Genomic DNA, 72,089 nt, shown 5'->3' on the forward strand with positions numbered 1-72,089 from the left:
GTGACAGATGTGAACTGCACTGTCATTGTGTGTCCCTGACATGATACCCTCACTGACAAGGACAGTTGATGTTGTGGTATTACTTTCTCCAATCCATGGCTCTAATCTGTCAAAGCATCAGAAAACACTTGGATGAGACACCCTTGTTGTGGTACAGGGACACAATATCAAGGTCATGGAAGGCAAGGGGAGATGGATGAATCTTCACCCATTAGAGGAAACCAATGAGAGATCCTGAATTTGACACTGGATGGGATTTGGAGGAAAGACTGGGGAGATTCAGCAAGGTGTATCGTTTAGTTAATATTAAGCATGGCATTGTCCCAAGGTGGCATTCTTCGTTTGGAGAGAGGTTCCAAAATGTCCACATTGGGGAAAACAGGTATGAGTGTGATGAGAGAAGCATTCTGTGTTATCTCAGCAACTGTTTCTGAGCCTTGATTGATTTCCAAATACTATTTTTTAACCAATCCATGGTGCTTGATTTGATTCTCCAGTCTCACGTATGACCATGCCAGGGAGAAGTTAGAGCTAGGATTAGAGGTATTCATGGGAGAGAGATAATACCTAAGCTGTCTGAACAAATGCAAAGGTTCAAAATCACCATGATTGTAATTCCTACCTAAATGAGAGGTGCACTGATTGATACCCAGCTCTGTACAAATAATTGAGAATTTGTTTGGTAAGTACCCGCAGGCATCCCTCTTCTCTCTTACCTGCCTTCTGACTTTCTCTCTGTGTCCAAAAGGCGAGTCCCCTCCCCGCCCCCCGCAAATACTGGTGTGTTCCAATTTTTCTGAAAACTACTGCTAAAGCATCTACTTTCTTTTCCACATTGTTCCCATGAAGTGTGCTGTTCGAAGCTCAGAATAATAAAGACGGCTGTCATAATTAAGCTCTGGGATGTATTTCAAAGACTCCACAGACATTAGAGATGAGAAAGACACAGCAGGTCACCCAAGCCTGTCTCTCTGCCAGTGCAGGAGGGCTGTGTGCAATTTGGCAGATCTGTTATCAGGCTCTAAAAATTCTAAACTATTCAAAGAAATTACCACATTATATAAATTATGCTAAAAAGTTTACCTTATTCCTGAACCATTCTTGAAGTGGTGTGGGGGTGGGGGTGGAGAGCAAGTCATTGAATAGCTTTCTAAACACAATCACTATCCTGTTTAGAATATATTTTCCAAGGTGAAAATGTGGTTATTTTCCTCTCCATGTGACAGCCTTTGCTTATTGTTATGCAAGAGTAGCTTCCATGCATTTGAAAAATTTAAAATTTAGCACTGACCCCCAGCTGTCCCTCAAATAATATGATAAATATGGCTTGCTGTGCTTCCAACTTTCTCTGGCTTTTACTGCAAGGCTGGACTTGAGCAGTGCTCTGGAGCATTCTGCCTTTGGCTCAGCCCTAGATCTTTTTTTTTAAGATGACACTTGGAACGATATTCTCCAAAGGCCTTTAGGGAATGGTACTCAGGACACAGAACCTGGTTCAGCTGGAGTTGGCCCTAGCCAAGAGGATGGTCAGATGGCTGGGATGTGCAGTATTGATTTGTGATTTCAGTAGAACAGAGCTTCAATAATATCAGAGGAGGAAGTATTTTCAGGAGGAAGGAACACTGAGTGAATTACCAAGATGGAAAGTTAATTCACAGTCCAAGAGATACATCTCTCAAATATGTTTTGATTATGGACAATATGGAAAGATAACTGAATAAGGACGTAGGCCAATATAAATCTAATGGAAATATATAGACTTCATCCAGAAGGGATATTTGTCACTCTGTTGTACCAGGTACAGACAGATGTGGTTATCACAGCGTGAAATATGGCAGTACATCTCTGCTTTTATTTTTCTCATTTTTGTTTTCCCAATGTTGGGGATAGACTGCAGGGCCTCTCACAGGACAATGAAGCTCTGGAGAATCCAAGTACAGCTCACTGTTTTCCTAGAGTGTTCTGTGTTGGGATCCACAATTCATCTTTCAGTGATAGTCAAGAAAATACAGGCCTTGCCTTTCCCTATGGGAAAAGGAGTACTGTGGCCATAACTGTTCCTTAGCTCTTGCCATGCACTGGGGAGCTTTTGTATATCCTTGTTTCTTGTCAGTCGTGGTGGAAACCACATTGAGAGATGCATCTCCAAAACCATCATTCCCCCTCAACATCCTGCATCACTGTCCTTTCAGCATTACTTACATAGGAAATGTACATGTGTTGAACCCTCTCTCAAAATACAGATTTTGTCTGTCACTTAAAACGTAGGCTCTTTCCCAGAGCCTTATGTGTTCTAAACCAAGCTTACTTCCCAGCCTAGTTCACAAATCTGTCATTAGAGCTGATGATAGCATGGCACCTGTATCGAACAGTTAAGACCTACACACAGAAAGCCCCTAATCTCACAAACTTCTGCCATTAGACTTTGAGTCCAAAAAGCAAGAATGGTCAACTGTATCAGAAAGTTGCCAAAAAAAATTGGTCATTAAAGTATGACGACTGCTGTGATGAAAATAGTAGGTGAAGGTTTAGACCTGTGAAAGCAGCAAAAGAAATGTGGCATCTGTAAAACAATAATAATAGAGAGATAGATTAGAAATCAAAGTTAATGTCAGAGGCATAAGCCCTTAAAGAGAGGGAAGGCTGAATTTTCAACATACACACTATTCTGAATTCCCTCAGTGGAACGTACTTCCTTTCAGCCCTCCACTATCAATACTGCAGATATTAACCTGTTAGAGAAAGGCACTCCTGTGTTTTCTTTTCCTGACTGGGTCTGATTTTGGAGTTTCCATGTGGGGGAGAGGTAAGGAGTTAAAAAATTATGGTGCAATAAAGGGGTCTCATTAAAAAGAAAAGACAATAGTAAGAATTATATCTGGCGCCAGTGGCTCATGGCTGTAATCTGATCTGCTTAGGAGGCTAAGATCTGAGGGTGACAGTTCCAAGCGAGCCAGGGCAAGAAAGTCCATGAAACTCATCTCCAAGTAACCACCAGAAAGCATGAAGTGGAGCAGTAGAGAACTAGCTTGGAAAGAAAAGTCCATGAGACAATCCTCAGGCCCTGGGTTTTCAATTCTTGGCAAATAAAAGCAAAAAGTGGGAATCACAAAGATCTAGGCCACCTGTTTTGAGCTGGAAGGCAGAAACACAAGAGTCTTTCATGCACAACTTCCAGCTAGTCTCCACTTTTCCTGGATGGCTTTCTGCTCTCTGCCAATGCTTCATGTGCTATTGAGTGGTTTATGTTGCTCTACAACTTAGCTACCCAGAGCCCATCACTTTTTTTTTTTTACTATTCCCACAGTATTTCGGACATATCTTTTAGGATTTTGTTGCTTCTTTTTACACCTTTTGATATGTCCCCATAGCTATCAGGAAATGACATGGAGGAGAAAAGAGACAGAAAGAGAGGGAGTAGGGGAATAAGAAGATACTGATATGGATATTTACCTCTGGTCCTGGGTCATGTGTGCTGATGTAGCAGGTAATTGTCCAAGTGCACAACAGGAACCAGCTCTGTGACACTAATACCACCTCCCCTTCCTTCCTTCCTTCCTTCCTTCCTTCCTTCCTTCCTTCCTTCCTTCCTTTCCTCCTTCCTTCCCTCCCTCTCTCCCTCCCTTCCTCCCCCTCCCTCTTTCCTTTCCCTTCCTTCCTTCCTTCCTTCCTTCCTTCCTTCCTTCCTTCCTTCCTTCCTTCCATGCTTGGTTATACTGTGGTTCAAACTCGGGGCCTCATGCTTGCTAGGCCAGCACCTTTTATTATGAGCATATATCAACAAAACGCTCCAAATAAAGAAATTCTTAATCCATTTATGTTCCATGGGGGAAACTGAGGAACTCAGACCACCTGGCCTGGAGCACAGTTGCTGGCCCACCTTCATTTCTCAGAGGCTGGAAATAAGGGGAGTAATTTGGCTCATCAATGTTGAGAGAGCGAGAGAGAGAGATCAAGAGAGAGAGAGAGAGAGAGAGAGAGAGAGAGAGAGAGAGAGAGAGAGAGAGAGAGAGAGAGAGAGAGAGAGAGAGAGAGAGAGAAAGAGAGTGAGAGAGAGAGAGAGAGAGAGAGAGAGAGAGCATGAGAGAGAGAGGAATTCTGCTGTGTTCCATTCTTGCCTGCACACTGTCCCTGAGCCTATCTGTGCTCAACCATTTGAACCACAGCACCACTTCTGGTTTTTGAGTTGGTAATTGGAGATACGAGTTTCATGGGGACTTTTCTGCCTGGGCTGGCTTTGAACCATAATCTTTAGATCTCAGCCTCCTGAGTAGCCATCAGTGCCCAGCTTCTGTTCCATTCTTTAAATGAACAGTTTTCATCTTTCTTAAGACCCACAAAACACACTTAAATTAATGAACATGCTTAATATAAGTATGCGCCTTCTCCGTATATTCCTTTACGCCTCAGAAATCAGTCTGTAGGCAGTCCTTTTAGGCTAAAAACCTAGCACAACAGTCTTTCCAGTTGTCACCCTGCAAGTTGTCATTCTCCACTTTCTTCTCAGCTATCAGTGAAGAGGTCCTTGATCTGAGTCAGAACTTTATCCGCTGTGCCACAGACTGCAGAGAAATGAGGTCAGAGAATGTTTAATTGGAAGGGCCAGGGAAGAGACCAGGGCCAGAGACTGAATGTAACATTCCCCTCACATATTAATAACCACGCCGAGGAGTTATCTGATAGCCATAATGACCACACTGATGACACAGTATGACCAACTACCATTGCATGATTCTAATATGATAGCATATAATGGTTTACTACCAAGATCAAAGACCAAGGGACCCTCCACCATCTTTTTTTTTTTAAATAAGATTTCAGCCTACATGTGTATTGGCAGGATTATTCCAATACTTTCTCCCAGGTCACGAGATCATCTTGTACCAGGAGAACCACAGGGATGTCAAAATCGGGGACCATTTTCCTGATGACGCTTCCACAAAGATAGTACATGCCAAGGGGATGTGTGCTGTTATCTTTTTTTTTTTCAAATTCTCCCAATGACTATTTTCAATTTCCCAGATACATAAGACTAAGATACATTATTTGTTAGTTTATAGCATATGTCATCTATGACATAGCAGCTTCCTGTATCCATTTTTTCCAAAGTAACAGCTACAGTTTGTCCTGAGAGGGCTTCATGGCATCACTCGTGATGTGAGACATCCAGAACATTCTCTGTCCCCTCCTTGAATAGGGATTTGATTTAACTCTCTTGGTTCATAGCTGCAAAGAACTTATTCTGTAACCATGCCCATGCCAAAACTTCCTTTTTAAACCTTCAAATACCAAGGGCACTTGAAACGTCAAACTACTGTGTAGAAGTTGCTTATTTTTGTGGCATATTCTGTGACTTTCTGGTCCAGTGAATATCTATAAAGAGAGGTTGAAATTCACTCTCCTATTGATCAACAAGCACCTGAACCAACCAAATCTAGTCATTGCCCCTTCTCAGGCAGGGACAATCTTTTTTGTTTGTTTGTTTGTTTTTCTCAAGAAATCACATTACAACCTCAATGAAGTCCTTTAGTCACAAAACACTGAGAGGAAGGGGGTCTAAATAAAAATAGCAACTCAGCTTTGAAAAAGAAATAATTGTTTCCAAGAGAGCCTTGAAAATAGGGGACTTTTTGAAGCCTTTTGAAAATGATCGACTCTTCCACTTGGCACTTTTCACTCTCATGGTTTATAAGCTCTTAAGCAAATGTAGAAGGGAAGTAAAGCCAAAGTAGCTGATAATACAGTATATCACAAGGACATTCAGCCTGTGGGTGTATTACTTCCAAAAAAGAAGTAATACACAAAGAAAGGAATGAGGATCACAGGCTCTGCCTTCACCTTTCATTTCTGAGACGAGGACTAGACGTTCCTTTCTGCTTAGATCAGTGCTATACCAGTTGGAACATGGGTGCCTGGCGCGGCTTGCAGTAACATGATCTGTGCTTTAAATAGCTGCCAAATATCCATGTGGTGGCTGGCAGCCTGCTATGTGTGGTGAGGAGAGTGATTCGTTTCAAAGGGAAGCCACACGCCAGGAGGGCAAGGAAAGCTGATGTGCAAGGGAGCTGTTTCTCATTATCTTCCTGTGTTTCCTTTTTCCTACCTATTTCAATGTAGTTCCAATTTTTGAAAGGGCATTAATTGAATTTGGTATGGGTTTTTCTTTTCATTTATTTTCTTTCTTCTTCTCTCCCCCCCCCCACACTTTTGGGTTGACCAACCACCATTGGAAACCCACCCAAGTCATTTCGGGGATGAATTCTCTTCTTTCTACAATAGGGGCATCTCATTACTCTCTTTCAAGTTCTGTGGGGTCTCATGGCATTCCCTTGCTGTTCTAGACTTGCAGTGGTACTGAGAGGAACAAAATGGGCCCAAAATGAAGATATGGATGGGGAAAATGAGAAATGGTCTGGAGAAATGTATCCAAGTGCCTTATGAATGGTGAGGTAAGAATCCCTGGCTCTACAATGATAAAATTGTGTAATTCAAAGTTGGGGTGATAATAATACCAATAATCAGAGCAGATACCATTGCAAGCATTAGCTTTGTGTGAACACTGTTTCTGATACTGTGAATGACCCTTTCACTGTGTGACTGCATGCATGGGAGGACGAAGGCACAGACACATTTAGGACATTATTCCACGTTGTGCTTACAATAGTGGAATACCATTTCAACCTTGGCCCTCTCTTTCAAGAGCAATCTCACAACACAACCCTCCTACCACTCCAGTCAACACCGAGTGGGAAATGGGCACCATGCTTGGAGCTTTATCCATGTTGTACTCTTGAGAGAAAAAGGAGGAGACTTGGCATCATTTACATGGTATGTTCAGCTGAAATTTTAAAAGAGACACAGCATGGGGTTTTATTCATATTCTTATTTGCCAGATAGCCTTAGAGATGTCTTGCTTTCACTCAAAAATATCTAACCCCCCCACAAAAAATCTAAACCATCTTCCTTTCCTTACTAAAAATAAACTAAGTTCTTAGTTCAGAAAGAGCATGGGGATTCAAATACACAGGAATTTACTACCAATCCTTTCTAGCCATGTTGCCATAGGTACATTACACACACTTTTTATCTCCCTCAAGTCTCTAACAGACAAAACCAAACAAAATGAAATGACACTTCAAGATAATGTCAGAAAAGGCTCTAACATGAAGAAGGTGCTCAAAAAAATCAGATTTAACATCATCATTAAGTTTAACTTTTACTCAGTGGAAAATTAGAGAGTCCTTTTAAAAATTATTTTATATAGTGTTGTCCACTTAATCACATAACTCATAAGCCCCTAAGGGAGATGGTCACTCAGTCACTGCTTTGCTTCCATCTTGAGCCTATGTGGAAATGACCTAAGTAGACTTCCCAATGACAAAGAGGAAACACTGGCCAGGCTCGCACAGGCCTGAGAAGGGCTTCTTGGCTGTGGTTGAAAGAGCACAGATAAGCTTTGAAATGGGCTTAATGGCACACCCAAAAAGTTATAGCAATTGTATGGAATAAAAAGCCAAGGTGACAAAACTTTGTTCTACATAACCCTCTTCTGGTTCACAAATTAGCACTGTCTCACTGCCTCTAGTGGCAAAATTATGGGTGACATTTGTTTCTTGCTGTACCTTTGTGTTTTATAATGTCTAATGATTATGCATTACTTTTGTAAAGAAAAAAACAGCTTGGGGAATTAAAATATTTCACCAATGTGTTATTCTGTCCTATTATGCCTTGGATTAGGTAGTCAGGCCCTTGGAAGCTATGTTCGAGAAAGCTTGATAAGTAATGGAAATTCTGGCTTTAGGCTTTGAAAAATTAATTTGAAATGTCTTGCTATCTAAGGCTAATCCTTAAATAGAGGGAAAAGTCTTAGGAGTTGCAAACTGCTGGAGGTGCTGTGGGCCAATCAGAAACCACAGATCTGCAAATAAAATCCCCTCTGCTCTCCCACAAAACTCCTCTGCTCTTTGGCCAATCTCAAAGAGCAGCAAAAATAACACCTCATCTTCTTAGGGATAAGTGAATTATGGGCTGTGATGGTAATTCAGTGGCTGATTACATGCCTAGCCTGCTCAAAGTCATACTTTAGTTCCTAAGACAATAAAAAATAAAAATAAATAAGAATAGCTTGAAACCCATAGCTCATGGCTATAATCTTAGCCACACAGGAGGCTAAGATTCAGAGGATTGTGGTTTGAAGTTAGTCAGCAGAAAAGTCCAAGAGATTCCATCTCCAAAAATAACTAGAGGGGTCGGGAGTTTGGTCTAGTGGTAGAGTGCTTGTCTAGCATGCACGAAGACCAGGGTTCGAGTCCTCGGTATCACATACATAGAAAAAGCTGGAAGTGATGCTGAGGCTCAAGTGGTAGAGTGCTAGCCTTGAGAAAGTCCAAGGACAGGAGAGTGCTCAGGCCCTGAGCCTAAGCCCAGGATGGGCAAAAAAAAAAAAAAAAAACACCTAGAAAAAGCAGGGCTGGAGATGTGGCCCCTGTTGAAGAGTATAAACAAAGCAAAGGGGAATTTGGTTGGAGTCAAACACTGTACAGGAAAAGAAAATAATACATGAATTAAGAAATACAAGATTTCAGTTAGTGCAATTAAACTTATTTTTTAAATCCTCTTTCATATTTTTTTCATGTTTTCATATATACTATACTAGACTTTCCCTTTTGTTTTACGGTATCAGCCTAAATCTCAAACAACTTAAATGATAAAGCATTATAGCCCAACTTCTAGTACATTACCGTGCTATACGTTTGATTTTCCTTTATTGGGAAACTAAGAGGAAACATTAAACCAATGGATAGTCTTCCAAGAATCACTGGACTTCTTTTAGATAGGAATAACACTAAAAGCATCAGAAATAAATGAAAAATGTCTTCTTATGCTTTTATGTAGAGAAGTCAGATTTTTCATTAGCAAGATTGGATAGTCTAAGTATACAACAACATTCTTATACACTGAATCCTTTGTCACTTCTGGCTACTACTTAAAGTTGAAAACATCTATGTGCTTTGCTAGCAAGGAATACAGAGCATTCTATTTGATCTATGTGTGGTAATATGATGTTCTACAAGCCCAATACCTAATGTTGGAACTAGTGCAATGTTAATGTATACTATAGGAGTTTTGTAAAATAAGTTGATTTTCTATGTCTTTTTTTTTTGAGGGAAGGAGAAGCCATTTGCTTTATCTTCACCAGACTGAATTTAGTAAGTGTTTTAAACATGTATTTTCCATGATGTAACATCAGTCGGAGAGGAGTGGGTATCACTCTCCCTCCACAAACTCTGTCATGGTGCATTGTCTACTTTTGTCATGAGTGCTTCTCAAGTCAATGGTCTCTTTCTTCTGCACAAAACAGTTTCCAAAGGACAAAACCTTAGTACAGTTACAATGGAAATCAAGTCAGAGCTTCCTGAAAGTCTGAAAATTGGAACACTATATTACTCAGTAATACTTCTCCTGGATAAACACCTAGAAGAATCAAACAATAGGAAGTATACAACAGAAACACCTGCATATCTATGCTTATGGTAACACCATTCCCTATAGCCAAGTTATGGAACCAGACTAGTTGCCCATTGATAGGTAAATGAATATAGAAAGTGTATATTTTTATTAATGTATCTATAAATATATAATGCATATACATACACATAAATATATATGCACATGTGTATTCATGTGTGTACAATGGAACTTTATTCAGGCCATAAAGAAGAATGAAATTATGTCATTTTCAAGCAAATGGCTATAACTGGGAATCATCATACTAAAAAAAATACTCCAGAAGCAAAAAGACATGTGTGTTTTCTCTTATTTGTGGACTATGAAAAGACAAAAAGAGAAAATAGAAGGAAGACTATGACAGAAGGGGAAGGAACAAACAGGAAGCAGGCGTAGAATGGTGTGGGTAATAGGGAGGGTAAATACCTGATATACATCTCTGAAAATGTCATAATGAAACTTACTTTACATAAATAATACACATTAATGAAGAATAGCATAATATTGTGAACTACATTAAAAAAAAATAACTCATGAAGTTCCTCTCTCCTGCATTCCCTTCTGCCCAACACCTGTCTGTTTCCAATAGGCTTACATTTCCTATCAAAGTGGGAGAAAACCATGGGAAGGATAACCATTTTCAACAGTAATGTACCCACTGCCTGATGGCTGTAACTGTAACCCCTCTGTACATCATCCCAGCAAGAATTAAAAAACAAAACAAAACAAAAAACCCACTTCTTCACTTCCTACCTCCCACCAACATCGGAAACCAACCAAATGTGCCTTCCATTGTCTGCACAAGGCCAAACTGTCTGCTGTTACAATGGTCACTGCCTCTAATACCTTTGGGGGCCTCTCTCCTGCAAAGCACCCCAATTTTTTCTACCTGACTTTCCCTCTCATCAACAGAGGATCAGAGGAAAGTGAGCCCTTCTCTGCTCTGGTCTTCTGGTCTTCCCTGGATCCTGTTTGTGCTCTGTCGTGCACAGCATCTACCTCTGGCCTGTCTGTAGTTCAGTCTTTTTCTCACCCACTGGGACCTTGTTCCTGTCTTCAGTCCCTCTCTGGCCCCCAACTCTAATGGTCTCATCTTCTATATGGCTTTATATTTGGTAATTCTGAAATGTGAATGAATCTTCAGCTCTGACCAGTTCTGAGATCTCTTTATGGCCATATTCACCTGTCGACATGGACATATTTGTTCCAGAATCTCAAACATGACATCCATATGGACCATGGATTTCTTTCTCCTCCAGCCTATTCTCTTTACCTTTCCTATTCTAGTCTTCACCTGCCACCCACCAGCTTTGGCTAGAGAACTTGACTCATATCTTACCCCCATAGCTTTCCCATCACAGTCCTTTCAGTTTTCTCCTCAAAACACTGGCCCCAACATTTCAATAAATGATCCTTCTCAGTTCTCCAACTTTCTCACAAGTTCTCTCTCCAATGCCCACATATGCACTCTGCCTTATGATTACTAGAAAATCAAACTCTTTCCCCCTTCCCCCCACCCCCACACACCAGTTTTTCTTGTGGCTATTTCTCAGTGTTATATTTTAACACTCATGGTACATAGAATTGTCTCCGAAAGAATTTTGCTGATAACCCATGAAGCCTGATACCACAAGGTGTGTATATTATCTCTTGTGCAATTTTTGAGGGTGCTTAACACAATTTATATTCATTATTTTGTTGTCTAAATGCCTTGCTTGTACTCTAATTTGAACCGTGATAAGGCCACATCTATTTTCCTTAGTGTTATATCCATAATACCCAGCATCACCTGTGACATTGTAACATTTCCACAATGCTTATTCGTTGAATAAGGTAGTGACTATTTTAGATGGGATAAAAAGAACCTGATTTAAATTGCAGTGAAATAATTTGTCAAATTATAAATTGGAAACACAGTGTTAGAACTGAAGTCTTCAGACCTAGGTTTATTACCTTCCCTCTCACACAAAATAAGTCTTCTCAAAAGCAAGTCAAACAAGGAGTTCACAAAGAAAATCTTCTACAGATGGACTAGAAGGATTAGCATGTCATGGTGATGTAGTAAGAATTTTTTTGTCAAATGAATGCTTATCCACAACCATCTTCTGGGTGGTACCAAGAAGATATTCAGAAATATGAACATGCCTTTGGGAATTCGAAAGACCATTGGCCGTTTGAATGTCTGTCACCATGTATATCCTGGATGCAAGGAAGAGAAAGCCAAATGATCACTCACTGAGTCCCACTCAGTCCTACATGCCACTGGGACAAGCAAGCAGGTGCACAAAGATAAAATGTAACCTCCCTTTCAGCAATCCTAACAAATTCAGTAATGCCTAAGACACACACATTTGTACATGTGATATGCATATATAATAAAAGTATTTTATACATATGTGTATATCTGTTATATATTACACAGACTTAATACTGCACATGTGTAGATACATATAGTACATACACATTTAAATTTAATCATAAACATATAGGTATCTAGGTTTGTGCAAATTTTATATACAAGCAAATATATATATATATATTTATCACAGACATACATATATAAGAACACATAAGGTAGGTGAGTATATGTATGTACACAGGCTAATTTAACTTTCTATTTAGAATCTTTTCATGACATTTGCTTTCATTATTCAAAACAAAGTTTTGTGTATTTTTTGGAAGGTAAAGCTATAATCCATCAAGTTGTTATGGTGTTTGTACATAGGTTACAATAAAATAAGAGGCAATGAGCATTATTCTTTGCATATCATTATGATTTGGAATGTTTTCTCTAAGTACCTATTTTGTAGGAAGTTCTAATGCCAATATTATCTGTAAGCATAATTAATTTTTTAACCCTGGAACTTTCCTTTTTTTAAAGAAATAGTGGAAAAAGAGATACTTAGAAAGAAATAAAAGTATTGACACATACAAAAGAACTGTCCTACCTTTCAATGACTTATGTCCCCATAACTCTTTGGCTACCAGTAGCATAACAATATCAGAATTTCTGCTGGATATGCAATTGTTCTATTCCAGCAAGGCCTGTCCCCACACACTAACATGGATGTGTCCTCCAACCACGCTCTGCTTCAAAGCCACCGAGGAAGACTGTCCCTGTCATTTGTGTGCCAGGACAGCCATTGTCATTCTAAGTTAGCCAAAGATCATTCTAAATTGTCTATCTATTGCCGGGGCCAGCCGGCAGCAAACCAGGGTTCGCAGATTGAGGTTCCTGAAATAGGGGGCAAGGACTAGGAAGAAATAGAAGGGAGACAGACACACCGGGTCCGGGATGTCTGCAGTCCAGGTAAAGACTGCTGCATTTATTTTCCACTCCAGCTTCTTCCCTCCTTGAGACCCAGGGAACTTCCAGGTGTTACATTCATATGGTAAATCTCAGGTCATTTAAACAGAATAAGGCCAGAAAACAATAAGACAATAAAGCCATTGTCTGATGCAAATCAAGGTACAGTTTGATCCCACTCTGGCTCCCAACAATTTATAATGATGCCTTATAAATAAACTACATGTAATTATAAATTGTATATATTCCTAATTTATGTAAATATAGGTCCGATTATCTAGATAATTTAGATAGATGGAATTATTAGATTTACCACATGATCCTTTATATTCCAAAGCATATCATTTCACACAGCTCAATCTCCCAGAAGCCTCTTTTGAAAACATAGCATTAGAACTGAGGTCTGGTGATTTCCACCTGTACTTGTAGGACTCTGAGATCTGAAACATGCAGTTCAAATCCTTCCCAGGCAGAAAAGTCTCTGAGATTCCAAATACCCAGCAAAAAAGTCAGTAAATAAGTGTGGCTCAAGTGGTAGAAAACCAGCCTTGAGCAAAAAAGTCAACTGAGAGTACAACTGAGTACCCACTACAATAAACATATCAAATATTCATGTATATATATGTGTGTGTTATTTTCCCAAACACATGTGGCCCCGATTAGTAGTTACACTCTGGGGTAACATGAAACCTAAAAGGCAGATTTGGTCTACCAGAATTTTTTCCATTGTCCTTTCAGCATTTTCTCTAATGTGTACATCCACATGAGGTTACCATTTTTCTTTCAGGCCTTGAAGATGGAACGCCTCACACTTACCTGAGTTCAGCAGCACAGAATCTTGGCATGCTAACTGCACTTCTTAGCATTTCTTGGATAAAGTCTTTTTAAGTTCTCATTAGAATTTTCCCAATCTACATTTGATCAGTACTGACAAAATGCCTCCATATTTTTAATTCATTCAGGTCAGCAATAAAAATCTTTTCCATTTCAACCATTTATTTCTGAACCTCCTATTGAGATCAAACCTGACTTTGATTTTGTCCAGCAATATATACTTTCTGTGTAACCCAGTGCCATCACATTTTCCTCATGTCTAGCTAATTTTATTTCAGTCTTATGTGTGCCTCTGACATTTTTAGTTTCCTTAGAAGCCCAAGTTGATAACTTTCATGGAAAGAAAGATCGAATGGAGTTGAATGAATCACCAGTTGAATAAAAATAGTTAAAATGATAGCCAAGCAAACTATATCACTGTCCTCCAAGCGAAATTGTGTTTTAAAATGATTAGTGCATATCTTCTAACTCATCCCATTCAGATTCCCTTTCTACTCAAATATATAATAACAATTCCCCAATCTTTCTTTCTCTAAAACACACATACACACACACACACACACACACACACACACACACACCCGTTCATGTTGACAACAGTTAAATGATGATTCTAGATTGATAGATAAGTCAGTAAATAATGACCATACTCATTTTATATAGAATTAATATTAACATGTAACAGTTCTATTTTGTAGATTATATGAAATGATCACTAAGAGCAAATCTGATTGTCTTATTATTTCTACACAGCCTATCCATGCGCATACCTGAGCAGAAACACTATCATTGTTTGCTGTACAGGTTAGCCAGCCAGTGCTGACCCATAGGCTACCTGCCTACCACAGGTACAAGTCCACTAGGGAAATCACAGCTTTTCCAGCTTTCCCTGCTGTGCCAGAATTGCTCACTCACTCTTTCTGGAAGGCAGGGAGGGAAAGAGAGAAGCAAAGGGAGAGAGGGAAGGAAGGAAAGGAGGGAGAGAGGGAAGTGGGGAGGGAGAAAGGGAGGAAGGCAGGAAGAGACGGAGGGAGGAAAGAAGGGAGGAAAGAAGGGGGAGATATCTGTCAATTTGAACTTTATGACGTAAATCTACATTGTCATAGACGATGACAGCATTTAGCTGGTAGGCTTCTGAAAAGTAATAAATATACCTCCAAAGAGAATTAAACACAGCAAGGGTATTTAAAATACAGTGTCACAAATCAGATTAGAAGGCTGCTACAGTAGCTGATTATAGATTTCTCCCCTTTTCAAGCAGTGTACACATTAACATGCAAACACAGTGCACCTTTATTCCTTCCACTCAGTAAGTTGATGAACAAATGCACATGGAAATGAGTATGGCTAAGGCATCACAACTCTGAAAAATTTCTAAAGTATGGAACTTGGAAATGTGTTGCGCTCACACGTGCATTCACATACACACACACACACATGTGCATACACATACACACATACCAACTCTTCTTCCAATTGCCTTAGGATAAATACATGGTAGCCACAGAAATCTATTAGAAAATGAGGGTAACAATTTGAAATTTATAAATATTCAAACCTTTACTAAAAGCAGCTTGCATGTGAAATTTAAATGGCATACAGTACTCTGGGAAAAGGTTCCATTCCAAAGTTCTAGGAAAAAGAATTGTATGTTCAGATGACATGAACTAATCAAATATATCTAAGCATCATCTGGAAAACTTAATGGCATGCCATAACTTAATATCATAGTCAATATGCATAACAGAACCCCATAATTATTTCTCTGATAATCCAGCCAAAATAGCAGCAAAGAAGTAATTGAAGCAATATAAAAATGAAACAGAAGGAGACAAAGGGAAAAAAAAAACAAAAAAAATACACTCATGATATCACTGAAATGACTTGATATAAGGCAGTTCAACCCAGGATATTTTAAAAAATGTTGTTGTTGTTGCATTCATAGACATGTTCCAGCAGTCACTAAGATGTCTTCATGAGTCATGAGACAACTGAGACCTTTGCTATGAATCCAAGCTCCCTTCTGCTGAAGCAAGGCTTGATGAGAAAGTACTGGATGTGCAGTGAGGGTTTGGGTAGCATCTCCATGTCAAGCCACAGAAGGGGAAAGAAGCCATCCATCTCTCTGTGAGCAGTGTCCAGGGGTCACAGCGGCCATGCCTTCTTCCCAACAGCTGCAGAGTGAAGCTTGGAACCCACCACAAAAGTCACATGCTGTTCTTTTCTCTGTTCTGTCACTAACACCAGACTTCTCCAAGATGGAAGCTTCCAGAAGGCAATATACCACCTAAATTTCTTTCCCAGATGGGTTGGATTTCCATTAACAATCCTACCAAAGGCAGATCTTAGATTTGCAAAAAAAAGAATATATATATATATATGTGTATATATATATATATATATATATATACACACACACACATACTTGTGTCTACTTTAGTGTATAATGCAGGTTATATTTCCCTGAAGAGCTTTCCTTCCAAGATGCTAAAGGAAAATGTGAATCTATAGATGTTAATGTATCTATTATTAAGATGAAGAAATGATCAAAAAAGCAGGAAAAACAAAATCTGGGGGAAAGATACCATTTCATGGTCTTTTCTAAAGCAAGACAATCATCATCTTCACACGGAAGTATTTGGAGACTTTATAGCTAGTGATGTGTAACTAGAGCATGTTTTGTTGATATGTTTTCACATGCTGAAAGTCTTTGCAATATGATTTTTAAATGGGAATTTAAAAAATATACAATAAAGTTATGTGCTAAGCCGAGGTGGCTGATTTTTACATATTTTATATTTCATAATTAACCAGCTTTCAGTGAATACCTCACATCCACCCTAGGTATTGTTTGGTGTATTGATTTGCTCCTTTTAAAGAGAGATGAAAGATCACACAAATACACAAAATTAAAAGAATAAAAGCAGGTATCCCAACTTCTAAAGTGGAGCTGGTAAGTATATACACTCCTGATTCTATTTGTGGTGGCTCCTTCGACTTTGTGGCTTCTAATCAAGAACTGTTGTCTATTTTTAAATGCTGGATCATTTAACTCAAGGAGTCAGTGAATGTGTACGTAGATCCCTATGTGAGTAGAGGGAAAAAATAATAAATTCAGACAATTGTTTTCTATTCTTCCTAATTCTCTCTCAATAAATAAACCTTATGAGTAGGAGTGGAAGTCAAGATGGAGACTTTAAATCAAATCTTGATTTGTTCCATATTGCGGTATTACAGGAATTCCAGTTTCCATAAAGAGGCGGTTCATTACCTGCCTGGCTCCCTAGAAAACCAGGTCCTCACTAGCATTGACTTCTGATGGAAGTCTTGTACCTGGAGAACTTCTAGCACCTTTTTTAATGATAACTCAGAGGGTACATTTATTAATTTGGCGCTGATATTTCAAAACAAATGAGTGAAACAAAGAGTATGCTGGTTTTTTCAAATCTACCATGAAAATATCGGTAGCCACAGTCTGCTTAGTGATGTAACTGAATATGATATCCAATGACTAGAAAGAGTAACCCAGCTAAGAGAGAGAAAAATATCCCAGCTGGCGCCAGGAAAAACGACCAGCCATAGAGCACAGAGGGCGTGAATTCCCAGCAGTCTTTCATTTTCATGGCTTTGTAGCTTTCCATGTCAGCCACTGCCTGCACCCAGATGACATAGAGCATCACCACCAGGGAGAACAGGACACCTGAGAAGGAAAGAAGAGACATTGCCCATAAACTGCTCTTCATATCCAACCTCTCCTGAAGTTAAGCTCTGTACGAATAGCCCCAGCCCAAACAAATTTTCTCTGGATAGCTTTCCGTGCCTGCTTCATAGACTGTTTACTTTCATTTATTTAATGCTTTTGTAACATTTTTATCTTACTTTTAATTAGCATATATAACCATGGTTCCTTTTCATAATCCCACAGATGGATACTTTAAAGCATTTTGAGGAAATAAATCAGCATAATAACAGCAGCAACAGTTGATATGTATATATGGGGTTGCTTATTGGGTGGGAGGGATTATGTTGGGTGTTCCACGGACTGAGAATGGTAGTATATGCTTATAATTCCAGCTACTCAGGAGTTAGACATTTGGAGGAACATATTTAGAGGCTATCTTGCAAAAAATTTTAGCAAGACATCATTTTAATAAACAACCAAGTAGCATGCACCTGTAATGCTATATAGGACCATAAGTCCAGGCCAGCCCCAGGCAAAAACAGGAAATTTCATCTAAAACAAAAAGGACTTGAGCATAGCACAAGTGGTAGAACACCTGCCTACTAAGTCTGAGGTCTTGAGTTCAAATCCTGGTGCTGCTGATAAAAAGCAAAAAGAATGAAAGATCCCATTCTGTACACAACTTACATTCCAGTATTTTCTTTACTAGATGCTTAATTTTAGGTGAGATTTTAATATAATTTTTTGCTTCCAATACCTTTAATAAACTAGTGAAACAGTCAGGTAGGGTTTTGTTTTTATGTATGTGACTAAAGCTGGTAGTTTTCACAGATTGTTTTCACTTTAGGTCATTCTAACTCTTATGAAGCTGTTACAATTCAGCAAACTAGAGCTACAATTAAATATGATCCTGAAAGCAGATTCGAGATGAGTATTACATGAAGTCAAAGGTGAAATCACTGAAGGCATACAGATACACATGATTCTCTAAATGTGAAATAGAGCTCAGAACAGTGGCTCACATTTCTAATCCCAAACTACCTGGAAGGCTAAGACTGCAGGACCAAGACATGAGAAAGGGTATCAAGGTTTGTGAAGTAATGCACCTTCTATCTGGTGAATATTAATTACAATAAAAATATATGAAAAAAAGATTGCAGGGACATAATTCAAAACTATGCTGAACAGAAAAATATGAAAGATTCTATCTTCGATTAGCCATCATAAATGCTGACTGGAGATGTGGCTCAAGTTGTAGAACACCAGCCAAGCAAGGAACAGTCCCTTAGTACCCAGTACCGGCGATGATGATGATGATGATGATGATGTTGATGATGATGATGATGATGGTGATGAAAGAAAAATGAAACTGAAATAGATACCTTGAAGATTAGTTGTAGCACATGGAAATAATACAAAAGAAGGAAGAATGGGGAATGATGATAAGTAGAGTCAGAGGAATATAAAACCATAGGTTGGAGATCAGGAGACTTATAAAGAGAAACAAGGGAAAGAGAAAACAGAAAGAGAAGGAAAAGCACGGAAGGAGGGAAGGAGGAGAGGTGAGAAGGTAGGTCGAAAGACAGAAATGAATAGAGGGAGGGAGGAAAGAAAGACAACATAATTATGAAATATATCTAAAATCTACCCGTTCAAAAGACACATTTGGATTTCGAAGTGTGGGAAACACTTGGTCTTAACCACTGCTGTGACAGAAAGGCTTTGTGAACCTGAAAATTTGAGAATAACTTTAGCATATGCATTTTAGTGTACCTGCTACCATAAAAATGACCTGCAACACACTGCACCTGTGCCCTGAACTGCAGACTGTAGAGAAACACTCCTGCTTACCCACAAGTAAATGACAATCCCTACACACACACACACACACACACACACACACACACACACTCACACACACACACACACACTCACACACACTCACACACATGCGCGCGTGCACTACAACCCAAAGGATTCTCACTGGCCCTGAAGAAAAATATACTGAGGGCACACTCTATGTATCCAAAAGTCCAACACAAATACACTGAGCATTATCCTAGTCATTGATTCTTGAGTTGAACCTCTAGGTATTGTGGTAGTCAGCTTTCGGTCATCACCACCGTCACATACCTCAGATAACTACATTATAAACAGGAAGTAATCATTGTTGATCCCAGTTGCAGATGTTTCAGTCCATGGGCGCCCAGCCCTCGGGCTTTGGGGCCTGTGATGAGATAACACCTGTGACAGCAGTACATGGTGAAGAAAAGTGCCAGAGTCATGGAAGCAAGCAGAATAAGGGAAGGGAGAAGCCATAGACAGAGATACAGAGACAGAGACACAGAGGGCGCATAGGAAGAGAGAGAATCAATGCTCCAGTCTCACCTTCAAAGGTATGCCTCCAATGATCTCACTGGTTTCCTCTAGGCTCTCTCTTCAAAGGTTTCCATGTATACCTCCAATGCCACAGCCTGGCAAAGAAGCCAGCCTTTAAAAGACCCTAGGAAAGATACTCAGTCCAGGTCCATACTCATGCCAATTTACCATTTCCATCCTATAATGGCTAGTGTATTGGAAACATTAATGCAACTCTGTCACAAAGACCAGAAAAGGAAGTTTTTGGAGAGAAAAGAGCAGCTTTTGAGAGCCCATTTATGAATCACAATTAAGTTAATTGTGTTCCTACTACGCAGAGGGCATCTCTACCCAGGGCCATAAATTTCATAAAGAATCCTGGGAGGAAGACATAAAGTGCAGGTGGGAGGCCTCATATACATGCCAAAGAAAGCCAGGATCAGGGCAAGGAGTTTGGCCTGATGGTAGAGTGCTTGCCTAGCATGGACAAAGACCCAAGTTCCATTCCTTGGTACCACATACATAGAAAAAAGCCAGAAGTGATGCTGAGGCGCAAGGGGTAGAGCTCTAGCCTTGAGAAAGCCCAAGAACAGTGCTCAGGCCCCGAGCTCAAGCCCAGGACTGGCAAAAAAAAAGCCAGGATCAGAACTTAGACCATTTTATAATGAGAATTCCAGAATTTGTCATGATGCTTTACTAATAAGAAGCCTCCTTCACACTGTAGAATGTGATATAAATGCAAATACTGCCTCAGGCAGAGCTGTGAAGCCACTGAGCAACAACCACATTACTGAGAAATAGTAAAGCCATCGTGGGCAAGCAAAACCCTACTTCCAAAGCTGTACTTCAGCTTTCTGACAACAATATGGCTATGCCATGTGTTGTCTAGCGGCTCTGTGCCTTCCAATCCATTTTCTCAGCCAATATATAGACAGTGTTCTCTGAGAATGGAAAGACCCGGCTTAAACATTTGCATAATAGCTTTCACCTCCTGCAAAAACCTTGCAAACCTCTGTGTTGTTTGTTGATATGGTTGTTATTTTCCTTGGATCGTGTAAATCTCAGGCTTTCAGATTTTTCTATGAAAACAGGAAACTGCCTTTATGAAAACCCAATGGCCTTCTATGCATCTTCCAAAAGCTACAAAGCCCATTCCTGAATTTAAGTGGTTCAAAAAGTGTCTAGTAGATAACAAAGTAGATGATTATTAGAAAGGAAAAGTTAACTTATATGCAAACATCACTGTTAGTTGAAGAAGGACTACACTGTGAAAGGATTGAGGTCATGGCTTTCACAATCATCTCTAATTGTTCACTAATTGAAGACACAGACCACTGAAATTGTATCAAATCAGTGTATGATTGTAGAATAATTGTAAAACAATTAGTATCTTCCTATCCGTGAAATTGTGTGTGTATGTGTGTGTATATATAAGAGAGCAAGGGAGACAATGAGAGAGACAGAGACAGAGACACAGAGAGACACAGAGGCAGAGAGGCAGAAGCAGACAGAAGGAAAATGAAGTGACAAGCCTGGATAAAGTATTTACAACTTATGACAATGATTTAACTGAGATAGTAGCCAGATAAATTCTGTGAAGCTGCTGAGGTCTCTGAGCAAGTGAAGACTCCACAGTCTAGAGGTTGTTACCTATTATAGCCACACTGATCAAACTAATAAATGCATTGATATTAATTGCAATTGTATGTCTCAGTTCTAGAATATTCAGCTACAAATTTAAAAAGTATGACTAGCTTTACTGAGCCCTATGACATACAACTAGAAGGAAATCTATCAGTGCAGGATGGTAGTTACTAGACAGATAAGTCATGGAAGCATGCATACATAGATATGAAAGGATCAAGCAGAGAAGTAACACTGATGTCATGGCTCATGCCTGTAATCGAGACTTGAACTTAGCCAGGGCAGAAAAGGCCATGAAATTCTAATCTCCAACTCACCAGCAAAATCCTAGAAGGGCAGCTTATGGCTCATGAGGTAGAAGGCCAGCCTTGAAAACAAAGGACAAATAGAGCCAAGCAACAGTGTGAGACCTTGAGTTCGAGATCCAGTATCAGAAAACAAACAAAAAATGATTTAAGAAACAGAAAGAGAGAAAATATTTTTATCTGAGGGTCTGATATATTAAAAACATGACAAGATTGCAAAATGACTTTGCAAAGACCTGGGGAGTAAACATTCAAAAATGACAGTGCCAAGATATGTTTAGATAAGAATGAGGTCTGTAGTAAAGAATCGGCCCCTATGAGTGCCCTCGTAGCTAGTGGAGTAACTCAGTTGAGGGCAGGAGAAATCTCCAAGCATCCAACTGCAGAGAAAACTGAGGATTTTTTTCTAATGGCTAAATATATACCAGATTTGTTGCTTCTCCATCTCATTCTTTTAATCAATGGGAACGTCACATACAGGAAAACGTACAGATTTCAGATGTACTACTCAATGAATTTTGACACATATAAACACCAGTACAGCCATTAAAAGTAGAATGTAGCCAGGTGCTCATAGCTTATACCTGAAATCCTAGCTACTCAAAAGGTTGAGATATGAGGATCATAGTTCAAAGCCAGCTGGGGCACAAAAGTCCCAATGAAACTCTTATCTCCAACTAACCATTCAGAAAACTGAAACGGAATTGTGCCTCCAGTGACAGAGCATAAGCCTTGAGCAAAAAGAGCTCAGGGGCAGCACCCAGGCTCTGAGTTCAAGGCTCACTATGGAAAAAAAGGAAGAATGTATTCTTTCCTCAGAGTGGTTTTCATGTGCCTTCACACCTCACTCATTCCTACCAAAGTATTGCTGTGCTGTTATAGTTTAGTTTTATCCTTAGAACTTTATGTAAACAAAATGAGCTAGACAAAAAGGGGGTAAGGAAGGATGAGTAAGAATATTGAAAGAGGTGACATTTATCAAGATATATTGTATTCATAAAATGCTTTGTACAACTACATTAGGATAATGTTAAAAAATAAAATGAATAATAAAATAGGAAGAAAAGAAAAAATTGGCTGTTTCCCGTATATTTTCCTCTGCATCTCAGAGTTTTGTTGTGCTATAGAGCCCTCATTTTTACTGTTAAGCCAATATTCCATTGTATAAGGCTATCCCAATTTGATTATTCATTTATCTACTGATGAACATTTAATAAATATTGGAATATTATGAATGAAGCTACTATAAATACATTGCTTTGTGATGTTTTAACATATGCATAGAGTTCTGAAACGGTAAATAGTCTTTTCTTGGCCAACTAGCTTTGAAGAATAAGATTCCTTATAGAACATCATGGTATGGCAAACTGACAAATGGTGCTGGATTTTACAGTCCTACAGATGCAAGGCAGGGACCTGACAAGAGCCTAACACATTTCTTAAAACAAACAAACAACCCCCCCCCAAGAAACTTCTTCGATTTATCTTCCTCCAATTCCTTTTTTTCTACACAGAGATTTTACCAGTAATTCAAAAATGCTCACTAATCAATTACGTTTCCCAAGGGCTTACAGCACCCGGGAATCATGTGAATAGTCTTACTTTACTTTTTAAAGTTTCTTCATCTTTTTATTTTTCTTGCCAGTCCTGGGGACTGAACTCAGGCCTGAGCACTATGCTTGGGCTTTCCTCAAGGTTAGTGCTCTACCACTTGAGCCACAGTACCAGTTCTGGCTTTTCTGTATATGTGGTACTGAGGAATCAAACCCGGGTCTTTGTGCATGGTAGGCAAGCAATCTACCATAGGCCAAACTCTCGGCCCCAAATTTCTTCATTTTTTTTTTAAATTTCATATTGGGCTGGGAGTGTAACCTAGAGGTAGAGTGCTTGCCTAGCATTCAGGAAGCCTGGGTTCAATTTCTTGGTACCACATACATAGAAAAAAACAGAAGTGGTGCTGTGGCTCAAGTGGTAGAGCCCTAGCCTTGGAAAAGCTCAAGCACAGTGCCCAGTCCCTGAGTTCAGTCCCAGGACTGACAAAATAAGTTTTCATTTTGTATTGCTATTGAATAAACCATACAAATTTTATGATATTTTATTGTCACACAAATGCCTATGGACTGGGATCCCCACTGAGAAGGCCAAATGCCACTTGACTTTGTGTTCTCTGACTCCTCTAACTTCTTGGGAAGGACAAACCTCCCTGGTTATTTCAGGAGCATGTCTTGGCTTTGAAAGGTTAAGGATCATTTTTTTTCTTTCTCTCAAGTTCCATTTGGATATTATAATATCATTATGAGCCATGCAAAATTAGCAGTCCAGTCAGATGGACCTTAGGCAACCTATGGGACGCATTCTGTTTCTCTTCTGTTATATACCAAATGCAATGGGTCTGACAGGGATACAGTCTCATCTTTCCCAGACATTACAATGAAGGAAAAGGAGCTAGGTCGTGAGGAGCTGGATATGAGGATTCATGGATGTTTAGATCTCCCACTAGGATAGAATCACAGTGGTCCTTCAGACTATGAATGTAAGGGATCCATTAAGATGATTAGATTGCCCCCCCCCCTGCACGTATGACTCCCAGTGACACTTCAGATGAGATATTGTAAATAGCATCCTAAAGTATCCTCATAGCATTCTCACTATCTGTTCCTTCAGTTACTCATAGGGCAAACTATAAAATAGAAAGGTCCAGTCATAAATAATACACACATTGTAAGCTACTTTTATTATGGTATACTGTTATGATCATCTTATTTTCTTGGTAGTTATTACCATGCTTAATTTATAAACTAAACTTCATTACAGATGGATATATATACACACAGGGAAATGCATAGGCTAGATGCAGTTCAGTCCCAGGCTCTCGCTGGGGGTCTTAGAGAATGTGCTTTGAGGATAAGAGAAAAATAGAAGGTCATCTCACTTACATATGCACTTCCAAAATATTAAGTATACACATTTTTAAATGCCTTGATAGTTACAAACCTGTTTGCAGCAGGAACAGCAAATACTGCAGAATTTGAGTTCCTCCTCTAGCACGGCAGGAAGGCTCACCTCCACTCTCAGCCGTAGCCCAAGCCCAGGTCCATCTTACCACATGGTATCCTGCTTCTATAGAAATATACTTGCCACTGTACTGTAATGTCTCTTCAAGGAAACTTCACTAACCAGTGCATGGTAACAAACACTCTTAGCTTATTCCTCTTTTGATTTCCCTTGATTTCTCTCTGGTTTTCTGAGAAAGCCATATTTTATAATGTGATTATTGTACCACATTTGCACATATCTGGTTTCCCAGCACTCATTGCTACAAGTCTCGGTCATACTACCTTTCAAATGCATTGATTGTCTCTTTCCTATTTGTACTCAGTTAAGCAACCCTGCACATTACGTATTAGATTCTCCAAACACTTCAGACTGAATTAACTTGATTTAATAACTTTGAGAATGAAATGTTGATATAGTCATTCTCAGAATAAATACATCTGAGCACTTCCAAGAAATTTTAACAGAGAATCATCAGGAGGGCTTGGCCCTTTCTACAATTAGAATTTAAAATGTAAAATCCAGAATTTTGGGGGCTTGGAGCATGGCTTAGTGGTAGAGTGCTCACCTAGCATGCATGAAGCCCTGGGTTTGATTCCCCAGAACCACACACACAGAAAAAGCCGAAAGTGGCACTGTGGCAGAGTGCTAGCCTCAAAGAGAGTCCAAAAGCAGTGCCCAGGCCTTGAGTTCAAGCCCCAGGACTGGCAACAAACAAACAACAAAGACATATATAATTGTGTTTAATGCCTAGGAAGTATTTGCTGACCATTATTGACTTTCAAAATGTGAATGAAAAGCACAAATCTGGATTCTGATTTCCCTAGTTCAAATCCAGCCTCAAAGATTTCTTGGCTAAAAAGTTTTTCCCTTTACTGAGTGTATTTCTGTTATCCTCTTCTCAGTTTCTCCATTGGTAAAATAGAGATCCTGCCAGTAGTCCTATCAGAAAGCAGTCATGAAATAATTCTCAGCACTTCACTGCTTGGAGCATGTCAACATTTAAAAAGCACTGGTTTTGTCATTATTGCTGCTATTGTTAATATCAAGGTTTGGCATGTGCTCCAGCTAATATTTAGCAAATGTGACTCTGAAGTCTTCCAGAGTATCAGAGATTCTCAAGTGACCTGGAGATTTTAGGACCAGCCAAGAAGCAAAAGAATCAAACAGCCAAGGGGGCCTTTCAATTCAACTTCCAGCTCTGAGACTTATCAGACCACAAGGTGGCACCAGTCCCAGCCCCCACCCCCACCCAGTCCCAGTCCCAACACTGAACACTGAGAAGAAAAGATGAAGAAAAGATGAAACCAGGCTAGGACTTATTCACACAGCGTTATGCTCTGCTCTTAGTGTCCCATGGTTTTTGTCAACAACCCTTTAATTATAGAAAGTAAAACGTTCTTTCTAAAGTAGTCTCTTGGCTTAAGTCAGCATGGTCATTTAGATGAATCTGTATCTAATGTGATTTTGATTTTTCTTTCTGCTAAGAAACTATATAGGTAAAAAAAAAATTCACGTAAACTATCCAAATTAGTGGACAGGGAAATCAACATTCCTGCACATGTTGTACTAGTTATTTCTGAGCAAAAAGAATTTGTTGAGTGGGAGTAATGTGGGATGATGGAAAATATATACAGGGAGAGGAAAGACCTTGTAGTGAGTAAAGAGAAGGTGCTTTGATATGCCTGCTTTAGAAAAGGAGAATAAAGCATATGAAAACTCAGTTCAATTGTCCATGATGACAAAACCTAATTCTAGATCACTATATGGTTTATTGGGGTCGTAATAATTTCCATTTTATCTATCTGAAACCCCCTTAAACAAGTGAATATTACTTATATAGCCTACAAATGTTCTGTGTTCTTAGAACAGCACTAGATTTTCTCAAGAGGATGTTGAGTATGTGTAAGGGAGACATATGTTCTAATTTAAAGTTCAGAGTTTTCCAGAAAATCACCACCACCACCACCACCACTATCATCATCATCATCATCATCATCATCATCATCTTCACCATCATCAGATTTTATTTTTACTGGTATTGAGGTTTGAATTCACTGCCTCCTGCTTGCTAGGCTGGCACTTTACACTTACGATACACCTGGAACCTAGACTTCTACTGGGTATTTTAGAGATGGACTCAACTGGATTGTTTTCTATCCAGGCAGACTTCAAACCATGATCTTTTAGATCTCATCTGCTCCAAAGCTGAGAATATAGACACGAGCCTTTGGTGAATGGTTTCTACTAAAGTTGTTCTTAAGCTAGCTTCTTGCTCTCTAGAGATATTTGGAGAGGATAAATAGGGAATTGCAAGAGACGGGCAGAGCTGGGGACTCTAAGGCAGCCACGAGTTCCCTACAAAAAAAACAACAGTGTCAGTTCTCATCTTCATACTCACTCCCTGGCTGAGCTGTAATGAGCTTCTGGAATTTATCCTTGGGGCATTGCCTCCTTTTTGTACACCTGCCCTAGGAAACCTCCATCAACAGAGATCCTGAAGGTTGAAACACACACATATTGACTAAAAAACAACATTTATGGTAAGATGTAGGGGTCAGAGGAAAAACTCTCACAGAAGAATCTGAGAAAGGTAACAACATTGTAAAGTGTTTTCAGAATTATAAACTGCTCGGGCTTTTCTTATTCTACCTTGAGGAAAGGCTGACTTACTCTAATACTTAGCATTTGTATGAAATGTTACAACAGAAACGTTATAAAATCTCTAGCCAGGAGTTGGTGATTTATGCCTAGAATTCTAGCTACTCAGGAAACTGAGAACTGAGAAGCATGGTATGAAGACATACCAAGCAGACTGCATACCTCTACAGTTATCTCCAATTAACTCCAAAAATCCAGAAATGGAGATGTGGCTCAAATGTAGAATGCCAGTCATGAGTGAAAAAGAAAGTTGAGGGTGTGGTACTCTAGTTCAAGCCTCATTGCCAGCAAGAGAGACAGACAGATAGACAGACAGACAGACAGACAGACGACAGAGATAGAGAGAAAAAGAAAGGAAGAGAAAGAGGAGAAAGAAAGAAAAAAGGAGAAAGGAAGGAATAGAGGAAAGAAAGAAGAGAAAAAGAGAAAGGAAGGTAGGAAGTAAAGAGAGAAGGAAGGAAAGAAAGAAGGAAGGAAGGAAGGCAAGAAGGAAGGCAGGCAGGCAGGCAGGCAGGCAGGCAGGCAGGAAGGAAGGAAGGAAGGAAGGAAGGAAGGAAGGAAGGAAGGAAGGAAGAGAAGGAAGGAAAACCTTCCAACAGTTGTAATAGAATTGGTAACAAAATCAGTTTCTAAACAAATCCCCATCTCTGACAACTGCAGCATGACACATTATTCAGAGCATGGTCCTTTCAAAAGCATGTTGATAACAGTGGCCTTCAAAGATTCTGCTCTGTGAAAGCAGCTGAAGAAGCCAAAAATAAATAAATAAATAAATAGATAGATAGTCTTTCTATAGTTTATCAACTTAGGTCACTAATTCTGCTACAAGGGGCCAATTGAGCTGGTGATATGTCAGGAACAAGCAGTTTTTCTCAAGTATTTTTTTTGCTTTCCACTGTCTTCCTCCTACACAACAGAGTTCTGAGTGAACTCTAAGACCTGGGCTTAATGAATAATTCTATTTCCTTTTGGGAAGTTTGAGTTCTGAGTTTTTCCCAGGTGCCTACAATGTGTACATGAGAAAAGACGGTGTGATCTGGACTGTTCGCCCCAGACAGAAGCCTCTGTGCTTAGCAGGGGCAGGAGCTACGTGTTCCGTGAGCTGGTACCAGACACCCACAGGCAGCAGGTGCAGCCATGCCCCGGGCAAACTGCAGGCCATCGGCAAGCCTCTCCTAATCCCTCGGGGTCTCTCACTGCCTCCACAAACTCCTCTCCTGTTTTCTCTGTGGCCCGATTCAGCTTTACCTAGAGTAGGAGAATGGAGTGAGGCACAAAATGAGCACCTCTTGTGAGCCTTGTCTTTGGTCTCGGTCAAAGGAAAATGAACTGCTGGAGAAACCCCGTGGGTTCCTGAGAACTATGTCCTCTCAGAGTGTGGTGCTGGTGGTCAGTAGGGGATTCCCTTTTATTCTGTGGCCACTATTGTAGCCATTTTACTGTGTGTACAAATAAACATAGTTGATTAATGAGCTATTGCAATGTTCTTCTTTTTTCCAGTCCTGGGGTTTGAACTCAGGGCCTGGGCTTTGTCCTTGAGCTTTCTCAAGGCTAGCACTCAACCACTTGAGCCACAGCACCACTTCCAGCTTTTTTCTGTGTATGTGGTACTAAGGAATCGAACCCAGGGCTTTATCATGCTAGGCAAGCACTCTATCACTAGGCTACACTCCCAGCCCTATTGCAATATTCTTTGACCTTTTGAAGGAATTAAGAAAAAATGTTACTAGTCCTGCTTGTTTTCAAATCCATCTGCCTGGCTGGAGACAGGATGGCTAGCCTTCAGGCTGTGCTGGTCTTACATGTACATGGGTCTACACAATTCATGCCAACATACTCTGATCATGTACCTGGTGGGCAATGACCAGCCCAGGACACAGTTATCCTTGGGGTATAAGCATACTCTGGGGTGACACTATGGGACAGCATGAACAGTCATAGGCAACAAGCAAACCAAGTGTCTGCTGTAGCTCCCTCAGCAACCACAAGGCAAGATTACATGGCAAATGTATTCTCACTTTCATGAATACTTCTTGTACCAGCAAGTGGGCCCTGGGACTCACTCATGACTAGCCAAGTGCCAACCCAAAAGGCCAACAAGGGACTTGACCAAAACTCACAAGCTCTTCAGGCTCCTTCCTCCTCAGTGAGAAACTCCATCCATTCTTTCAGTCAGCCCACAACTAAAAGCAGCCACCCCCACTTGCCTTGTGAGTCAAGGAGATTTCAATTATACCACAAAAGTGTTTGTCTCCTGCTGTGCTGGTGAAGTCAGGCTTTCTGGTTTCAGTGGCTTATCCCTTGGCATCTTAGAATACCTGTTGGTGCTTTTTGAACGCTTCCTTGTGTTACACACTCATGCAGAGTCATAGTGGTGCTCACATTGGGATTTGTCTCTACAGCAGTTGTCTATCATGTTTAGATGACCATGCTTTCTCTAAGGCACCTGCTGCTTTGCTACCATATCCAGTATCTAATAAGGAGTTGACACCTGTCTTCCGGCAAAAGAACACATGCTAATAGCTTTGTATCAGATTTCCCCATAAGGCCACATTCAAATCAGCGCCGACACTTGTTGAGGCTTGTCCCAGTGCATGCTGACTCACAAACGGAAAGGCTTGAGGTTGAAGTGCCCTGACAGTCACTACTCTGTCTAGAGCTGACCCTCCTCAGGAATAGGTGATCTGGTCTTCTAACAAGGGGTCTTCCCACATGGAGGGTATGGCCACCGCTGTCCTCCGAGCCTGGTTCTGGGTCTGTGAGTGCAGCCTGGAGAAACCCACAGGCCTACATTTGTTTCCAAATGACAGCTGTAGGCTCCTAAGGCCCGGTATGGAATGCCCCAGCCTTCTGCCAATGTCCTGGCACATGTCCCAGAATGGTGTTTGGAATGTGGTTGTGCCTTTCTCTAAGATTCTTCTGCCCAAATAAATAGGGTCCAGTCCTAATGTGTGACATTGATAAAGCAGCCATAACACCCCGAGTGCAGGCTGCATGGGTTTCTAACTGTCAAGCAGAGCAGAACAGCTACAGGTGACTCAGGAGTGCATTGGACAAGGCAAGCCTAAAGAAGAAAAGACTGGAGGAGACTGAGTTCTAAGGTTCACGGTTTGAAGCTAGCCTGGGGAGGTAATTCATGAGACTCTTATCTTCAGTGAACCACCAGAAAAGCTAGAAATGGAGCTGTGGCTCAAAGTAGTAACGGGTTTGCCTCGAAGACAAAAGCTTAGAATACTTCACAGATCCTGAGTTCAAGCCCAGGACCAGCACACTCACACACAAAATAGCCAGTGCATGTGGGTTTTAAACAGAAGAAATGCATTTAGATAATATACACGAGTCCCAATGGAAGAAAACAAAACTGTAATGGTGGAGAAAAAGAGTTTTAACCTATGAAAAGTAACTTGTAAAGATGTGCTTATCAAAAATGTTATAGAGTGGGTGCTGGTGGCTCACACCTGTAATTCTAGCTACTCCAGAGACTGATATCTGAGGATCGGGGTTCAAAACAGCCAGAACAGGAAAGTATGTGAAACTCTTATCTCAAATAACCCACCAGAAAACTGAAAGTGCCACTGTAGTTCAAAGTGGTATTGAACTAGCCTTGTGTTGAACTAGCCCAGAATTCAAGCCCAATAATAGAGGGAGGGAGGGAGGGAGGGAGGGAGGGAGAGAGAGAGAGAGAGAGAGAGAGAGAGAGAGAGAGAGAGAGAGAGAGAGAGAGAGAGAGAGAGAGAGAGTGTTCCATATATTGATATGTTAGAAGAGATATGGCATGATCCCTCTTTTAAAGATAAAAAAATAAATATATCATGTGAGAGAGCAAAGGCTTTTACAGCCTGGGGAGCAAGGCAAGGAAAGAACTCTCCACTCTGAGCCTCAGTGCTCTTAGCCATTTAATGATGACACGAGGACAGAGGCTATATGATGGTTAAGTATGTTAACTCATGGGAACTTGAAAGTCTCTGATAAGGTCTGGACATATAGCTAGTATGAAAGACTTATTATTATGTACAGACAGTCATCATTCCTATTACAGGAAGACTGAAATCCAGATCTGAGTCTTGAAACGCCAATAATGAAGAAATGGAGGTCAACTGTGGCGGGAAGCCATAGTGTTTGCTATGTACCTACCTGCAGCGATGTAGGATCCACCCCCAGCTTTATAAAGGAAGTGGCTGGCGAAAGGGGCTGCACAGATGATCAGGAAGCTTGCAGTCAGGACAGCAATCACACCTAGCAGCATCAGGACTGCCCAGAACCCCCTGTAAACTGGACATCCCAAGAGAAAAGGAGGGAAGAAAAGCACAATTAGTTTGTGAATACAGCAGACTGTTCACAGGAAGTCTCTTTCCTATCCATTTTTCTAATTTCACTGCCATTATCCGGGCAAAGGGTCTAAGCAAAGGTCCTGAAAATGTTTAAACCGTTATTGCCAATGACTTTGGATCATTGTTGTCAATGCTGGCATCCTCCAATAACCTTCTCATTCTGAACTTGCTAGATGCCATAGATAGCTTTGTGGCCATATTTTCCAGGTTAGAAACGAAACAGGTGAGGTGCTGTTCATTCTTGGTCACATAGAATTGTTTAGTGCCAAATGTACATAAACATGAAAGGCGTTCTCATAATTTTTAAGTGTTGTCTCACATTCTTTGCTAAGCTGGTATTTATACAAGAGTGAACCTTTGGGGCCGGGAGTTTGGCCTAGTGGTTGAGTGCTTGCTTAGCACGCACAAAGACCTGGGTTCAATTTCTTGTTACCACATATCCATAGGAAAAAAAAAGCTGGAAGTGTGCTTTTATTCAAGAGGTAGAGGACTAGACTGGAGAAAGCTCAAGGACAGTGCTCAGGCCCTGAGTTCAAGGCACAGGACTGGCAAGAAAAAGCAAAAGAAGAGTGAACCTTTGGCAAGTGATAATAATGAGTGTATCTTGATCAATATCACTCCTCTAAACATTCTCACCCACTACCCCACACCTCCTCCTCCTCTCACTTTTCTGAAATTTTAGCTCATTTATTGAGTTCCTCAGACAACTAAGCATAGAATTACCCCACAACCCAACAATTCCACTCCTGGGTATTTATCCAATAGAGCACAAACAGTAAAGCTACCAGTGCAAGCATGTTCATTGCAGCATTATATACCATAGCTAAGAAATAAAATCAGTCCAGATGTCCCTCAATGGTGAATTGACGGAGATCATGTGACACATAATTCTATTTCTCGATCAGAAAGAATGGTATTGTATAATTCATAAGGAAATGGAAAGACTTGGAAAAAATATATTAAGTGAAGTAAGCCAGACAATGTGCCTATAAATCTACAAGGAAACCCACTATGTTTTACTGTACAATCAGCTACAGATGTGCAACTTTTTACTATAACAGGAGCTTTCTTGATCTCTGTCTCTTCTGTAAGACACAGAATCTTGTAGCCATTTTCTATTGGAAGAATTACTCAGTACAATGTGCATGATATAATAAGAGGCCAATGAATTACTTTACTTTGTGGTTGCTTTTATTGATGTTACTGTCAAAATTGACTTCTTTCTCTCTATATCAGCTGGAATTGAGTTCAGCAAAGAGAAAATGAATGAATTCCCTCAGAAAGTCTGTACACTGCCTTTGAGGTTGCTATTCTCTTCAAGTATAGTTTAGTGCAGTACAGAAGTTGTTTGTGGGCAAAGTGGATTACTAGCACAGAAAGTGTCACAAAATTTTCATGTTATTTATTTCCTTCTTGGTTAACACCTTAAGAAATTTTGGCCATGCTTTCTATCATATGACTCTCCTCCTAAAATAAAGTACAAATAGATCATACTAGATAACTAATGCCAAGACAGCAACCCATCATGATTTCTGACCCAGACCTGAAATTTGAAAAGATTCATTCGACAGTCAGAGTGATTCCTTTTGAACTGGAAAATGGAAAGTGTGGAATGGTTAACAGTTAGCTTCCTTTGAAGCTAACAGGAAACCCTAGTAGCTAGATTCTATATGATGAGGGGAAGCCAGTTAAGGATTTCAGCACTTTTTGGAGAAAGCAGGTAAGAAGGGAAGAGGGGCTATAAGAAGGCAAAGGCATGCTAAAGGAGAGGAAGACAGAGAAATCAAATGATAAATGGGAAATAAACATTTCCCCAGAGCTACCAACTGCAGGATCCTATTAACTGCTAGACTTCTGATTGTGTCCTTCTCATTTGTGAAAAGCAGGAAAAACAGGAGGTTGCTGGAGTTTTGACCAGAAGTTCCTCAGTGCTGTTCCTTTGTACTTTATTTTCTATGTTATGTTTTAAGCATTCACAGTGCCTACCCACAAATGTATTACAAAATTAAGACTTCTGGTCTCATAACATTATATTAACTAGCTTTCCTAAGGGTCACACTTTTGAATCCCAATGTGTAGTTTTAAACAATAGCTGTCATGTAGAATTGGGCAGAGTATGGTCATTGTCCGAAGTAAAACTAAGACAATCAGACAATCTACAAAATGAATTAAGTTTACATGCTTTGTGTGTCAAATACAAGATAGAGACTGGGTTTAACTCATGTTATGGCTCTGTAACACCCTGGCTTTCTATGCCAGCAAGTAGGATGTTTATAAAACATCCAGTGGTGATAAATTTAAATAACATAACACAGTAAATCCTACAACATATTTGTTGTGATTACATCTATTACTAAATTTTGTAATAAATACTTTAGTCAATAGTACAATTATACTAACTCTCACAGATTTATGAAGAGGCTTTCATTACTAATACATGTTAGAATGTCTCTGATTCTCACTGTATATATATATAATAGTTTATGAAAGTTTACAAGCATAATATATATATGATATGTATATCATATATATGTATGTGATTATATATGTACCCGCAATTTAGAGAGTGTTTTTGTGTGATTTTTGTTGGTTATGGGGCTTGAATTCAGGGACTGGGAGCTGCTTTCAGGTAGATAATTGGTGAGAAGAGTCTCAGGGACTTTCTTACTGGCTTTGAACCTTGATCTTCAGACCTCAGCCTCCCTGAGTAGCTAGGATTACAGCCATGAGCCACCAGCACCCAGCTGTGCCTGATGTTTTATTGTCTCATACTCTCTTGACCTTGAATATATCTCAGGAACAACTGAGTTTCTTTTCTTTTTCTTTATAGGAGCCTATAAATTAAAAACACCAGTAAAACCTTGCGTTGATGATGTCGATCCATGTTTAGTGAAAAGTAGTACAATTCAATATGTAGTTAAATCAAGATTGAACTTCTATTAAGTCTTATCAGAACATGAAGCAAGATTTACAATGTTAGTGGAATTATATATAATCGATGTCATCATAATTAGATTAATTAATGTTTAATCTGAATCCATACAAGATCAGAATTAAAGTATCCTTTCAATGAAATTAAGTTCTGCTGACTATAAATAACGCAGTAGATTGACCTAACAATGAACCTGAGCTGAATGTTGAAATGAAGCTAGAAATCAGTCTTGTCATCAATGGGATACAAATGATTCCTCTACAATGTTTTGTCTTTGTGTTTATCTGTTTATCTATTTATCTAGTTTTGTACTAGCTCTGGGGCTTGTACTCAGAGCCTAGAGTTCTAGATTGGCTTTATTTCTTTTTTTTTTTGATTGGCTTTATTTCTTAATGTTATTGTTCTACCACTTGCAGAACAGGCGTGGTACCCCTACTTGTAACTCTTTGGTGAGTAATTGGAGATAGAGTCTCCTGGACTTTTCTGTCTTGACTGGCCTAGAACCATGATCCTCAGCTCTCAGCCTGTTGAGTGGCTAGGACTACAGGTATTTGCCACCATTATCCAGTTCAGAGTATATTTCCTCTATTTCTTTTTTACTTTCCGTCAGTTGTGGGGCTTAAACTTAGGGGATAGTCTCTGTACCTAAACTCTTTGGCTCAAGGCTAGCACTCTCTACTCTGAGCCACAGTACCCCTCTGGCTTTCTGGTGGATAACTGGTGATAAGAGTCTCATGGGCTTTGCTGCTAGCTTTTGAACTGCTATCATATCTCAGCCTCCACGGACATGGTGGCCACAGTGTATTTTCACAAACAGATTGAAGAAATGCTTTCTCTAGCAATTTACTTATTTATTTTCACCAAAAAATGAGCTCAGAGTGTACTGAAATAAGAAAAGATATTCTGAAATATGTCATTCCTTATCTTTATATTTCCCCCTCATATACAGTATTTTTAAAACTTTTTTTGGAGAACTATTCTGTCATTACTTCACAAAGATAAAGAGCCCTCATATCATTAGAGCTTGTCTGGTAAAATGTACACCTCCGTTCATTATGTCTATTTTATTCATAAAAGAACAGACTGCTAAGTAATGCATATCAACTGATTTTTAACTTCAATTTTAAAATCTAAATATGCATCCAAAGATCTTGAGTATACCTGAAATGACCTAAGTAGGAAGTGCAGAGAAACATCTATTAGGATTTTTTTGGAGAAGAAACCTAAAATTTGCCTAAAACCACAGGACAATTGGTCTTAAGTGACCATTAATTATGCAGTTTAATATGTATATAGGCCAAGGGGTAGAGGGGTAGCACCCAGGCTCATAGTTCAAGTCCCATGACTAACCAAAAAAAAAAATTAAAAAGGATAGAACAGTGAGTATTCATTTGGGAGAGGTGGGAGGGGATTGGTCTTGAGGCTTGAACTTTGGGCCCGGGCATTGTCCCTGAGTTCTTTTGCTGGGCTAGATTCTACCACTTTGAGCCACAGCTCCAGTTCTAGTTATTGAGTGATTAATTGGAAGTAAGAGTCTCACAGGGATTTTTCTACCTGGGCTGGCTTCTAACTGTGATCCTTAGATCTCTGCCTCCTGAGTAGCTAGGATTACAGGTATGAGGCACTGATGCCCAGCAATTATTGCTATTCACGCAGAGACTCAAGGGGCTTATCTATAGTTGGCCAGTTCCGTAGAGAGAGATGAATAAACTCTGGTATTGCTACTATTATTGGTAGAATAAAACATGCTAGAATAAAGGATGCCTTTACAGATTTTCATTTGTATGCCTCAAGAGTTTTCTATTAAGATATTACAACTTCCTCTTGATTTTTCCATAGCATAATTAAACAATAACTATTCTTTGACACACACTATACAGAGAAAAGCTAACTCAAATGATCACAATTCCATAGCCATGGTATTTTGCTATCTTATTTTTTGGTACTTCATAATTCCATAGCCTTGGTATTTTGCTATGTTATTTTTCTGGTACTTATGTATCAGAATGTAAATGTTTTATGTACAGCTTAAAGATAAACTTGAGTGTTAGCCATTCTTCTTCCAAACTTGCTATATATTACCCTAGATGCACAAAGTGAGTTCTGTTCCAACACATCCTCAGGTGCACACTGTGGGAAGTGTTAGAAAATGTTTTAAGTGAAACCCAAACAATTCTCATCGCATCGCTTCACCTCCCTCCCTCTGCAGTAAATGGAGGCCTCCAGCATATGCCACTTGAGCGTGAGGCAAGACACTCTCTCACAGACCAGCAAATCTGCCCTTCACCTCCATGAACTGTTTCTGTTTGTCCTGGCAGAGCCTGGCAAGGCTAAAAATACAAAACAGCCTGCCCTGAGAGACAGGAACAGGCTGTACAGTATGTCCACCTCTGAACTCGACAACTGTAGACATGGCCAGCCAAGGTAAGTGTTCTGTATGGTCTATTGCTTTCTTTCAGGACAAAAGGAACACTGAGAGATTAGGTGAGTTTATTTAATTTCCTACTGTAAAAACTGGCAAAAGGTGCCAGGAAAGACAGTGCAGGTACTGCACCCTTCCACTCTGGTCATGACCTTGAGAAAGCCCTTGAACATAAAAAAGTACAAATTTCTTCCCTAGGAGGGGAGAACATTTAGGCCCAGAGGTTATCTGTGTTTGTTATCTTATTTGCTCCTGGTAAGGACCAGGAGGGTAGGGAGGGGATTGTCCCAGATGTAAGGGCTGGCAGCTTTATTGTGGTCATCACTATAATGAGAATGTGAATCATTTGATCTCAACTTAAGATGGTTCAACTACAGTTTTCTGAATTCACAATGGTGTAAAATTGGCTCATACCCAGTAGAATCTACCCTTGAATTTCAATCTTTTCTCAGGCTAGCTAGCCTCTCTGGCAAAACTGGGCAGCAAGAGACAGCCCCAGCTCTCAGACAGTCTCATCTGAGGACATTGTGCTATGCCACCTGATTGAGAATCATCAGACACTTCGTCTCTCTGGGCTGCTACTTGTATTGAGTGGGTACAATGGCTGGAACAGTAGTTCAGCCACCACTGGCATTCTGTTGCAGTCATGGCTCATTTGTGTTTCACAAGGATTAAATGACAATCCTCCAAATTAAACAGCCAATGACAATGTCAATTCTAACTTTATGGACATTGGGGATGCTAGTTACTATTTGCCTCTGTGTTTGTTGTGGTTTTCAAATAAATGGGGGCTGACCTAAATCTTTTAGTTCATATCCTCCTACACTGGTTCCTCTTACTATTCCCCTGAAATGGTGAAATTATGCAGAAGTTCCTAGTATGTATGTATATGTGGGTTGTGGGGGGGCTGTTATCAGCCTCAAGGATTTTGCAGTATCTTTCCTCTAACTAAAATAAATAGCATATCCACGCATTGCTTCCTTAAGTCTAACTGTCACTCTGAGCAAATGTGGACTTGGGGAGGCTTTAGGAATTTCATAGGTAAGATCCAGATGAGTGTGTGTACATGAGGCCTGTGTGGTGGGATAAGAGGAAACAAGAGATGACTTTTCCCTCTGCCATGCCAGGAACAAGGAGAAGTCACCGGTGAAGAAAGCCCTTGCCAAAACTCCATTGTAGTGGTAGCCTGGGTCTGTGTTACCAACCTCCAAGGCTAGGGGAAATATGTGTTCACCAAGCCACCCAGGATCTGTTTTTCTATCTATCATCTATCTATCTATCTATCTATCTATCTATCTATCTATCTATCTATCTATCTATTTATCATCTATCTATCTATCATCTATCTATCTATCATCTATCTATCTATCTATCTATCTACTATCTATCTATCTATCTATCTATCTATCTATCTATCTATCTATCTATCTTGGTATAGTTACTATGGTACTATTGAAACCTCAGAACCCAATGGAGAACTCTACTCTCCTAGAAGAGAAGAATAGTGAGGTAACTAACTAAGCAAGAGTGAGGTGACTCAGGAAGAGCTAGGAAACCCCTTACTTGCTGACCTAAGGCAATTACTTGATCTCTCCGTACCTCAGTTTCCTTCACTAACATAAGACAGTGTTACCTATTCTACAATGCTGGTAAGCACTAATCAAGAGTTTCTGGCCCAGGGACTCAGTCATGTTCTTCACGCAAGCTACATTCTAAATGAGTACTTTACCACATTGCCATTTCTCTTCCATCTCCTGACCATACACTGCTTCAGATTTGCTCTTTTGTTTCTAGCCTCAGGCATGCCTTGGATGCACAATGAAATATGCATGAGTGAATAATCATTAGCTTTTCTTAACCCCCAGCATATTCTCAAGATTAATATGAAATGAAGTGGTCCTAGACTAAAATGAAGCTAGGGGGAGGATCTATGGTCTATTCCCAATCACTGGAGAGTTTTTAATCACCCGGATCACTATAGGATCGCAGTGACCACTTGTAAAACAGTAGCTGAGGAATCCAAGGAGATCTTAGCATCTGGAGACCACGTGGCCTTTTATCCCATGGGTCCAAGAGCCTGGGCACAGAAATGAGTCAAGAGCATCCATGTGTTCGAGGCATGTTGCTGCACAACACCCGATGGGTAGAAGTATCCTCATTCAATTTTTACTCTCAGTATTAAGTAGCTATACAAAAGGACTGCAATTTCATGCATCAGATGCTGATGCATGAAATTAGTCAGGGTCACCCTTTCCACCCTTCTCCCCCATTAGAAGGTCATTATCTCATGACAGATTCAGGGCCCACATTTTGTGACCTTCTTGAAGTGATATTAAAAACTCCCTAAGTTAAATTATAATTGGCTTTTTTTTCTGATCAGATAGAGCCTCAATCTATTAATAACAAAACCATTGACGGGGGGGGAGGGAAACGGGTACCAAGACATGTGAGAGGGTATCAATGTATGTGAATTAATGCACCTTCTATCTGGCAAATATCATGTAATCCTTTTACTAATTACAATAAAAAAAACAAAAAAAATAAAGCAGTGCTTGTAGTCATGAATACAATGAAAAAAAAAAAAACCATTGACATCTGTAGGCAGGAGGCTGAGGTCTGAGAATTGAGGTTCAAAACTAGCCCAGGCAGGAAAGTCTATAAGACTTTTATCTCCAATTGACTGGGGAAAAAAGGTGTGGCTTAAGTGATAGAGAACTAGTCCTAAATGGAAAAAGCTAAGTGACAGTGCCCAGGTCCTGAGTTCAAGCCTTAATCCTGGCACCAAGAAACAAAACAAAACAAAAATTATCGAGGACAATACGCCATCAAATTTTGCATGGGGAGTGATATCAATGAGAAAGGTAGAAAAAGAAAGGATAAAAGATTATATATTCCTTTTTTCTTTCTTCCAGAACTTTTAAATTTTTTCCTGATCTTCCTCCTCTTCCTCCTCCTTCTCCTGCTCCTCCTCCTCCCCTTCCTACTCCTCCTTTTTCTTTGTCTTTTGAAGAAGCACCAAAGTTCTAACAACACTTCATGAAAACTAACTAGTCTCGTGGGGACAAGATAAGGTGTGTCATGGTCTATGCTTGCTTTCAAAAGAAACTAGGTCCCTGCAGAAGGACTAGTGTAGTCTGAGACAACTATGCATGCAAACAAGTGAGTCATAGCCCAGGCAATGGAGCCAAGTGTCTCCTTAGGACAAACAAGAGCTCAACGTGGCTGATATCCTCGGCACCTCCACACTAGAACAACCTTTCTTACGTTGTTTGTTTTGCAATGAAGGACGGCAAGGAATGGTACCCAAAAATACAATATTCTGATGTGCTGATCATTTCAAGGTAAAAGAACTTAAGGAGCAGCAGATGCTGGAAAGAGGCATCACTGTGACAAATCTTTGTTTAAAGACTATCCTACCATGGGTCTTTTCGCTGAGCTTTTCTTTTTTTTTTAACTTTGCTAAATTCCTCAACACAGGTTAACTGTGCTGGCGACTCATTCAAACCTTCATCATACAGTTTTCTTATATTTAGTTATCGTTCAATATTCCTCAGAGAATTCCTGATACATGGGAGTCTTATATGCAATACACATGTATTGAGGAAGAGTAAAGAAGTGTCCGATTTCTTTCTGGGATACCTCTCATCCCAAGTCACAATCCAGTGACAAGTTAAGCCTGAAGAGTTTTTGTTTTGTTTTGTTTGTCGTGGGGCTTGAACTCTGGGTTTAGGCCCTATGGCTGAGCTCTTCAGCTCATGGCTAGCACTCTACCATACTGCGCCACAGTGCCACTTCCAGTTTTCTGGTAGTTAATTGGAGATAAGAGTTGCACAGACTTTCTTGGCTGGGCTGGTATTGAACCCAGATCCTCAGATCTCAGCCTCCTGACTAGTTAGGATTACAGGTGTGAGCCACCAGCACACTCAGTGCACAAGGGTTTTGTTTAACATGAGATTCATAGATGTTTACAGCATAACATCCAATTTGTAATAAAAATGAAACAAACATGATTTTCTAGCGGTATTGCCAAATTTTTATAACGTAGAAAGTACCGTGTTTCCAAATGAAAAGATAAACTAGTGTCGATGAACTGGAATTTTGTGATTCCAACTGTTGTTCGTTTCAGTACCACACATTCCCCCTATCAGCAATGAAACCCAAGCAGTAGTAAAATTGACCATTTGTGAGTTATGAATTCTGGGAGTATAGTAAGGATGGAGAAACTGCTTTTGCTCTTATGTACTATCTCTTTGCATGGGCCCGCAGATGTTCAATGAGCAGCTCAAAGCAGAATCTAAGTTTGCTATGTCCGCCTTGATTTTGGATCTCTCTCTTTTACTACCTAAAACTCTGGCACCTATTCCTACTTTATCCTGTACATAGGCATGCTAGCCCTTCGTTACTGAAGACCCCAAGAGGAACTAAAGATAATTTTGCCAGTGATAGCAGAATTAACACATTTTCAACTGCCAACTTTTACAGTGATTGCTTCACCCAACCACATCCAGATTGCAGCCATTTCCCTACAACTAAAGGGTTAATAACCTCCATTTTGCCTTTCTGACTCATACTTTCCTCTGAGTCATTCTTAGAGTCACCCTGCATTCTTGAACCAAGAGGTCTCTTGCATAAACATCTTTTGAAAAGTCAAACTACCCATATGCAGCAGAAAATCTCATCCCATAGACCAGACCTTGTCTGACTAATCCTGATAGCAATCAATTCAGTAATGACCACCAGCTATGCAAGCTTCCAGTCTTTGCTAGTTGAGGTGGTACGACACAAAAGAATAATTCATTTCTTGTCTTTACCATCATTCTTTACTCCAGTTGACCATTGGAGATGAAAGACTTGGCCCTGTTTTATGAGATTACCCAGAGTCACGTCTCAGAGCTAGACTCAAGTTACAGCTTTACCAAGAATAAACAGGAGATAAAAAATTGTAGTAAATGTTTTCCCCAATGCTGTGGACATGCTATGTCCAGGGTCAGCTCTCTGCCAGTGCTTTACTATTACCCAGCAGCATTCAGCCTAGGTGATTATTTCCTGCCCTAAGAAACACTGGTTCCTAGAACACTCTACTTCTTGCTTCTCAAGTTGTATGCCCTATCTCCTCTCTAGCCCTATCAGTGGAGCATCCTGGGGGCCAGTACTTAGAGTACCTCCTTTCAATTCACTCATCTTATTCAGTGGATTTAAATGTATCTTCATGCAGCAGCTCCCAAATGCACCATTCCTGTCCAAATGCCAGCTCTATAATCCAAAAGCCATACTAGGTAACTTAAACTTAATTTGCTTAAATACTTCCAGAGCTTCCTCAGCCCTCTCCAGCTCTTCTAATAATAACTTTGTCCCTCTAAGGACAGAAAGGAGACATCATGGATCGTCCTTTTCCTCATACTCCACACCCAAACAACCAGGGAATTCAGTCAGCTGCCTCTTCTGAATAGAACCACTTAAAGGGAATGTCCACGTCCGGGAAGGGAAGGGGGCCAGATGTTCCTGTTCCTTCTGCTAAGTACACCTGCTCAGCGTAGACATTACCCCTAAAGAAAAGAAGACTGAAGAGTGGACGACAGGGGGCAGATCCACTAGAAGCCTTGGGATCCCAAAAGAGGGCCTGAAGGATTCCATCCAATTGCCTGTATATACTGAACTCAGAATCAGAATCAGTAAGGGAAGCAAGACAACAAAGCAAAACAAACTGAAAACCACCACCACCACCACCACCACCACAAAAACCAAACAAACGAAAAAACCAAACCTCTTCATTCAGCCCGTGAAGAATTGCAGCTCTGTTCCCACAAACAAAGCCTGAGTGGGATAGAATTCTACCCACCACTGTGGGTCACAGGGTATTTTCTACACATTCCCGCCCTCGAGCTCCCCAGAAGAGCTGAGATGTTATCCCTTATGGGGTGGCAATGAGAACTTCCTCCACACTTCAGGAGGGACCCGCTGGGGTTTCTGGTCTTGTAACCCTCAGGATATATATGAGGAAGAATCTTGCCCATGTGGGCAGAGTAACCCACTGCACACTGCCCCTGGCACTCTGTGTCAGTAAAGTCTCTGATGGATCCTTTCCCAGACAGGCTGTCAAAAGAAGCCCAACCTTTCCCTTACTTAGATGTTAGGAAAAGCAGATCGTTTTTATTACTTTGTTATTGTGATAAGACTTGCAGAAAGCTCAATTTTACAATGAAAAACTCATTACAAATTCAAGGGAAAAGTAAAGTTCATGGACCCCAACAATAAAAAATGCAGAGATTATGTTATGCATCCTTGTATTACAGAACATAATTGAAATGATGAACTCCTGTCACAGATAATAGACTAATGTAGCTAATGGCTAGAGTTGATAAGGGGAGATGTGTCTATAAAATGGAAATAGACTGCAATAGTGTAACAAACTGTAATACCTATGATCCTGCCTACTCCAGGGGCAGAGATCTAGAGGATAATAATTCAAAAACAAACAGAAACATTTTCTGGACTCCACTTCCAAATTAACCAGAAAAAGCAGGATTGGAAGTATGGTTCAAGTGGTAGAGTGCCATACAAAATAGCACAACAGGAATTAGGTTGATGGACTAGACACTGAGCTCAGTGTCTTGCTGGTGGAGTGGTGATCACATCATATAACCTCACTCATAATAAATGGCAGTGCTCTACAAGTGGGCATTATCCAAAATGTTGGTTTTATGGCTTGGATACTATACTATGGCACCAGATGTAAATGACTGAGAGGATTGAAGGAGCAAGGAGCCTCTGTGCCATCTTTTCAACCTGAAATTTGTTTTTAAAGTAATACTATGGGAAGCTGGGTGCACCATTGGCTCTTTCTGTATGCGTGGCTACTCACAAGGCTAAGATCTGAGAACTGCAGTTTGAAGCCAGCCCAGGCAACAAAGTCTATGAGATTCTTATCACCATTAAACTACCAAAAAGCTGGAAATGGAGCTGTGGCGCAAGTGGTAGACCAGTAGCCTTCAGCAAAAATGCTCAGGGCTCTGAGTTCAAGTCCTAGGACCAGCACACACACACACACACACACACACACACATCATATGAGTCATATATATGTAGAGAGAGGAAACAAAAATATATTTGTTGGTAATCACTGAAGCTGGGTGAGAGCAATGTATAGGATTATTATATTCATTTTCCCTATAAGCATTTGAAAATGTCTAATTTATTTATTATATTTATATTATTTTTGATTTTACAAGTGACGTCTATTAAATAGATTTTCCTAGGATTGTTAAGTTTAATAATACCTTCTACATTTCAGCAAAACCATCTGGTAGCGCTTTCTCTCTGTCTCTCTATGTCTCTGTCTCTCTCTGTCTCTGTCTCTCTCTCTCTCTCTGTCTGTCTGCCTCTCTGTCTGTCTCTCTCTCTCTCTCTCTCTGTCTGTCTCTCTCTCTCTCTCTCTCTCTCTCTCTCTCTCTCATACTATTCCCTCCTTCTTCCATACTATTCCCTCCGTCTTTCCTCTCACTCTCTGTCAACCAGGCTGGTTGGTGTATCTCCTATTCTGGGCATTCATCAGGTATCTTTTAGCTTCTATGTCTTTACCTGCTATGTTTGCCCACCAGGAACAGTTTTCCTGGGGTTGTCACGTGGTCGCCTCCCCCCCGAAAATTATAGCTATTTCCTCTGATCTCACCTAGATACCGTTTTCTCAGAGGGATTAGAGTTACATTTATCCCTGCCACTGAGCTGCTAGTCTTCAGCTCCTCCCCTGTTCTCTGCTTTTCCAAAACATCTGCCTTTAATGTATCACTGCCTAGTTTCTATATCCAAAGTATGCCACAAAAACCCAGGTCCTTTACCCCTGTTCCCCAGTCTCAGAGTATTTGGCACATAGTATATTCTCAGCAAATATTTGTTGAGTGAATTTCAATCAACTTTACTAGATAATAAGTGACAAATCCTTGCCAACTGGGTATGGGGATGATGGTGAGAATACAATAGTAATAAGCATTATTATTATTATTATTAGCCAGTCCTGGGACTAGAAGTCAAGGACTGAGCACTGTCCTTGGACTTTTTCAAGACTAACACTCTACCCCCACTTCTGGCCTTTTCTATGTATTTGGTACCAACGAATCACACCTGGGTCTTCATGCATGCTAGACAAACCCTCTACCACTAGGCCAAACTCCCAGCCCCTAAACATTATTTTTTAAAGTGTTTTGCCTGTGTCAGAAACTCCATCAGATATTTGATATGGCTACGCACACACACACACACACACACACACACACACACTCCACACAGAGATCAGGTCAGGGAACAATTCACTAGAGAGAAATTATGATAAATGCCTGGGCCTTCAAATTGGTGTAACATAGAAATAGCTGACATCTATTGGATATGAAGGATAGTAAAGCCACTTTGTTAAGCACTTGCATTAGGATCTCTTTCATTTGCATAACATCTCTGTGAGGTGGGCAATATTTTCACATCCCTTTACAAAGAAGAGATTAGAAAGCCAGCACACATGCTCTTAGCTGATGTTGTGGCTTCTATTTCCCACAAAACCTGACCCCAAACCAATCTCTGAGCTAAGCATTCTCTGTGCCTCATCCATCTTCTTCCTGGGAGAGACATGGTGGAAGCTGTCCACAGAGATCACCTGAACAGTAAAGGCCACCTTCTGCCCAGGCTCTCCTGCCCCATGCACTCTCCACCAGGCTCCTCACTCACCATGATGCTCAGCAATGAAGCTTGGAGATTCCGCCATAATCTTTTACATCTTCTCTCCAGAACTTTTTTTGACTTATATTGCCTTTCTTGTGTGTGTGCGGGTGGTGTGTGCCTTCCTGCACAATGAAAGCTCTGTGACAGGGTGATCCTGAAGCCCTCTGAGTGAAACCTGGAATCCAGTTGGTACTCAATAATCTTTTTGTTTTCTTTCTGTCAGTTGTAAGGCTTGAACTCAGGGCCTGGGTGCTGTCCCTGTCTTTGTGCTCAAAGCTAGTGCTCTACCATTTTGAGCCACAGGGCTACTTCCGGTTTTTGAGTGGTTAGTCGGAAATAAGAGTCTCATGGGGACTCTTCTGCCCCAGCTGGCTTCAAACTGAGATCCTAAGATCTCAGCCTCTTAAGTAGCTAGGATTTCAGGCGTGAGCCACCAGTGGCCAGCTTCAATAATCTTTTTATGAGTATAGTTGGCACTGTCTTTTAAGAATATGTCCAAAGCTAGATGCACTGGCATGATGTTTAATAAGAGAGTTTAAAGTAAGTACCCTGGTTCTTTCAGATTTGAAAGACAAGGAAGGGAAGAGAAAGTGATGTTATGACATAATTCCCAAGCCCTAACTTAGAACATGTCACCAAATGTACACAGGTAAACTGTCAGCATTCTGTTTCTGCATGTTCCACAACCAAAGATTCTACCAATTATGCATCAAAAGTATACAGGAAGAGGGCCAGGAGCGGCACAAAGCCCTAGGTTCGATTCCCCAGTACCACATAAACAGAAAAAGCCAGAAATGGCTCTGCAGCTCAAGTGATAGAGCATGAGCCTTGAGAAGGCCCAAGGACAGTGCCTGGGCCCTGAGTTCAAGCCCCAGGACTGGCACAAAAAAAGTGTTCAGGAAGAAATATGTCTGCAATGATCGTTTACTATATTCTTCTTAATACAAAATAACAACTATTGGTGCATTATGTCCACTGTTAAAGGTATTATAAATTATTTAGAAATTCTTTAAGGATACAGGAGAAGGGATATGTACATGTGTGTACATGTGTATTATTGCGTATTCAAATGATATATCATTTCATATTAGAATAGTTAGCAATCCATGGGTTTTTGGTATCCAGGAAGAATCTCAGAACTACTTCCCCACAAATGCTGAAAGATCATTATGCTTCCAAAGAGCTTGGATTCAAAGTTTGAGAGGTTGCCTAAACATTGATACCTGTCAATATCTGGAGCTACCTGCCATTGTCACAATGGAGGGGTTGCTACCCACATCTGGTGGGCTGAAACCAGGGATACTGCTGAACACACTACAATGTCACAAGACATTCTGAGCAACAAAGAATCTCATAAGTCACCAAAAAAAGAAGGCCTCGTGTTGAAAAGCCCAGCTGTACAGTGCTGGGAGATTCCTATCAAGAGAGGAGAATTCAACTTGTGAGAGGGGGCAGATTTTGCTAGAGATATTACTCAAAGGCTCCACACAGGTGGGAATCTGTTTTTTCCCAAAAGTAACTACACAGTGCAATTTTTCAGACACTAATCATCTCCTGTTATTGGAATGTTATTACACAGATTGGAAATAGATTGGAATAGATTGCCAATAATATACAATAGCATCCTCTAAAAGAGTGGGCTTTTTTTTGGTTTGGTTTGGTTTTTCTGATTTTTTTGCTGTAACTGTGATATATAGCTCTGGAAGTATTCAGTGAATCCATACCAAAGTGCAGATGTGTTCTGGATGAGTGACAAGCACACGAACTGTCTGCTGACCACACTGGGATCCCACATAAAAGACATTCTGCTAATCAAGATCTGCAGCTTCCTGGGAAAGACCTTGTTGGATCTGTCCTTGTGGCTGTGAATCCCAAACATTTACGCAAATAGCAGGAAAAGAAATTGATTATCTACGTACTTGGCTTTTATAAGAAAAAAAATCTAGATGGCATTTTCAATTAATTTTTGCCAAGCATGCTTTCTCTTCAAGACTAAAATAGTTGAAATGTTTAAAAAATAGTAAATTTAGATTAATGCCCAGAATCACTAATGAATACAATAAAAAAACTGATAAACTATACCCAGCTACTCCAGAAAAATTAATCTGCTAGTGGGGAAAGAAAGAAGCATCCAGTGAGACTACTGCATACCGAAGACAGGTCACTGGATCTCAAAAATTCTTTTGTCAATGTTCAACTAAAACCTGAATCTATTTCAATTTTAATTGAAGAGTTTACTCTTCTTTTTTGTTAAAAAAAACACATTTCATAAATGATAAAGGTAATAGTAAATTAAAAATATTTTGCACAACTTTCTATATATTCATAATTGCACTGGTAAAGCCTTACTTCAAAGTAGTAACTTCTTTTAACATTGAACACGTGTTTTATTCAACACAATTAATTGCACATTTTAAAATAAACTTTAAAGGTGGAATTATTTCCCGTGTGTGTGTGGTGTAGTATAACTTGTTTTTGTATTGCTATGCATTTCTGGTAGCTATTCCAAGCCAAGTGTTAGCTAATTGCAGAGGTTTCAGCTTTCTCTCTGCCCACTCTGAACAGCCCAGTGAGAGGTTTCACATTCACTGCATTCTGTTACCCCACCCTTTATGAGGGGCTGGGCTTCTTGAGGCTATTCTCCTGGGAGAAGAGAAGGAAAGCAAAAGACTGGGGTGGGGTTTGGCTCCAAGGAGGACCTTCAGATAACAAAATGTGCAGGAAAAAATAAAAAGGATGAATTTCCTTGTAGGAGGAAGCACAGTGTCAGGCCAATCTAAGAGAATGAATGGATATCTGGACAGATCAGAAGGCTGGAAGTTAACAGTGTGGAATTTTCAATGTGTATAGGTAGAAATAGATAGTTGGGTTTTTTTTTTAAGTATTATGAGAATTATGATCTCTGCCCCATATTGGATTATTTTGGATGATTTACTTATTGTCAGCTTCCTTCCCTTCTCTTCATTAGGGTAGAAAGCAAACAGCTCCATGTCTCAGCCAAAGGGACTTGGTCAGCATTCTGATGAAGAAATCATTGGTAGAAACACACTGACAATTCCAGGCACACTTCGGCGTGTGGAAGTTAGTAAATCATGGAAATGGCGGTCTACGGTCTACTTCTAAGGACTGTAGAAGTTTGAAAGCGTGAGTTCTTCACAGCATCAATCTGGCAGCTGGCTCTAGTTTTCTTGTATGAGGAAAACAATGTTTTTTTTTTTAAATTTTGTTTTCATTTCTCTCAGCCTTTTTTCTTGTTACTTTCAGCCTAGTGCATGCTAATAGTGACTAAAATTCACCAAGCTGACATTCTGATGTTAGGCTTGCTTCATTCAACTCGACTCCAGTTCTCTTAAATGATTAAATAATATTGGTGCTGACTGCTAGGAAGTACATATGGTTGGAGGGATGGAGAGATACTAATCAAAGGTCACAGGGTCTCAGCTAGAAGGATGAAAAAGTTCTGAAGATATATTCTTTAGCACTGTGACTACAGGGAATAATAATCACATATGGAATACGTGAAAATCAGAAGAATAGTTAGTAAATTCTCATTTCCCACCAACAAAAAAAGAGATCATTTGTGCGATAATGGATAGTTTGATTATCTTGCTTTATTTCATCATATATACATATCACAGGACACTGTGTTACTATGTATATACTGTTATATATATGTATATGCAATATTTGTTTGTTAATTAAACATCAATAAAGCTGAATGGGGGAAAAATAAAAAAAATAATATTTTTTAGAAAAGAAAAAACTGGAAAAGAATATTAGATAAATAAGCACTGACAATATAGGGCAGTTGAGAGTTGAAATCAAAATTGAAGACTGAAAATTACAAACATGTATGCAAGAAAAATTTTAAGAGCAAGCTGGATCCATTTAGTAAAGTATTTAGAAAACCCACTTAGTTACTTAAGGCATCAGTATCCACATCACAGTTCAGTGTGATAATGCTCTGTCCCCCAAATACTCAATGAACGTTTTGTGTAGAATGGGTCCAAATAACTGTGAGACACTAATGTTTCACTTGCATGGAGCATGGTATTGAATTGAGAAGCAAATAAAGGAACTGAATAATCACAAAAGCAAATGAATAAACTGTGTGCTGGGAATTGTCAAATTAATCGATACTTCTGTAAAGGTGAACGTGGCTCAGACCAAGTGTCAGCAGGTTTGGGGTCTACCCAGGAATGTCTCCCTTAGAACCCAACCTTGTATTCCCAGGAAGGACAAAGCTGATTGGTGAGAGACTGGAAAGGAGGAGGGCAGAGAGAGATTGGGAAAGGACATCTGGGAAGGTCATGGAATATGCAAAGGTCCCCAGTGCCAGAGAGAAACACTGAATCTGCAGATCCATAAGGTCAGGAGGGCTTTTTTTTTTCTTTTTGTCTGTCATGGGGCTTGAACTCTAGGCCTGGACTCTGTCTCTGAGCTCTTCAGCTCAAGGCTGACAGTCTATCACTTGAGCCACAGCAACACTTCTGGTTTTCTGGTGGTTAATTGGAGATAAAAGTCTCACAGACTTTTGTGCCCAGGCTGGTTTTGAACTGAGACCCTCAGATCTCAGCCTCCTGAGTAGCTAGGATTACAGGGGTGAGTCAGAAGAGCCTGGCTAGGAGGGCTATTTTTTGTGTGTATTTTTGTTTTGTCTTACCCCAAAAAGATGAGATTATATTTATTATATGCTACTTAACAAGAAAATTGGGACCTCAGGGAAGAGCCCATGTAGATAGCATGTATAAATTCCTGGATTCAATCCCCAGAATAAGATCAGAATGCAATATCTAACTCAATGTTAAAATTTCTCACTTGAAAAATTTAAAAATGGGTTTATTGCTGCAAATACTAATGTAATTTTTTTTGCCAGAAGTCATCTTGTAAGAAACTTCTAAAGCATCTCCCAATGATCAGACATAAAAGTAAGTTCTAAGTTAAAGTATGAATCAGTTACATTCTGCATAATGAAGAAGCTAAAAGAAAAAAATGGTAGAAGTAAATAATTACAGCTAAGTATATATAATAGCAATCAAATAGAAGGATAGGTAGATAAATATGTATATGTGTTGGTCCAGGGGGACATGAAAAATGAGAAAAAAAGCATTCATTTAATATTGAATCATCTTGAAAATTAATATATATATATATCTTATCATTACCAAATGATACTCAAAAAGTAACCTGTGATTGAATGCAAACATGAAACAAACAAGAAAAGCTAATTCTGAAAAATCTCTACAGTAACAGAATTGCCTAACAAACTTCAAAATATAAAAGGCTAGCTGTAAAACAATTCTGAGGCTTGGGTGACCTTCTTAAGCAGGGAAACAGCTAGATGTGAGAGTATATGAATTTGACAGGTTAAAGGAAGTTGGAGATTTGAACTAACTGTACACACAAGTCATATTCAAACTCAAAGGCAGAAAAATCCAGTAGAAGTTTAACTTGACCTACCATTGAACTTCAAGCAGCAGACATACATTTGTATTTCACCTTTGCGTTGATCGTAGTTTACAAAATTAGCAATAAAACAACCACAAAAAGCCTGGATATTTCCATTTTTTTTCCTGACAAGATTAAAGTATGTAAAGATAGCATCCATGATTTCTCAAAGTCTCATGTCATGAGTAGAGTGATGTGGAGTGATGTTACCGGAATCATTCCAGTCATACATCACTTGCTTTACTAGGGGCCTATTGTCATTATAGGAATTTAGTTGAACATACATTTTATCTGCAATTTCCCAACCCATACTATATCAATGTTTATTTTAAAAGTTTTTCAATTTACTGAAAGTAACTTGGTAAATATGTAATGTCTGAAAACCATGAATCTACAAAGAGCTAAATAGTAGTCATGAGGATTTGGGGACAACAGAGAAAAGAGAGAAGACGTGGTGAATGCTATGCCATTCTCTTGGATCCAGGAAACAAACAAAGAAAAATCTCAAATACTTTTCTATATTATTATGAGGATAAATGAACTCTGTGTACTATTTTGGTTGTAGGACCTATCTTTGAATATCTTAGTCATTTTTATTCAAAGTGCTTGATAAAGTTGCTTTATGTGAATAAGGAGTTATAATGTGTGTGCCAAAAAAAAGAGTTTGATAAATTAAAAAAAAATTGGAACTGGTTTTATCACTAGATCCAAAAACTGACACACTAATTATATATGCGGTGCTACATAATCTTCTAAGTGTAATTGCAGTATAATTTCTCTGACATGCATTTACCAACCCTCTCCATCATAATTATTATGCAGAGATTATGTTACCTTGATTTACTAGTTTTCCACTATCTCCTTAATTTGAAGGTTTTTCAAATATGTAGATTTCTTTTGAAATGTATGTGGTCAAGGGTCCCTTTCTCATTGAAGGGCCTCAACAAATACAAAACACCAATATTAATGTAACTACCTGCTATTCTGGAAATCCCACTCTGTCCCTTCCCTTGAGGAAGGCATCTTTGAAATTTCTCTAAATCCAAATAATTGATTTTTCTGTTGCCTCTGCTATCATATCTTCTCCTGTCAGTGAGTGAGTACCAACATTCTGCCCAACACAATAACTACTGAAAAAAATGAGATGTCTTGTGCAGTTTTCAGTGGAAGGAACATGCCCACCACACAGGTTTTCAACACCAAGAGTCTTTGAACTTAGGGATCCCAACAGGATATGCCCCGCTGCAGATCTCATCTTGTTTCCTGTCTCTAACAGGTCTTCTTTATGCGGTAAAGGCAAAAACTACAATCTATCAATACGTACAACAAAATTTTACTGTACAGACATGCCTATTTATCAAAAGATAAAAAATATATTAATATAGTACCGATTTATTATGTGATGGTTAATGGTATGTGTCAACTTGGCTAGACTATGGTACCCACTGAGTGAGCAAATATAATCTAAGATGTTTGCCAGGTGCCAGTGGCTGACATCCAAAATCCTAGCTACTCAGGAGGCTAAGATCTAAGGATTGAAGTTCAAAGCCAATCCAAAGAGACAAATCCATGAGACTCTTATCTCAGATTATTCAGCAAAATTCAGGAAATAGAACTATGGCTCAAGTGGTAGAACTTCAGCTATGAAGGATAAGGCAAAAAGCCATTCAAAAACTTGACACTGAGTTCAGGTTCCAGCTCTCTCTCTCTCTCTCTCTCTCTCTCTCTCTCTCTCTCTCTCTCTCTCTCTCTCTCTCTCTCTCTCTCTCTCTCTCTTCTCTCTCTCTCGCACACACACACACACACACACACACACACACACACACACACACAAAACTAGATGTTTTATGAAGGTATTTTTTAGGTGTGATTAGAATTTATAATCAGTTGAATTTTGTCAGGGTGCCTGTTTTGTCAGGTTTATGCCTGTAATCCTCTGTAATCCTAGCTACTCAGGAGACTGAACCAGACCGAGTAGAAAAACTACCAAAAAATTCAGATGTGGATCTGTTAGCTCAGGTAATGGAGCATTAGCCTTGAACTTAAAAAGCTCAGGACAGTGCCAAGACCCCAATTCAATCTCAGGATGAGAAAAAATATCACTTGATTTTGAGAAACTAGATAATTCTCCATAATGTGTCTGAGTTTCATCAAATCAATTATAGTCATATAAGAACAAAGACAAATTTCCTGGGGAAAAGGAATCCAATCACTAGACTGCAACATAAATCTTCTAAGGAACTTATAGCCTTCAGATTCAAAGATTGCAAAATCACCTCTCCTCTGAGTCTCTAGTCTGCCAGCTTGCTCAACAGACTTCAGACTTGCCAGGCACAACAATCACTAGTCCAAATTTTTAAAACTTTAAAATCAATCTTTGGATAGTTAATTAGATAGATGGATAGATAAATAGAAAGTTAATCTCTCTCACATACTCACTTTCTATATATGTATATGCATATATAAGTATATATCCATATACATATATACACACATATATATGTATGGATATATGGGCTCCATACATATAGATTTAGCAAAATGGGAGAGAAATATTCAAAAATTATTGCCTGTCCTGAGCATGTACAGCATGTTCCATAAGCAACATAGCATTGCAACTATTTAACATAGCATTTGCATTATATTTGGTACTAAAAGTCATGTAGGCTTGATTTAAATATATAACTATGTGTAGGTTCTATGTAAATACTATACTAATTAATACCCAAGTCTTCAGCATCAGAGAAGTTTAGTATTCTTTAGAGGATCCTGGAACCCAATGACCCAGGATAATAGGGAACAAATATATATATGCACATATATATGTGCATATATATATTTAACATATTGGATATCTTTCTTTGGAGAATTTTTACTAATGTAAGTTAACTCAGAGCATTAAATATAGTTGATATTACTTGGGAGATAGGTTTTTGTGTTAATGATGTATACAAACTCTGTTTTAGTTATGAAAAGCATATTTTTATATGATTTCTAGTTGATACTCTCTGGTTATCTTTCCTATGTAAAGTATCACAGTCAACAGCACTTAGCCACAATGTATAAATAGCATGATCATAGTCTCATGTAAGAATTTCAAAAAGTATTTTATACTAAAATGTACTTTGCAATATTTTCATTTAGGAGACTAGTTTTAGGTCAGTTAAAATCTAAAGAAGTTTTCCCCAGTAGACATCACTGTATTCATATCCACAAACATGTTTTAAAATATTAATTTTATGAGCAAAAAAGTGAATCATAAAAACTACTTCTTTCCCAGAATGTAGACTAGTGGTAGAGTGCTTGCCTAAAGCTCTGGGATCGAGTCTTTAGGACTACCTACACAGAAAAGACCAGAAGTGGTGCTGTGGCTCAAGTGGTAAAGCCCTAGCTTTGAGAAAACCCAAGGACAGTGCCCAGGCCCTGAGTTCAAGCCTCAGGACTGACAAAAACAAAGAAAAAAGAAAAAAACCTACTTCTTCTAGGCCAAGTGGTTCAATTAAACTTATAAATGGTGTATTAAAAATGACATCCTTTACTTTTCAAAGACAAATAGCAGTTACAGTATTGGAAATAAAATATTAAATACTTTTTATGGCCACTAAAACTCTGTGCCAGACATCCTGAACACAAGTAAGTCCTTTTCAGAGGTACTAGAAGACCGGAGTACTTACTAATGGCAGAGTCATAGGAGGTTGAATTATGTTCACCCCTCATGAAGGGATAGGGTGACAGGTAGGCGTGTGTACAGTTCTTGGATGGTGGCTGATTGGCTAGGAAGAACAACAAAACAGTGGTGTTATTACTGAGAAGCTCAGCCAACAAGGACTCATTCCTACTGGAACCAAACACAAGAGCCAAGGGGTTCACAAGCAAAGCAAATGATCAGGTCCTACAACAAATTCAGAGAATTGTGGTATAAGGGACAAAGTTTTCCTATACAGGACAGAGGATTTTGAAGGTGTATTTTCCTTGAATAACCAGCTATATGATACAATTGAATGGAATCAATACAAATGGCATAGTATGGAATTCAAACTGGAATCACAATGTTTCATCTATATTCATCTATATCTCATCTATATTCTATATTTATAATGCCTGTATCTTTTAGTATGATCTTTCTCTCGCAGAGTCTTCTTTTATTCACCTGTCTACCTTTCCATTGAATTTCCCGAATTGCTTTTAAAATTGTACTTATTCTCCAACCCAAACTGTACTGTAAGATAGTCTACCCAATATATCTTTTGAAATGATACTGTATTTCTACTTGTTCATTTCTTCTCTTTCCTTAACTGGGCTGGTACACATGGGCTTAACCTACTGCACATGTGTTTTACCTCTTGAACTTTGTTCCAGCTTTCACTGCTTTATCCTTTCCTATACAATAACTTGCCATCTACCTTTTAGACTTTTCTGTTGGCCTTACATTTTTCCTCCATATTTCATTATTTCAACTATTGTGTTAATACATACTTTGATTTTTCCCATAGGAGTATTTGATAAAAGACTAATAATTTCAACCCACAATAAACCTAAGCCAATAAACAAGTCTTTCATTATGGAGACAATAAAATGAATTGATTTTTCAAAGATTAATACACCATAAGAAATACAGTTGAAACTACAAATCATAGTCTTATAAAGTCATTCAACTTCAAAAGGACACTTTAAAGTTTCTATACAAATACACCAACATCAAAAGCAAGGCATTTTTTGATATTGCTTACAAACTTAGGTAAAGCTCAAATATAAAGGCTTTCATCTGCTGCTGGTGGTAATTAAGTTTCATCACACACACACACACACACACACACACACAAAAGATCTTTTTTAAATTCAAGACCATGAATACAAAATAATGCCTCTATTTCTGGGTCTTTTTACATTTGCGATTTAAAATGTCTATAACCAAAAAGGAATGCTTCTTAGCAACAGGGTAATAACAGATATTTGAAAAGCAAGTGCTATAGATAATATCTGTTTTGTTTGCTCAAAATAGTGCATTTTAAATTATATACATATATACACATGTATATACACACACACACATATATATACAGATAGACATATATAGAGTACTGTTCTTTTCCCATAAATATTCAGACTTCTCTCCTATGGTCAAAGGTAACTCCAGACATTTCCTCTGGAAAGAAAACTCCTCCTTGGAAGATGCAGTGTTGAGATATAGATAGTTGAGAAACTTGTCTTCTTGTAAGTGATATACATGGAGTAAGAGAGTTGTACTTACTGTACCAGAACTTCCAGACATTAGAGTCATTCTCTTCCACGATCCCATTAAACCAGCACCGCCAAAAGAATCCTTCATGGTGGAAAGTGACATTTTCTATCTGCGGAGAAAACAAATGAGGGAACTTGCTATCAACTCAAGAAATGAAATCAAAATTACTGCATCCAGGAAATGTTTCAAGAAAAGTCTTCTATCCCCAATGCTGATTTCTTATAGAAGAAATAGAGACTTACCCCACCCCACCCCCCAACTATTCTTCTCTGACTCCAAGAGGAGACACAAGTCTGTCCTCACTGCTATCTGGTACCCCAATATTTAGTAGAAGAAACGCACATTCTGTTCACCTGAACACTTCCCCACTTCGGTTGCAAGAAGCCAATAATCTGATCCAAACGCCACCAGAAACAGCAAAACCCCCAAAGCACCAAAGATGGCTCCAAAGAAGATGGCCACGTTGAGTTTCATTGTCAATCCAGTGGCTTGTTTTCAAAGAAAAAGAACAGGTAGTAGTTAACTTCTCAACAATAGCTATGAAAAAGACAAGATTAAAATCTAGATGCAGCTCATGTGTTGGTGGCTTCTCACACCCGCCGGTGGGTTTGGATTCCCTTTGCTGTCCCCTGGAGGGGATCCAGCCCCACAGCTGAGAATGGCTCGCTATTTTAAGAAACAGATTGAAGCGCTGTCTTTCACCCAAGGGGATCAAAAAATAGCTGACCTTCCCCTGACTATAAAGAGGCATATCAGGAGCTGGCCCTGGTTTCATGATTGCTATTGGGTGGAAAGAAGAGACAACAGCTATGAAGTCATTGACAGCATCGACTACCAAACCTTAAGTGTCAGAACAAGCTGCTTTTAGTCAAGAATGACAACGACAACCTCACAGGCACTTGAGACACTCTTTGATGTTGTATAAATCACAGCTATAAAGAACCACAGTGACTTCTCGGGCAAATAATTGACGTAGTAATTAACCTCCTAATTTCTCTTGGACATTTTAGGGAGTAGAAATGAATATTTGGATTCTAATTCATCATTTAGATATTCAAATATATGCTTGGGAAATCAAGACTATCCCTAATGGTATATTTCTGAAAAGTATGAAAGGACTTTAATCATTTACTGAATAATATATTGTGTTATAGATTGTATAACAGATCAAAGACCTTACACAAGGTGTTTTCAATCGCCATCCCAAATGTCAATGAATTGAAAAAGTTCTAAAGAATATGTTGTTTTCTGGATTAAATGAAAAAGCCTGGTCTGTTCTTTCTTTTAATGCTTTGTGTATAGCATTCTCCAAATGTGAGTCATAATACTCATACAGATCACCCGATAGAAAGATTCCACATTTTCTTCAAGCTAGTCTCTTTATAGTTCATTTCATTTTCATGTGTCAATACACCAGTAATTAATTTTTAAACTATTTGTGTGCTATTAAAAACCTTATGCTGTCTATTTGAGCATGGTTTTATAGTTTGCTAACTGTAACTTGAGCTATGTAATCTTCTAGTAAGGAGCCTGAACTCTTCAAGCTTCCTTTGCCCCTCTTTTTTTGGTAGTGTGAAATGAATCCTGAGGACGGCTTTTCTAAGGGCAAAATGATCCTTGGTAAAGATAAAAGGTGCTGGCTCTTTCTCCTGATATGCAACTAGATATGTGCAAAGGTCATGACTAAACCTTTACCCATACAACCAGATCTTGTGGGAGTTAAGTAGAATTGTAAAATCATGTAGCTATACCTTATTTGATGCTTAAATCTTTAAAAAAAAATAGCCAGGGGCATGGCCTAGTGATAGAGTGCTTCCTTAGCATACATAAAACCCTGGGTTCAATTCCTTGGTACTACATACACACAAACAAAAAAGAAAAGAAAAGAAAAAAGAAAACACTCCAGAAGTAGTGCTGTGGCTCAGCTGGTAGTGACAGCCTTAAGAAAGCTCAAGCACAGTGCCCAGGTCCTGAGTTCAAGCCCCCAAATTGGAGAAATAAATAAATACAATAAAACTCTCGACACCCTCCAGCTATAGCATTTCTTCTTTGTATCATTTGAAAGCATCAATAATAGCCACTGAACTCTCTTACTTTCAGTCAAAAGCTATCATCTAAGAGTTTGCATATGGGAGTATCAATCTATAGTCAGAGACCACATAACACAGGTTTAAACCCTCTGCCATCAAGAAAGCTTTCTGATATTTTCTGACTGGCTACAAGATCCCTATCACACCCTAAAGATGACCCTCCTTTTTCTATGCTAAGCATTCTGTTTCTGGAAGCATCCCTTAGATTCACACTGTTCAGGATTCTTTCCTGCAAGTTCCAAGCACTCACCTAAAATGGACTGACTGCCACTTTTTCCAGTAGCTACCACAGGCCCCAAACAGAAGGTATCTACACACAGGAAGTATGCTCAGCTGCCTCATTGTCAGGGGTCAGGTTGCAGGCATGGTGACATCTACAATGTGAACAAGGAAGTTATTTCAGTGCATCCAGAATCTGGGGCTCACAAGATATGCCTGAAGGCCATACATATAAATGTCACAGAGCCCAGAAAAAAATTGTGACATACTCGGGCCAAGGTTTTGTTGGGTTCAAGGCATAATCTGAGCAGATTTTCTTCAGAGAGCTTTAAATGGAGGGTGTTAAAGCAGGCAGACACAAGTTCTAAAGGGTCACACTGCATCTGAGATATGACATCCCTGGGGCTTTTGTCCAAATGATACTTCTTTAACTTACATCTTATTGTAAAAGTGATGTACAGATGGGTTACAGTTAAGTAAGTAAGGTAATGAGTACATTTTTTTGAAGTGTTACCCACTCCTTCATTTTCTCCCACTCTCCTTCCCCAGCGCAAGCTGTGAGATTCATTCCCAACATAGCATCTAGTATCACTGTGGCATTAGTTCACCCTTTGCCTCGCCATTTCTGTGGTTCCCCTTCTCCTCTGCAGTCAGATAAACTTATATACAAGACAAGGGTACAGAATTTTTTTTTAAAAAAAGTGACAACAGGGAATAAAACAAAGCGGGGATGGGGAGGGAAGAAAAAAAGAAGTAACTGCAAATAGTACGTGTTTCCATTTCTTGGAGTTCGTTTCAACAAGCATGAATGACTTTTAAAGGGTGTGGCAGGAAACACAGGAGGCCGGGATGTTAAGTGGAGCCCTGTGTCTGTTTGTGATCTCTGGCCACCAGATGGAGCCAGTGGGATATAGTGTAGCGCAGGAAGGTTTTGTCAAGAGCAGCTTAGACCTGTTCCAGAGGTGAGAAAGTTAAGCTTACCTTGGAAAGTGTTATCCAGGCACCTGCCTCAGCAGCTCATTGTGCAATGATTTCCTCTTCCCAATCTCATGCTATATATGTGCCAAGGATAATCACACAATGCCTTGACCCTAAACCTGAAATGTGAATATGTTATCCTGAGGTGACAATACTAGAGATTATATAGTTGGCCTCTGTCTGACTATATTAATCCTTCCAAAGATGACTTCAGGGAAAAATGTAAGCCCAGGAAAAGGATCCAACAGTGTTACTTTAAGGGTGGACAAAGGAAGTCCAAAACAAAAGAAAGTGAAAAGCTCTGAGACTTTGGAAGAGGATGTATAACCAATTCTTACCTAAAGCCATCAGGTAGAAATGCAGCCCTATCTCGAGCCAGCTTCGAGCCTGGTGAGTGAGATGCCTGTGGAAATTCTTCCCTCCTGAAGACAGGGACAGTTGATCTGGGTTGTGTTAAACCACAACAAGCAATTACTTATAGATTGCACTTCAATGTGTGTTTCTCGAATAGTTTCTTGGTTTGGCTTAAGAGCTTCAGTCTTTCTCTGTGGCCCTGAGTATGAAGGAACCACACTCCTTCACTGTCTGCATGAAGACTCTCTGCATGCGCTCCTTCCTCATGTAGATGCTCTCCCGTACGTAAAAAGAATGGGAGCCAGAAGTGCCTTTCATAGATGAGGTGTGAGAGACTTTCATGCATGTGAGACCTTGAAGCAAAGGATAGACTCCCTTTGTCTCAGTTTATTAATAGGGAAACAGTAATCATATTTGGGAGATAACTGGGGATTTATAAAATGAAATGCATCCAATGAATTAGTTCTTGTTGCAATTGGCCTTGTCTTCTATCTTGCTATTTAAAATAGAAGACAAAACAAGATGAGAAGAGAAGAAAGGAAAAACAAAAGAAAAATGAAGCCCATTTGTTAGTTTTGTGGGTGCCACAGATATATATTAGTCTCATATATTACATATTCATGTTTTGTATATTTAATACATATTAGTCTGATGTATATATTTTTCTATATATATTAAAAATGTCTTATTAGATGATTGCAGGCCTTTTGTATCCATCTATCCATCCATCCATCTATCCATTCATCTAACCATATCATCCTGGTCCTATACCGCCAGAAGTTCCCCCAAATGGATGCCTATTCTTGCTACATCTAATTATTAGGCTCTTTCCTTCAAGCTATATATTAAGGCTCGCAGTTCCCTTGCCTGCTCTGGGCCACAAGTTCTTTGAGGTACTAACAAATACACTCTGCAAGAACTCTCCTGCCAACTCATCCATACTTTCATATTGGTTTAGTTAGACTTACCCACTTCTACTCAGTTTTAGAGTTTATGTGTCAGAATAGAGTTGGAAAATAGTTGTTCAATGAACAAATCGATTTAATAAAGAATAAACAAATAGAAAATGACACTCCATATAACATTTGTTCTATGAATCTTAAATATGGTCCTGAGGATGTTAATGCCTGCATTTCCTTTCGAAGGCCAGATTGGAAATTTTCTCCCTTTTCCTTCCCCTCCCTCCCTCCTTTTCTTTCCTTTCCTTTTCCTTCTTTCCTTCCTTCCTTCCTCTATTTCTTTCTCCTCCCATCTCTTTTTTCCCCCCTTTCTTTTCTGGCCATATTGGGTTTTGAACTCAGGGTCTTGTACTTGCTAGGCAAAAGCTCTACCACTTGAGCCATGAATGCCTCCAGCATATTTTGCTTTAGATATTTTTCATATAGAGGCTCACATTAACTTTTTCCCAAGCCAATCTCTACTCACAATCCTCCTGTCTCTGCTTCTCAAGTAGCTACATTCACAGATGTATAACAGCAGCCCAGCTTTCTTTGGAGATGGGGTTCTCACTAAGTTTTGGTTACACTGACTTTAAACTGTGCTGCTTTTGTTCCAAGTTCCTGGGTAGCCATGATTACAACATCGCATCAGCACAACTAAACTGAGAGGAAATTGTATGGAGTGCTAAAAAGAAGTTGCATGTCTACAGGATGCTGATGTTACTGATATTATATTTGCTTGACAGTTACTTTTAGAAAATTCTTCAATTACCTGCTCTAAGTCAGATAACTTGCTATGGTGGTAACGGTGAATAAAGCATGCCCTCTAAATTCGGTGAGATGGTATTCTCAGGTATCTAAAGGGCATCTCCACTTGGGTCTCTGGAAAGCTCAGAGGAAAATTATAATAGTGGTATACTAGCTTTTACTTGGACTTTGCAAATTTCTTTTTTTTACTTTCCTTTTTTCATATATTTTATTGTAATTAATATTTGCCAGATGGAAGGTACATTAATTCACATACATTGATACCCTTTCTCATGTCTTGGTCCCCATTTCTCTCTCCCTCACCCCCACCCCTCATTTTGTTTTCCCCCCTTCCCTATCCAATTTCAAATAACCAAATACAAACATATCAAATATATCAGATAACAAAGTAAGATACTGTAACAATATGAGATCATCAAGGGATAGCAACAGAGATGAGAGATAACATAGTACATTAAGGACAACAATCACTCATTATATGGCTTTTGCTTCTATGTCCTAGAGGTCCTTTCATTTAGCATCATACCATATGGCCTTATGTACCTAGGTTTTGCTCTATTGCAAATCTCTGGTAGGAGAGCCCAAGGTTTCTACTGATTATGACAAATGAGGGAAACCATTGAGCATATCTTCCTTTGAGTCTGGCTTACTTCACTTAATATGATTTTTTCTAAGTCTTTCCATTTCCTAACAAACGGGGCGATGTCATTCTTTCTGACAGCAGCATAGAATTCCATTGTGTACAAATACCACAACTTGTTGATCCACTCATCAACTGAGGGACATCTGGGTTGGTTCCATATCTTTGCTATGGTAAATCATGCTGCAATGAACCTCGTTGTGCTAGTGGATTTAGTCTGACTTTGTTTCTGGACAATTGAGTAAATGCCTAGTAGTGGAATTGCTGGGACATAGGGGAGCTCTTGCCAAGGGCTATCTACAAATTCAATGCAATACCCATCAATATCCCAATGTCATTCTTTAAAGAAATAAAAGAGGCAATCCAAAATTTCATATGGAATAATAAAAGACCCCGTATGGCAAAAACACTTCTTAGCAGAAAGAACAGCGCAGGAGGAATTTCAATTCCAAACTTTAGTCTCTATTACAGAGCTATAATCATCAAAACAGCTTGGTACTGGCACAAGAACAGGCCTGAAGACCAATGGAATAGAACTGAGGACTCAGATATTAAACCACAGATCTATGGCCACCTAATCTTTGACAAGGGAGCCAAAAAAATAGAATGGAAGAAAGACAGCCTCTTCAACAAGTGGTGCTGGCAGAACTGGTTAAGCACCTGCAGAAAACTAAAGTTGGATCCCTCTTTGTTACCCTGCACTAGAATTAACTCCAAATGGATCAAAGACCTCGAGGTAAAAGCCAACATACTGAAAACTTTACAAGAAGGAATAGGAGATACACTAGGTCTCCTTGGCACAGGTCGAAACTTTCTTAACAAGGATCAAGAATCACAACAAATCAGAGAAAGGCTGGATAAGTGGGATTGCATTAAACTGCAGAGCTTTTGTATGGCAAAGGACATAGCTAGTAAATTAATTAGGAAGCCTACAAAGTGGGAGAAGATCTTCACCAACCACACAACGGATAAAGGCCTCATATCTAAAATATATCAGCAGCTCAAAAAATTGAATCACTCCAAAACTAATCTCCAAAGAAACAACCATCCCATTAAAAGATGGGTCAAAGACTTAAAGAGAGTCTTCTCTGAAGAAGAAACAAAAATGGCCTGTAGACACATGAAGAAATGCTCCACATCTCTGGTCATAAAAGAAATGCAAATCAAAGCAACTCTAAGATTCCACCTCACTCCAGTTAGAATGGCCAGGATCAAGAAAACTTGCAAATTTCTTTTGTAGCTACTTTTTATTCATCTTCATGGTTGTATGTGCCTTTCCCCCACTACCTCTCCTGCTTAACCAATATGACAAGGCTAAATCATAAGATTGTTGAGGTATTTTTCTCAGAGGTTCTATTCTTACATGGAAAATGAAGAATAATTAGATTCTATGGAGAAACTAAGTGGTTCCTAGTTTACTGTTGCACCCCAAATGCCTAGCACAATATTGTATGTAGTTGCTTGTACACTTAATGAGGTTGAATAGACTTAGTTTGAACATTGCCATCTGCTGGCCACAGGTAGAACTGGCATTTGACTGTAGTAAGATTCCCCAGGATCCTGATACAGGTAACTTAACACTCATTAATAGAGGTAACTTACACTCCATTAAATTGACAGTTATTTACCTAGGTATCTCACACGAAAGAATTTCTATTACAAAATGTCTTATTTTTTGAAACAGTTGGCTACGAATGAGCTTTATTTAATAAAGAACATTGTGGATATCCTAAGTGCAGCAACTTTTTGAAAGAATTAGTTGCAATTCTCACTCAAACACTGAGTCAGAGTGAAGATGGGTTTCAGTAACAATCATCCAGTTCCAGAACCCCAATGCACTCAGCAAATTTGTACTTACTGGCCCATTGATTGCCTATAAAGGCCATGAAGATCCACTAATCATCACTTTTTAGACTCATTTGGGAAAATGTTCTAATGTGGCAAATAAGGGGGAAAAAAGAGATTGCAGAAACTCTTTAAACAGGGGCGATGACAGCAGCAGCAGAAGGAAAAGGCATAAAGAGAATTATTGCTTTATTCACAACTAAGAAAGTCTATATAAGTCACTTTCTCCAGAATTGTACATAGAATGGTAGTTATACAGGAAAAGGGTTTTTTAAAAGGATTTTTTGTAAAGGTGACATATACAATTACACAAGTAGTTAGGTAATCGGTAAGGTGATGAGTATGGAGGTTCCTCAAAAGACTAAACATAAAGCTCCTCTATGAACCAGACATCCCACTCCTGGGCATTTACCCATATGATCACAAACAAAGCCACACAAAAAGCTACCAGTATAACCATGTTCGTTGCAGCATTACTTACTATAGCAGATATGGAACCCCTCAGTACATGAATGGATTAAGAAAATGTGGCACCAAGACACAATCAAATTCTGTGCTTCCATTACATTTTTTAAAGAAATTTTTAGGGGTAGTAAGTGTAGCCTAGCGGTAGAGTGCTTGCCTCTCATACATGAAGCCCTGGGTTCAATTCTTTGGTACTACATACACAGAAAAGGCCGGAAATGGTGCTGCTGCGGCTCAAGTGGGAGAGGCCTAACCTTAAGAAAGCCCAAGGACATTGCCCAGGCCCTGATTTCAAGCCCCAGGACAGAAAGAAAGAAAGAAAGAAAGAAAGAAAGAAAGAAAGAAAGAAAGAAAGAAAGAGAGAAGTGACTAATAGAATGTCAGGCAAGAAAGTTTGTCTTGAGAGTGTCCTCATTAATCCAGAAAGAAGGTAGATAACAAACACTTTAGATCCTTTAGTTTGCTTCATTTGCTTTTTTCTTCCTTTTTCTTCACTAAGGATTTCTTACAAATTTTTTCCTGATTTTTTTTGTATTTTTTATTAAAGAATTTATTAACATTGATTTTTACATCATGTTTTCAATGACAAGTTATCAAACAAGTGTTCAAGAAGGGAATCTCTATATACAATCACTGGCACTTAGTTTATAGAACTGATGTTGTTTTTAGTTGTGACACTCTCAGTGGCTGGGTTCTATCCTTGAGCTCCTTTGCTTAAGGCTACCATTCTACCATTTGGAGCCACAGCTCTACTTTTGGTGTTCTGGTGACTAACTGGAGATAAGAATCTCACAATTTTCTTGCCTGGGCTGGGTTTGAACCGTAATCCTCAAATTTCAGCATCATGGGCAGCTGGGATTAGAAACCTGAGCCATCAGCACCTGGCCTATTTCCTGATATTTTTAAATCTCTCACAGTGATGAATGCTAGTGTACTACAGTTCTATTTATATGTTCATTTAAGAAGGAAGATGTTCTGTAACCTTGCAAGTAAGATTCTATATCATAATCATTTTAGTTCTCTGGGCTGCCCACTCTGGAAGCATTTCTGAGCCTATGTTACCCCTCTTGGGTGACTTAAATGAATCAAGGAAACTTCAGTTGTCAAGTTTCACTCTTCTTAGATCAGGCAAGATTCTAGTATAATAGTTTCCCCAGAAAAGTAGATCTTTGTTATGGAGAAAATTGCGAGCATGTTTCAAAATGGTTTTTTTGCTCCCTGGTGTCTTCTAAAATAATTACCTTTCTCCTCCTTACACTGAAAATAAAAACATTTTTCTCAGATCTTCATCATAAGAACTTTGGCAGTAAAACTGGAAGTGGGGAGAACCATGAAGACCTGTATCTGGGGGGGCTTCTTTGACCTCTCAGTCTACGTTTCCCTTCTAGAAAATTCCCCACCCTGACAATCCATGCTCCTCGCTGCTCTAAGTCCCAGCAGCTCTTACTCCAAGCAAACAGACCTTGATTTCCATTCTCCATGTCAGTCTCACCAGACTGCCTGGTGATGGCTTACCTGTGATCTCAGTTGCTTGGCAGACTTAATAAAAAGTGGTTGGTTTTCAGTCTGTCTAGATTCCTTTTCTTAATGTAGAAACTGAAATGGCAGTTTCCTAGACCTTATATCTGAAGCATAAAACAAACAAAAATCTCCAAACTTTTGGAATGAAGAGCCACACAGCAGGGATTTTTTTTTCACCTGGTGTCTTCACTTTGTATAACTGACTTGAACCACATCCAGGTAATTACAGAAACTCAGATGTCCACAGTATGGATTGCTAAGCAATATTTGATTACATAAGTCAACCGTATTTATTCATTCATTTACATCTTGATGGGTATTTGAGTCATTTCCAGCGTGAGCCTAGTAAAAAAATTAAATAGACACACATGAAAACATATACATATAATATGTATGCATATATACCTATATATACATATTCACTCTCATATCAGAATGGAATCATTGATCATATGGTAGGTGAATATTTAACTGATTTCCAAAGGAATTTCTAATCTCTCTTCCAAAGTGGTTTATGTCATTTCACATTCCTAGCAGAATTTTGAGTCCATATCCACCAACTCAGTCTTTTGGTTTGTTGTGTTGTGGTGTGGTATGTCAGTACTGGGACTTGAACTGACAGATTAGGCACTATTCATGAGCTTTTTAAATTTATTGTCCCTGACGTTTTTATTATTATATCACTCGAGTCACACCTCCTCTTCCCAGATTTTTGGTGGTTAATGGAAGAAAAGAATCTCATTTCCTGCCCCAACAGCTTTTGAACCATGATCCTTAGATCTCAAGCCCCTGAGTAGCTAGGATTACAGGAATAAGCCTCTGGTACCCAAAACTACTTTCATCTTTAAGAAGTAAAATAAGCCAGTTGTAGCTCACACCTGTAGTCCTAATTATGCTGTAAGCTGAGACCAGAGAATTGCAGTTCAAAGCCAAGTGGGACAGGAAAGTCCTTGAAACACTAATCTCCAATTAAATTCTATAAAAAGCCAGATGTGAACCTCACATGACTCATGTGATAAGGTGCTGACCTTAATTACAAAAGCTCTGGGACAGTGCCCAGGCCCTGAGTTCAAGCCTCACGACCAGTATTAAACACACACACACACACACACACACACACACACACACACACACACACACACACACACACAGAGAAATGGAAACTATCAGTATAGTTTGCGATAGATGAGAATGGCTATCTTAATGATATGCAGTCTTCCAATTCATGATGATCATATACATTTCCACTTATTTTGGTTTCTCTTCAGATCTCTCAGTAGTGTTGTATAGTTTTCACTGTGCCGTTAGGTACTATGTCTTAAATGTGACCTGAACCCAGTTGTGACCATTGTGAACTCATTATCATTTTATGAATACTAGAAGAAAACATGGTGTACTGTAAGGTCAGAGTCAGAAAATGACACAGCAAGCAGCATGAACCTGCCCCGTGTATCCAATGTCCCCATATCGGACTCTGTTAATCCTCATAGGTGTCCTGCGTGCAATTCTTTGTACACAGCTTGACAAACCCAGTACTTCTATAAGCAGTAAGATTTCCTCTTGACAAGTGGAAAGTTAGTACCTCATCTTGCAAATTTATAAGATGTATAATCATCCCTGACATTGAGACAAAGAAAAGAATGGTCAGACCATGGCTATCTGGGAGTATCTACTATAAAACATGTTTAAGATAATCCAAGATGGCTTGTCTTTCTGCAAACTTGGTCATATTTAACCCTATTTAACATATCAACCCCTGTTTTAAGTCCTGGGGCTTGAACTCAGGGCCTGAGCACTGCCCTTGGTGCTTTCTCAAGAACAGAGCTCTTACCACCTGAGCCACAGTATCACTTCCAGCTTCTTCTGTGTATGTGGTACCAAGGAATAGAACCTAGGGCTTCATGCATGCTAAACAAGCACTCTACCACTAGGCCAAACTCCAGGCCCAGAAGGTGTATTCTTAAAATCCAGTTCCTGGCAGAACATGTGAATAAAATGCATATGCACCTTGTGTTTGTTGTCTCATTTATCTCATTGTAATATCTTATACACCACACAAACACACGTACACACACACACATACACACGCACACACACATCATCTTCCTTTTGCATCAAAGTCTATTTTGTATCTTCATCTTACCCTTTGCATTCTGATGGGTAAGTGATGAAATTCCCTGGGACGTCACTAGCTGTGCTGTCTATAAAAATAGCTTGAGAGAACTGAATGGAGCACTTAAAAGATTTATTAGGAAGTCAGATAGTATCCTTTGGGTCTAGGGAAGTGTATGTGTCCAGCATTCTGGAGGTCAGGCTCTTCATGTATATACATTAATTTGTTTATTTGAAATAAGAAAAGGAAGGGGGAAAACAAGATGATTGAGAGGGGGTGGAGGAGGGAAATGGGGACAAAAACCTGAGAAGGGGTATCAATGTGTGAGAAGTAATCCACCTGGCAAAAGTAACTGTAGCCCCTCTATTCATTACCCCCACAATAAAATAAAATAAAGCCCAAGAGGTGAAGCCTCTTCTTCATGCAGTGATTAGAGCACCACCTGCTGGTGAATTTAACATTCACTGAAGTAAAATGGTGATAAAATCCAGTTTTAGGACCACAAAGCAGGGCAAAGATGAATGTATTTGGAACAGAGACCAATAAATTTATAACTGGCAAATCTACTTTTTGGAACTCAGCTTTCACATGTATCCTCCGTGTAAAACATTCAACTCCAACATTCAACTTTAGAAAGCAAAGAGTTTCAATATTTATTGTAGTCCTTGCTGTCTATGCTAATTGATCCTGAAATTCCATTAGTCTTACTTGCTGCCTCAATACTAAATTATAAAGTTAAATGCAACAGCTCATATACAACACTTGTACATAAATTTATATTTGAAAGGAGAAAATGGAAGCAAATATCGATAATAAAGGATGGATAATAAAGAAAATATGCAAAAGATCTGTGTGAGCCACAGCACTGCGCCTGGTGCATGTCTTTGTTTATAAAGGTGATTCCTCAATATTTTCTTCTTTTCTTTGTACCATTTTATAACATTCCAGATAGAGTGCTCTTTGCCCCTCTTGAATAACATCCACTCAATGCCCCTTTGGTGATTACAATCAATTATTCCAGCCGTAAAGTGGTATTTCAAAACATGAGTGGTGGACTTATCTTCCAATTCAATATTCCTGGTAGGATATAACCATCATAGAATCAAAGAACCAGCAGAGATAAAAGTACCAGGTGGAGAATAATTATTCTGCCAGTGAATTGTTACTATAATACCAAAAGAATTGCTGCTACCTTGGCCCTTTGATTGTGGCTATGGAGAGATAGAACTATAAATAATCCGACTCAAAGCATATTCTATATGCTTCAAATACTGACAAAACCACATTCTTTTAGGTGTAATCTCTAACTGGCCCCATATGTGAGTTGTCAGTTACAAGCCTCCATTTAATTGGAACTATCTCTTACTCTGGGTGATCATGATGTTACATAGCTTAATTCAGTAAGAATGAGACTATTCACTGAGTGACACCAAAGGAGGATATTCTTAGGAGAAGATCACATAGGCACAATACCTATGTATATGTGGTCAGATAAAATAATATTTAGTGAAATGAATTATAGATACACAAACAAGAGGTTTTTCCCCCTTTGTTATGGCTTTTATTTTCATTTCCTCTTGTCCGTTACTTTTCTTTAATGATACTGGAGTTTGAACAAAGGCCCTTGGGCTTATCAGACAAGTGTTATACCACTTAAGCCATATCCCGTGTCCTTACTATATTTTTATTTTTTATTTTTTCTTTCAATGTATATAGGGGTTACAGTTATATTTGCTAGATAGAGGGTGCATTACTTCTCACGCATTGATGTCCCTTCTTATGTTTTATTCCCCATTTCCTCCTTCCTTTACTATATTTTTCTTTGGATATTATCTAGAAACTCAGATTTGGGGAGGATTCTCACCTGAACCTGTAAGGGTGACTCACTGTGCACAAATGGACAAATGATCTAGTTTCTGTTTTTCTTTTATTTTCAAGGAGTCTGAAGTCTTGATAGGTGCTTAAAAAACACTACTAATCTGGTGCCAGTAAGATTTTCTAAAAATCTACTGTGCACATACATTTCATAACTCATTGCTAGATAAAGTAATCACACCTATAAAATTTGTGATTGTTTGCATTCAGATTTTGACTCATGAAACTTGCCTTATTGTATAATAAAAATTATGCACAACTTTATTATGTGGGCTTTGAATTCTCCTAGACACACATCGAATATGGAGGCATTATTAAGATCTTGCCATAATGGAAAGCAGTATGGCAGCCCCTCAAAAGACTAAACATAGAGCTCCCCTATGACTCAGCAATTCCACTACTTGGCATTTACCCAACCACCCAGAAACAAGGACATACTAAACCCACCAGCACAACAATGTTCATTGCAGCACTATTCACCATAGCAAAGATATGGAACCAACCTAGATGTCCCTCAGTTGATGAGTGGATCAACAAGATGTGGTATTTGTACACAATGGAATTCTATGCTGCTGTCAGAAAGAATGACATCGCCCCATTTGTTAGGAAATGGAAAGACTTAGAAAAAATCATATTAAGTGAAGTAAGCCAGACTCAAAGGAACTTAGGCTCAATGGTTTCCCTCATTCGTCATAATCAGTAGAAACCTTGGTCTCTCCTAGCAGAGATTTGCAATAGAGCAAAACCTGGATACATAAGGCCATATAGTATGAAGCTAATTGAAAGGATTTCTAGGATATTGAAACAAAAGCCATATAATGAGTGATTGTTGTTCTTAAGGTACTATGTTATCTCTCATCGCTCTTGCTGTCCCTTGGTTATCTCATATTGTTACAGTATCTCACTTTGTTATCTGATATATCGGATATATTTGTATTTGGTTATTTAAAATTGGATAGGAAAGGGGGGGAAACAAGCTGAGAGGTGGGGGGGGGAGGGAAATGGGGACCAAGACATGTGAAAGGGTATCAATGTATGTGAATTAATGCACCTTCTATCTGGCAAATATCATGTAAACCTTCTATTAATTACAATAAAAATATATGAAAAAAGATGTTGTCATACAATTCTATTTGAAATGATTTTTTAAAGTAGCATTGAGAAGTCTCAAGAATTAGTGTCAATTCAAAGCCATTGTCTAGTCTTTTACGTCCAGATCTTTGGACCAAAATAAACCTTTTCTCTTTGTGAGTTCATTAGATCAAGCATTTCCTTATAACGATGAAAAACTAATACAGCCTTTCTAGCAAAAGGCTCAGAGAAAGATTTGAGTCTACAGTCTTTTTCACCGTTAAAATGGATTCTTCCCCAAAAGGTGCTGCGTTTAAATTAGTCCAGTAATTTGGTAGTGTGACTTGGTTCACTGGAGAGCAAATCAAGTCAGGGTATGAGTTACAGTCCTAGGCTTTCATCTGCTATAAAGCTAAGTGATATTGTAATAGGCTTTTTGTTCCACATCTCCAGTAAATAAGCCACAAATATCCCTGCATTACTGGCATATCCCCTGAATAAAACAGGGATTCCTAACTATAGTTAACGATTGTACTATAGTTAACTGTAGGTAATTGCATTGTCCTCTAACATGATAGGACTTGGTGACAACTATTATTATAGTAGGTGACTTGGACACAGTACTTGCTATCCTTCATCCACGTAATTCTTTTCCTTGCAGCCAGAGTTCTGCCATAGCCCTAGCAAGTCCTGAATGATCCTGTCCCACCCACCTCTTTGATCTCTATTTGTTCAAAAGGTTTCTCTGAGACTGAAGCACTCAGACCCCTCCTCCCGTC

General features: G+C 39.2%; 1 protein-coding gene across 1 annotated transcript; it reads right to left on the reverse strand.

The window, feature by feature from the left end:
• Positions 1-17,127: 17,127 nt before the first annotated feature.
• Tmem182 (transmembrane protein 182) lies at positions 17,128-56,907 on the reverse strand. The gene is made up of 5 exons (XM_090336081.1): positions 56,776-56,907; positions 56,443-56,542; positions 54,866-54,964; positions 31,487-31,624; positions 17,128-17,348 (listed from the first exon to the last, which is right to left on the reverse strand). The coding sequence occupies exons 1-5, from the start codon at positions 56,905-56,907 to the stop codon at positions 17,128-17,130; spliced, it is 690 nt and encodes a 229-aa protein (XP_090192207.1).
• Between the last annotated feature and the right edge of the window lie 15,182 nt (positions 56,908-72,089).

This window comes from Megascapheus bottae, chromosome 7, assembly GCF_031878675.1.
Source record: "Megascapheus bottae isolate mThoBot1 chromosome 7, mThoBot2.hap1, whole genome shotgun sequence".
Lineage (NCBI taxonomy): Eukaryota > Metazoa > Chordata > Mammalia > Rodentia > Geomyidae > Megascapheus > Megascapheus bottae.

Bases quoted from the DNA above. Each gene is read 5' to 3' on its own strand.
- Tmem182 (XM_090336081.1), bottom strand. From the start codon at position 56,907: ATGAAACTCAACGTGGCCATCTTCTTTGGAGCCATCTTTGGTGCTTTG. The intron at 56,543-56,775 runs GTGCGTTTCTTC...TTTTCTCCGCAG, and splicing joins AGTGTTCAGGTGAACAGAAT to ATAGAAAATGTCACTTTCCA. The intron at 17,349-31,486 runs GTAGGTACATAG...TTTCCTTCTCAG, and splicing joins TGGATCCTACATCGCTGCAG to GTGTCCTGTTCTCCCTGGTG.